This window comes from Coregonus clupeaformis, chromosome 23 (assembly GCF_020615455.1).
Source record: "Coregonus clupeaformis isolate EN_2021a chromosome 23, ASM2061545v1, whole genome shotgun sequence".
In the NCBI taxonomy this organism is placed as follows: domain Eukaryota; kingdom Metazoa; phylum Chordata; class Actinopteri; order Salmoniformes; family Salmonidae; genus Coregonus; species Coregonus clupeaformis.
Window position 1 is genome coordinate 41241375 of NC_059214.1, and position 72089 is coordinate 41313463.

At 43.1% G+C, this 72089-nt stretch overlaps 3 protein-coding genes across 5 annotated transcripts; 2 read left to right on the forward strand and 1 right to left on the reverse strand.

Annotated features, from left to right (window-relative positions):
* Window positions 1–24439: 24439 nt before the first annotated feature.
* On the reverse strand, window positions 24440–35720 carry chmp2ba (charged multivesicular body protein 2Ba). The gene is made up of 6 exons (XM_041844598.2): window positions 35550–35720; window positions 32335–32426; window positions 30234–30428; window positions 29017–29119; window positions 28708–28814; window positions 24440–26917 (listed from the first exon to the last, which is right to left on the reverse strand). Exons 1-6 carry the CDS (start codon window positions 35581–35583, stop codon window positions 26804–26806), a joined length of 645 nt encoding a protein of 214 aa, XP_041700532.1. The 5' UTR covers window positions 35584–35720; the 3' UTR covers window positions 24440–26803.
* Window positions 24966–26288, forward strand: LOC121536934. 3 transcript variants are annotated; one of them, XM_041844596.2, is made up of 3 exons: window positions 24966–25412; window positions 25627–26078; window positions 26160–26216. In XM_041844596.2, exons 1-3 carry the CDS (start codon window positions 24966–24968, stop codon window positions 26188–26190), a joined length of 930 nt encoding a protein of 309 aa, XP_041700530.1. In that variant the 3' UTR covers window positions 26191–26216. The 3 variants fall into 3 exon arrangements, with proteins under 3 accessions (XP_041700530.1, XP_041700527.1, XP_041700529.1); XM_041844593.2 differs by having other exon boundaries at window positions 24966–26078; window positions 26160–26288; XM_041844595.2 differs by having other exon boundaries at window positions 25627–26190.
* Window positions 35721–49937: 14217 nt separating the features above from the next.
* Window positions 49938–52963, forward strand: LOC121536142 (transcription cofactor vestigial-like protein 3; the record flags this gene model as incomplete). The annotated part of the gene is made up of 3 exons (XM_045206464.1): window positions 49938–50202; window positions 51652–52224; window positions 52342–52963. Coding segments are annotated over 3 exons (876 nt in total), but the record flags the coding sequence as incomplete, so codon positions are not given.
* Window positions 52964–72089: the final 19126 nt, after the last annotated feature.

Sequence of the window (72089 nt, forward strand, 5' to 3'; positions counted from 1 at the left end):
TCAAGCCTGCCTTCCGTCTTTGAGGACATGTATTTCCATTGTTAGAGCTGATCGTCAAAATAATAGATCATCTTTGCTATAACCTCATTAGCTGGGTCCTGTCCCATTGGGCACATACATTAGTTTTGATTTAATTGTAAACTAACGTGTAAACTAACATTAATTCAGTAAAATCAACAAAAATGTTAACCATCTCATTAGATTTAGCAAATCCATCAGTTTTGCATGTTGATTTAAGGTCATCACATATCATTATTTTGTTGAAAATAGTGAAAACAACATTGATTCAGGGTCGTTCCTGAATTGCAGTGGCATTTGCCTTTGCAACCATGAAAAACACTTGAAAATGACAAATAGTTACACATCATACATGTTTTTGTTTATAATGAACTGTTAATCAATGATAAAACATAAGCAATGCATACAGTGTAAAGGACTTGCATTAAAGTACTATGGGTAAGCAAATCGGCTGGTCCCAGTAGTGATGTGTAAAGTATTCAGACCCCTTGACTTTTTCCACTTTGTTACGTTACAGCCTTATTCTAAAATTGATTAAATAGTTTTTTCCCCCTCATCAATCTACACACACACTACCCCATAATGACAAAGAAAAACGTTTACCAAAGTTAGTAAAAATAAAGAGCTGAAATATCACATTTACATAAGTATTCAGACCCTTTACTCAGTACTTTGTTCACGCACGTTTGGCAGTGATTACAGCCTCGAGCCTTCTTGGATATGACGCTACAAGCTTGGCACACCTGTATTTGGTGAGTTTCTCCCATTCTTCTCTGCAGATCCTCTCAAGCTCTGTCAGGTTGGATGGGGAGCGTCGCTGCAAGCTATTTTCAGGTCTCTCATTTACATTTACATTTTAGTCATTTAGCAGACGCTCTTATCCAGAGCGACTTACAGGAGCAATTAGTGTTAAGTGCCTTGCTCAAGGGCACATCGACAGATTTTTCACCTAGTCGGCTTGGGGATTAGAACCAGCGACCTCTCGGTTACTGGCACAACGCTCTTAACCACTAAGCTACCTGCCGCCCCATATCTGAGTCATTATCTCTCCAGAGATGTTCGATCGGGTTAAAGTCTGGGCTCTGGCTGGGCCACTCAAGGACATTCAGAGACTTGACCCGAAGCCACTCCTGCGTTGTCTTGGCTGTGTGCTTAGGGTCGTTGTCCTGTTGGAAGGTGAACCTTCGCCCCAGTCTGAGGTCCTGAGCGCTTTGAAGCAGGTTTTCATCAAGGATCTGTCTGTATTTTGCTTCGTTCATCTTTCCCTCGATCCTGACTAGTCTCTCAGTCCCTGCTGCTGAAACAAAGCCCCACAGCATTATGCTGCCACCACCATGCTTCACCGACGTGACGCTTGGCATTCAGGCCAAAGAGTTCAATCTTGGTTTCATCAGACCAGAGAATCTTGTTTCTCATGGTCTGAGAGTCTTTAGGTGCCTTTTGGCAAACTCCAAGTGAGCTGTCATGTGCCTTTTACTAAGGAGTGGCTTCTGTCTGGCCAGTCTACTATAAAGGCCGGATTGGTGGAGTGCTGCAGAGATGGTTGTCTTCTGGAAGATTCTCCCATCTCCACAGAGGGGGGTTCTTGGTCACCTCCCTGCCCAAGCCCCTTCTCCCCCGATTGCTCAGTTTGGCCGGGCGGCCAGCTCTAAGAAGAGTCTTGGTGGTTCCAAACCTCTTCCATTTAAGAATGATGGAGGCCACTGTGTTCTTGAGGACCTTCAATGCTGCAGAAATGTTTTGGTGACCTTCCCCAGATCTGTGCCTCGACACAATCATGTCTCGGAGCTCTACAGACAATTCCTTCGACCTCATGGCTTAGTTTCTGCTCTGACAGGCACTGTCAACTGTGGGACCTTATATAGACAGGTGTGTGCCTTTCCAAATAATGTCCAATCAATAGAATTTACCACAGGTGGACTCCAATCAAGTTGTAGAAACATCTCAACGATGATCAATGGAAACAGGATGTACATGAGCTCAATTTCGAGTCTCATAGCAAAGGGTCTGAATATTTATGTAAATAATGTATTTCTGTTTTCGATTTATGTAAATAATGTATTTCTGTTTCAAAAATGTCTATAAACCTGTTTTCACTTTGTCATTATGGGATATTGTGTGTAGATTGAGGAGGAAAAATATTTAATCAATTTTAGAACAAGGCTGTAACGTAACAAAATGTGGAAAAAGTAAAAGGGTCTGAATACTTTCCGAATACACTACCATTCGAAGGTTTGAACACACCTACTCATTCAAGGGTTTTTCTTTTTTCTTTACTATTTTTTACATTGTAGAATAATAGTGAAGACATCAAAACTATGAAATAACACATATGGAATCATGTAGTAACCGAAAAAGTGTTAAACAATTCATAATATATTTTATATTTGAGATTCTTCAAATAGCCACCCTTTGCCTTGATGACAGCTTTGCACACTATTGGCATTCTCTCAACCAGCTTCATGAGGTAGTCACCTGGAATGCATTTCAATTAACAGGTGTGCCTTCTAACAAGTTAATTTGTGGAATTTCTTTCCTTCTTAATGCGTTTGAGCCAATCAGTTGTGTTGTGACAAGGTAGGGGGTATACAGAAGATAGCCCTATTTGGTAAAAGACCAAGTCCATATTATAATAATAATAATAATAATAATAATAATAATAATAATAATAATAATAAGCCATTTAAGCAGACGCTTTTATCCAAAGCGACTTACAGTCATGCGTGCATACATTTTGTGTATGGCAAGAACAGCTCAAATAAGCAAAGAGAAACGACAGTCCATCATTACTTTAAGACATGAAGGTCAGTCAATATGGAACATTTCAAGAACTTTGAAAGTTTCTTCAAGTGCAGTTGCAAAAACCATCAAGCGCTATGATGAAACTGGCTCTCATGAGGACTGCCACAGGAATTGAAGAACCAGAGTTACCTCTGCTGCAGAGGATAAGTTCATTAGAGTTACCAGCCTCAGAAATTGCAGCCCATGTAAATGCTTCACAGAGTTCAAGTCACAGACACATCTCAAAATCAACTGTTCAGAGGGGACTGTGTGAATCAGGCCTTCATGGTCGAATTGCTGCAAAGAAACCATACTAAATGACTATGACTCTTCAGATCACCCAGTAGTGCTATCTGCAGGGTTAGCTCCAGGTAAATATTGCAATCCTTCAGCCATTCCTGGATCTGCGACCAAAAACAAGCTACAAATGGACAGTACCAAAACAAATGATCTAATGATTCTGTCTCTTCGCAGCAAAATCTGCAGAGCTGGGAAGATTGTATCCCCCATATAAATAACATTCTATTGGTTGCAAGAATTTTGTATAATAATTTAAATAAAGAATTCTAAGTTTTGAATCCTGCGTCGTTTTGCGTATCAGTTCATAAACCATTTGCCATGGAATCGGTACGTCAAAGATCTCTTCCCAACTTTTTTGCAATCTATATGGGACGGCTGTCAGTCCTCTGGTCCTTAAATTAAACTGGTATACATTTTTATTTATCACAATTTTCTTTAACCAATTATGGTCTTTAATGCAGGGCCGACAGACAAGTTCCTTATTCCACTATTCCACCATTTTTGCAATTATTTGGTTGTAATTGTGGGTAGAGCAGACATTTCTATATGTTTTTGTTAGCTACATGTGCGACATAACTCCACCAGTTCTACCTATGATATCATTTACGAAGATTATACCTTAAAAAAAAAAAAATATCTAAAAATAATGGTTTTTTTAACCACAATATTTGTTGCATTATTTGTTCTGTTGTTTCTGGAGGATTAAATTGAAATTGCAACAAACTTTCTATGGCTTGTTTTAGAAATAGTGATATTTGGGAGATGATTTCCTTTTCAAATAACTGAAAGTGAGAGGATGTAATCTGAATAAAGGGAAATAGGCCATTCTTGAACATGGGGTGAGACAATCTTACTAATTTGCTAGAGAACCAGTTCGGATTTAAGTATAACTTTTGTATGACTGAAGCTTTTAGTGATATGTCTAATGCTTTAATATTTAATAATTTCTGTCCTCCGAATTCATATTCATTATATAAATAGGCCCGTTTAATTTTGTCTGGCTTGCCGTTCTAAATATAATATTTTTTTCTCATATAATTTTAACTGTTCGCTAGGCGTAGGCAAGACCATAAGCAAATAGGTAAACTGAGATAATTCTAAATAGTTAAATCAGGGTGATTTTTCCACAAATAGACAGGTATTTACCTTTCCATGGTAGCAAGATCTTATCAATTTTTTCTAACTTTCTATTAAAATGTATTGGAGTGTGTCACGACTTCCTCCGAAGCTGCCTACTCTCCTTGTTCGGGCAGGCTTTGGTGTTCGTCGTCACGGGCCTTCTAGCCACTGCCGCTCCTCATCTCATCATTCCATTTGTTTTTTCTTGTTTTTCCACACACCTGGTTCATATCCCCTCATCAGTACCTGTATAAGTACTCTGTCTGCCCCCCATGTCTTTGTGTGTGATTGTTTTCATGTAGAGGTGAAGATAGCTCGGTGGAGCTTTATTGTATTGTATCGCCGGGATATTTACCTGTGTTTTGTTTTCTCCAGTGCGCCGTTATACCGCACTGTAGTGTTTTATGCATTGCTGCGCACTGCTGTATCTGCTGAATAAACCATGTATTCTGTGATTTACCCTCCTGCGCCTGACTCCGTCCAAATCACCCGTTACAGGGTGAGATCATTTAATTATTTTGGGATATGTATTCCGAGTATATCCACACCACCATCAATCAATCACAGAGGTCAGACGTTTCTTGTAGTTGGCCACCAGGTTTGCACACATCTCAGGAGGGATTTTGTCCCACTCCTCTTTGCAGATCTTCTCCAAGTCATTAAGGTTTCGAGACTGACGTTTGGCAACTCAAACCTTCAGCTCCCTCCACAGATTTTATATGGGATTAAGGTCTGGAGACTGGCTAGGCCACTCCAGGACCTTAATGTGCTTCTTCTTGAGCCACTCCTTTGTTGCCTTGGCCGTGTGTTTTGGGTCATTGTCATGCTGGAATACCCATCCACGACCCATTTTCAATGCCCTGGCTGAGGGAAGGAGGTTCTCACCCAATATTTGACGGTACATGGCCCCGTCCATCATCCCTTTGATGCGGTGAAGTTGTCCTGTCCCCTTAGCAGAAAAACACCCCCAAAGCATAATGTTTCCACCTCCATGTTTGACGGTGGGGATGGTATTCTTGGGGTCATAGGCAGCATTCCTCCTCCTCCAAACACGGCGAGTTGAGTTGATGCCAAAGAGCTCCATTTTGGTCTCATCTGACCACAACACTTTCACCCAGTTCTCTTCTGAATCATTCAGATGTTCATTGGCAAACTACAGACGGGCCTGTATATGTGCTTTCTTGAGCAGGGGGAGCTTGCGGGCGCTGCAGGATTTCAGTCCTTCACGGCGTAGTGTGTTACCAATTGTTTTCTTGGTGACTATGGTCCCAGCTGCCTTGAGATCATTGACAAGATCCTCCTGTGTAGTTCTGGGCTGATTCCTCACCGTTCTCATGATCATTGCAACTCCACGAGGTGAGATCTTGCATGGAGCCCCAGGCCGAGATTGACAGTTATTTTGTGTTTCTTCCATTTGCGAATAATCGCACCAACTGTTGTCACCTTCTCACCAAGCTGCTTGGCAATGGTCTTGTAGCCCATTCCAGCCTTGTGTAGGTCTACAATCTTGTCCCTGATATCCTTGGAGAGCTCTTTGGTCTTGGCCATGGTGGAGAGTTTGGAATCTGATTGATTGCTTCTGTGGACAGGTGTCTTTTATACAGGTAACAAACTGAGATTAGGAGCACTCCCTTTAAGAGTGTGCTCCTAATCTCAGCTCGTTACCTGTATAAAAGACACCTGGGAGCCAGAAATCTTTCTGATTGAGAGGGGATCAAATACTTATTTCCCTCATTAAAATGCAAATCAATTTATAACATTTTTGACATGCGTTTTTCTGGATTTTTTTGTTGTTATTCTGTCTCTCACTGTTCAAATAAACCTACCATTAAAATTATAGACTGATCATTTCTTTGTCAGTGGGCAAATGTACAAAATCAGCAGGGGATCAAATACTTTTTTCCCTCACTGTAGATCCTCTATGAGGCTGTGGAGGGATTCTAGTTGTGGATTTAAAATAAAACATTAATCATCAGTGTACAAGGACACCTTTGTTTTTAAGACCTGGATTTCTAATCCCTTGATATTATTGTTGGATCGGATTTTAATAGCTAACATTTCGATGGCCATAATAAATAAATATGCCGATAGTGGACAACCTTGTTTCACTCCGACAGTTTAAAACTTTAGGAGAAATAGCCATTATTTACTATTTTACACCTAGGGTTACTATACATTATTTTAACCCATTCTATAAGAGATTCTCCAAAATTGAAATGCTCCAGGCATTTATATATAAACTCCAGTCGTACTTTATCAAAAGCCTTTTCAAAGTCAGCTATGAATAGCAGGCCTGGTTTCCCAGATTTTTCATAATGTTCTATTGTTTCCAGTACTTGCCTTATATTATCTCCAATGTAAAAAACCTGTCTGATTAGAATGAATAATGTCCGACAATACCTTTTTAACTCTATGCGGTATACATTTTGCTAGAATTTTTGCATCACAACACTGAAGTGTAAGGGGCCTCCAATTTCTTAAATGGACTGGATCTTTATATTTCCCCCTTGTATCCTGTTTCAGTAATAATTAAATCAGACCTTCTTCTTGAGTGTCTGATAATCTACCATTTACATAGGAGTGGTTAAAACATGCTAATAACGGTCCTCTGAGAATATCAAAAAAGGTTTGGTATACCTCAACTGGTATGCCATCCAACCCTGGAGTTTTCCCAGACTTAAAGTCTTTAATTGTATCCAGTAGTTCCTCCTCTGTAATTTCACCTTCACATGAGTCTTTCTGTGTGGCTGTTAATTTTACATTATCTATAGAAGAAAAATCCATACAATTAGCTTCAGTTAGAGGAGATGGAGGCGACTGAAATGAAAACATATGCTTAAAGTACTTTGCTTCCTCCTTCAAAATATCATTTGGTCAATCATTGGTGACTCCGTCATTTGTAACCAGTTTCAGTAAATCATTTTTGGTAGCATTTCTATGTTGAAGATTAAAAAATAATTTGGTGATTTTTCCCCATATTCCATCCAGGTAGCTTTATTTTAATAATATATTACACTTGATCTTTCTTGAATAAGTTCCTCCATTTCTTTTTGTTTTTCCTCTAATTTATTCTGAGCCTCTATGTTACAGTTTTTATTGCTATCTATCTGTTCTGTTAGACCTTCTATTTCCTTTGTTAGTATGAACTCTTTTGACCTAAATTGCTTTTGTTTTCGAGATGAGTACTGAATTGCATGGTCTGTAAAGGCACATTTAAAAGTGTCCCATACAATAAGGGGATTTGCTGTGCCTATGTTGTCGGAAAAATTCAGTTATAAATTCCTCTGTCCTAGTTAAAAACAATAGGCTTTGATTACATTTCCAATATCCTCGCCCACGTGGAAATTCAGTAAGAGTAATGTATATGCCAATTATATGATGGTCCGACTGCATTCTGTCCCCTATCAACACTTTTTAAACTTTTGGTGCCAACGAGAATGACATAAGAAAGAAGTCAAGACGACTACCTTGATTGAGTCTCCGCCATTGATATTTAAGCCTCCATATATACACACACTAGTTCCAATGTATCCATGACATTCATGATTTCCTTAAGAGCATGAGGGTGATCATTTGTAGTGTGATTTCCTTTACGGTCCATTGAGCTATTTAAAACAGTATTATAATCTCCCACCATAATAATAGAGTCTTGTATTGCTTACAGGGTTGATAATCCGTAAAGGTTAATGAGCCATATCTGTTTATGGTCCAATAACATATTTAAAATAATCCATCTACCTTGCAGATCTGTTTGGACAATTTGCACATTCAGATCAAAATTGCTGTTAATTAATATCAGCACCCCTTTGTCTTTGAGATGCGGTGTTGGTGAACGGATGATCTCCGCATGTGTAGTTCCCACCGTACAGAATGGAGAAGGAGGTTTTTATGGTGTGGGGGTGCTTTGCTGGTGACACTGTCTGTGATTTATTTAGAATTCAAGGCACACATAACCAACATGGCTACCACAGCATTCTGCAGCGATACGCCATCCCAATCTAGTTTGGGCTTAGTGGGACTATCATTTGTTTTTCAACAGGACAATGACCCAACACACCTACAGGCTGTGTAAGGGCTATTTGACCAAGAAGGAGAGTGATGGAGTGCTGTATCAGATGACCTGGCCTCCACAATCCCCCGACCTCAACCCAATTGAGATGGTTTGGGATGAGTCGGACAGCAGAGTGAATGAAAAGCAGCCAACAAGTGCTCAGCATGTGGGAACTCCTTTTTTTAAAATATTTTTATTTCACCTTTATTTAACCAGGTAAGCCAGTTGAGAACAAGTTCTCATTTACAACTGCGACCTGGCCAAGATAAAGCAAAGTCCTTCAAGACTGTTGGAAAAGCATTCCAGGTGAAGCTGGTTGAGAGAATGCCAAGAGTGTGCAAAGCTGTCATCAAGGCAAAGGGTGGCTATTTGAAGAATCTCAAATATATTTTGATTTGTTTAACACTTTTTGGTTACAACATGATTCCATATGTGTTATTTCGTAGTTTTGATGTCTTCACAATTATTGTACAATGTAGAAAATAGTACAAATAAAGAAAAACCCTTGAATGAGTAGGTGTGTCCAAACTTTTGACTGGTATTGTGTGTATATATACACACAGTTGAAGTAGGAAGTTTACATACACCTTAGCCAAATACATTTAAACTCAGTTTTTCACAATTCCAGACATTTAATCCTAGTAAAAAGTCCCTGTCTTAGGTCAGTTAGGATCAACACTTTATTTTAAGAATGTGAAATGTCAGAATAATAGTAGAGAGAATGATTTATTTCAGCTTTTATTTCTTTCATCACTTTCCCAGTGGGTCAGAAGTTTACATACACTCAATTAGTATTTGGTAGCATTGCCTTTAAATTGTTTAACTTGGGTCAAACGTTTTGGGTAGCCTTCCACAATATGTTGGGTGAATTTTGGCCCATTCCTCCTGACAGAACTGGTGTAACTGAGTCAGGTTTGAAGGGCTCCTTGCTCGCACACGCTTTTTCAGTTCTGCCCACACATGTTCTATACGATTGAGGTCAGGGCTTTGTGATGGCCACTCCAATACCTTGACTTTGTTGTCTTTAAGCCATTTTGCCACAACTTTGGAAGTATGCTTGGGGTCATTGTCCATTTGGAAGACCCATTTGCGACCAAGCTTTAACTTCCTGACTGATTTCTTGAGATGTTGCTTCTAAATATTTCCACATAATTTTCCTTCCTCATGATGCCATCTATTTTGTGAAGGGCACCAGTCTCTCCTGCAGCAAAGCACCCCCACATCATGATGCTGCCACCCCCGTGCTTCACGGTTGAGATGGTGTTCTTCGGCTTGCAAGTACCCCCTTTTTCCTCCAAACATAACAATGGTCATTATGGGCAAACTGTTCTATTTTTGTTTCATCAGACCAGAGGACATTTCTCCAAAAAGTACGATCTTTGTCCCCATCTGCAGTTGCAAACCGTAGTCTGTCTTTTTTATGGCGGTTTTGGAGCAGTGGCTTCTTCCTTGCTGAGCGGCCTTTCAGGTTATGTCGATATAGGACTGGTTTTACTGTGGATATAGATGCTTTTGTACCTGTTTCCTCCAGCATCTTCACAAGGTCCTTTGCTGTTGTTCTGGGATTGATTTGCAGTTTTCACACCAAAGTACGTTCATCTCTAGGAGACAGAACGCGTCTCCTTCCTGAGCGGGATGACGGCTGCGTGGTCCCATGGTGTTTATACTTGCGTACTATTGTTTGTACAGATGAACGTGGTACCTTCAGGCGTTTGGAAATTGCTCCCAAGGATGAACCAGACTTGTGGAGGTTTATAATTTCTTTTCTGAGGTCTTGGCTGATTTCTTTTGATTTTCTCATGATGTCAAGCAAAGAGGCACTGAGTTTGAAGGTTGCCTTGAAATACATCCACAGGTACACCTCTAATTGACTCAAATGATGTCAATTAGCCTATCAGAAGCTTCTAAAGCCATGACATCATTTTCTGGAATTTTCCAAGCTGTTTAAAGGCACAGTCAACTTCGTGTATGTAAACATCTGACCCACTGGAATTGTGATACAGTGAATTATAAGTGAAATAATCTGTCTGTAAACAATTGTTGGAAAAATTACTTGTGTCATGCACAAAGTAGATGTCTGAACCGACTTGCCAAAACTATAGTTTGTTAAAAAGAAATTTCTGGAGTGGTTGAAAAATGAGTTTTAATGACTCCAACCTAAGTGTATGTAAACTTCTGACTTCAACTGTGTATATATATTTATTTATTTTTATTTGTAATGCTAGAAAGTGAACAAAATTATTTATTTTATTGTATAGATCAATAAAAACAAATGCTAAAAAATACCTATTTTATTTTCCAGTATAATGTGAGTCCCTCAGTTTTATGTGATTGGTGTTACCGCCTTGAAAATCTCTCATTACAAAGATATACAACGACCTTGAGCATTCTCTCCAGTGGTGAACTGTTATCAGGGGGAGAGGTCTAAAGTAATGATAATTATTAGCTTATTACAAGTTTAAGTATGTCATAAATATGAGGATTACATTCATAAGTTGGTGTGTCTAAATCAAAACTTTCACTTGGTGTTACTCAATTTAAATAAACGAAAATAATACTGTTAGCAAAATGATTAATCATATCACTTTATTAAATTATTTTAAAAGGATAGATTACCTTAAATTTGAGCATTTGTGGCCTCTATTTCAGAACATGTACATAACATTTCTCATTGGTGTAACCATCATTGGTGTTACTACTCCTACTGGTGGCAGAATGTTATCATAATGGTATAAATTATTTATTTAGTCATTCAGCTACCATATTAGTTGATTTAAAATGGGAAGATGGACCCAAATAGCCTACATTTAAATAAATACAAACTACCCAAGCTCTCAGTCGGCTCTGCTGAACAGATGCTGGACAAAAGTTTTTTAAATCGTCCCTGCGACTCCTGCCGTGTCTACAGACATCCCCCAAACAAACAAAAAACAACTCTCGAAGAATGAGTGCACAACTGGTAAACAGTCGCTTATAGATATGCGAGTCAGTCAGGTGGCTAGCTGCCAGCAGAGACTTCTACTGCACTGCAATAAGGTTGAAGGGCTCTGAAACAGAGAGTGAGGTTAGTACAGTGGTTCCCAAACTTGGGGTCGGGGGCCCCATGTGGGGTCCCCTGAAGAAACAAGTTAGGAACTGAAAAAAATATATTGTGACGTCACGAGAGGCTACACAGCTTTCAGCGGGATTGCTCAAGTAGTGCAAGGAGACAAGGTTCAAACAAAACAAGGATTTTATTAAAGGTCTTGGGAAATTAACGAAAATATAACAAAATTCTGTTCTCTTGTGGCTCTTTAAGGGTTAACAGTTCAGGGATGTCTCTTCCACATCCAAAATCATAATTCTCACTCGCTCAGATAACTTTTCCCCAGCCTTACTGTAGTCCACGTTGCAGCTAGTGGCCAACCCAGCAAAAAGTCCTTCCAAATGTCTCTCACGTATTTCCACAGGCGAATATATCCAAAGGTGAGTATTTCCCAAAGGTAAGTATCTCCAAATCCTTATATTCCTCATGGAAGTGGACGTGCAGCACTCTTGTCCTCCAGAGAGCCCAGGTTGGAGACTGTGTCTCTTCCCTTCCCAAACCTTCAGCTCATCAGCTCCTCATTTGTTCCAGCTGCGTGGGAAGATTGGCCATAGAGGGGTGGAGTTCCCGACCATACCAGCAGATGGAGCCATAGCTGTCTGGGTTTGCAGCCACCTCAGGGGGATGTAACGTCCCTCCAGGACACAGCCTCTCGTGACATCACAATATATATAAATGTTTCAATATGAACATCTCCACATGGCCTATCTTCCCTATAGGCCTACATTAAATGCCATCAAAATGCAAACAATACAGTACGTTTTCGTTTCATCGCTGATGCTACGTGTCATTTATAATATAAATTTATCATTTATAATATTTCCCCCTTTCAGGGGTATAACATTACAATTGTATAGTTAATAGGCTATGTGTTTGTAGATTGACTGAGGTGAATGAACCTACAGCAGCCAAGGTGATAATGGCTGGGATCATTTTTGCTTGTTTTTGCTGTTCTCCAAATAGCATTTTAACGTTTTTTAATTGTATAGAACTGCAGTAAATGAGCTTCAAAATGTCCTTCCAGACCTCACTAAAACTCTAACCATGGTTACGGCCCTGGGCGGGGGCCATCACGTTTGAGTCTTGACTCATGAATGGATGGATAGATGATAAGATGGAAGGATCTTCAATCCCACATTGTCTTTCAGACACTCCTCCTCACCTACAAGCCCTCCATAACCTGGCACCCACCTATACATTTTAGTCATTTAGCAGACTTACAGTTAGTGAGTGCATACGAATCGAACCCACAACCCTGGCGTTGCAAATGCCATGCTCTACCAACTGAGACCACTGCGCCACTCTGACCTTCTCCCAATCTATGCCCCCTCCCGCTATGCTGGTCTCCTTGTCACCCCCCCCCATTCCACCACGGGTATACGCTATAGTATTTATTAATGTGGGTATAGCTTAGCGTCCATGATTGACTCTGTCCTACCCCCTTTTCTGTGCCTTCCCATTTCCCTATGCATCCCGATGTGTCCCCCCAACCTAAATCCTTACCCTAAACCGGGTCTGTATCCTATTCCCAACCCTACCCCCTAAACCATTACCCTAAAACAGGTCTGTATCCTATTCCCAACCCTACCCCCTAAACCTTTACCCTAACACAGGTCTGTATCCTATTCCCAACCCTACCCCCTAAACCTTTACCCTAACACAGGTCTGTATCCTCTACCCAACCGCTCCCTCCTCTTTTTTTATCTGTCCTGTTCGTCTTGTCCTTTGCTTTTAAATTGCGCTTTTGATTGATGCACTTGATTTTATGTACTGCAATTGATTTTATGTAGGCCTACATTTAATGTACGATGTCCTTGAGTGTCTTGAAAGGCATCCGCAAAATACAATCTATTATTATTATTATTTTATTATTATTGTGGATGGATCAGTGCAGGTTTGGAGACTGTTTTACGTCTCTGATCAGAAACTCTCCTCTCCGCCCACCACCCCACTAATCTTGTAAACCCGACCCTAGGCAAAAATAGCATTGATACATTGTCCTCCTGGTCTCTGTCTGAAAGAACCAGCCTGTTCAAATGAGCCCAGGCCTACAGTATCAGCACTGGACCATTTCAAAGAGCTGATCACATCCCTGTCCCTTATCATCATCCCCAGCCTGACCAGTATAAAGACCCAGTCCTCCTGTCCCCGGTCCCTGGTCTGAATCAAACAGCCGTCACAAGTCCTGTCATTAGTGCTGTCCTGTCATTAGTTTCCTGTGCATGTTTACTTTCATGTCTATAAAGATATGACCCTACAGTGAATTCTTGGCATTATCATGATAACATTGTTAGCTGTAGCAGTGTATGTAGTCGACAGAGAGAAAGCCTATCAGTAAACTGTAGTAACCAGACAGCTATAACTATGGAGAGAGAGGGGATTCGGGTGTGTTCGTAGTGTACTGTATATTGATATTGATTTTTAAACATTTAGCATTGAGTCCGATAAATATATTACCAGTCAGATATACTGTATATACCAGTGCCGTATTTCAGAGGGAGCAGAGAGAGTGTTCAGACTGATGGTGTACAGTGTCTGGGATGTATGGAACTGTAGCTACAAAGGAAAGAGAAAAAGAAAGATAAATAAAATAAATATGCCCTGATGGACTGATTGGTCATATTCTGATAACGTTCTACACTTCCCCAGGGGAACTTTGCTTTAAAAGTTTTAAATGTAGACTATGGCTCAGTGGTCTCCTTGCTTGTTTTTATTGTTCACTCCCCTTGACTGGTCTCTTCATTGGGGTGGTTGGAAGGTTTCTGTGGTAATAGAGAGTTTCCTTTGCTCAGTATCCAATAGAGCATTGTCTATCTGCAATATTCAAGCTGATCTACCCCCTAAAATAAATAAGATATTAAATATATTAAGAATAAAATTAAAACAAAACAAAAAATTGGAGCATTTACCTTCTTGCTTGTTTAACTAGAGTACAGTCGTGGTCAAACGTTTTGAGAATGACACAAATACTAATTTTCACAAAGTCTGCTGCCTCAGTTTTGATGATGGCAATTTGCATATACTCCAGAATGTCATGAAGAGTGATCAGATGAATTGCAATTAATTGCAAAGTCCCTCTTTGCCATGAAAATGAACTTAATCCCCAAAAAACATTTCTACTGAATTTCAGCCCTGCCACAAAAGGACCAGCTGCCATCATGTCAGTGATTCTCTCGTTAGCACAGGTGAGAGTGTTGACGAGGACAAGGCTGGAGATCACTCTGTCATGCTGATTGAGTTAGAATAACAGACTGGAAGCTTTAAAAGGAGGGTGGTGCTTGAAGTCATTGTTCTTCCTCTGTTAACCATGGTTACCTGCAAGGAAACACGTGCCGTCATCATTGCTTTGCACAAAAAAGGGCTTCACAGGCAAGGATATTGCTGCTATTAAGATTTCACCTAAATCAACCATTTATCGGATCATCAAGAACTTCAAGGAGAGAGGTTCAATTGTTGTGAAGAAGGCTTCAGGGCGCCCAAGAAAGTCCAGCAAGCGCCAGGACCGTCTCCTAAAGTTGATTCAGCTGCGGGATCGGGGCACCACCAGTGCAGAGCTTGCTCAGGAATGGCAGCAGGCAGGTGTGAGTGCATCTGCACGCACAGTGAGGCAAAGACTTTTGGAGGATGGCCTGGTGTCAAGAAGGGCAGCAAGGAAGCCACTTCTCTCCAGGAAAAACATCAGGGACAGACTGATATTCTGCATAAGGTACAGGGATTGGATTGCTGAGGACTGGGGTAAAGTCATTTTCTCTGATGAATCCCCTTTCCGATTGTTTGGGGCATCCGGAAAACACCTTGTCCGGAGAAGACAAGGTGAGCACTACCATCAGTCCTGTGTCATGCCAACAGTAAAGCATTCTGAGACCATTCATGTGTGGGGTTGCTTCTCGGCCAAGGGAGTAGGCTCACTCACAATTTTGCCTAAGAACACAGCCATGAATAAAGAATGGTACCAACACATCCTCCGAGAGCAACTTCTCCCAACCATCCAAGAACAGTTTGGTGACGACCAATGCCTTTTCCAGCATGATGGAGCACCTTGCCATGAGCCAAAAGTGATAACTAAGTGGCTCGGGGAACAAAACATCGACATTTTGGGTCCATGGCCAGGAAACTCCCCAGACCTTAATCCCATTGAGAACTTGTGGTCAATCCTCAAGAGGCGGGTGGACAAACAAAACCCCACAAATTTTGACAAACTCCAAGCATTGATTATGCAAGAATGGGCTGCCTCTGTCAGGATGTGGCCCAGAAGTTAATTGACAGCATGCCAGGGCGGATTGCAGAGGTCTTGAAAAAGAAGGGTCAACACTGCAAATATTGACTCTTTGCATAGACTTAATGGAATTGTCAATAAAAGCCTTTGACACTTATGGAATGCTTGTAATTATACTTCAGTATACCATAGTAACGTCTGACAAAAATATCTCATAACACTGAAGCAGCGAACTTTGTGAATACCAATACTTGTCATTCTCAAAACTTTTGACCACGACTGTATGTGCTAACTTTAGCAGGAAAGACATACAAAAAGAAGGCTAAGATGGCATTCTCTATTGATAATTATCCAGAAATGTTACTTTCTTAGTTATTTACTTGGTGTGTTCTACTGTACTCTACTGTTTCACAAAAAAATAAGTATTTCCAAAGTGACAGAAGGACAAACCAAACACAGTAAAATGCCATATAAACTGACTTAGGAATCACCACCAATGCACTTCCTGTAACCTGTGAGAAGACGTGTATGTGTCCTGTTCCCACTGCTCTGGTAGATCAGGCTGTGTGTGCGTATGTGTTTCAGTGAGGGGTCGGAGCAGGGCAGGTGCTGGGGACAGGGCCCTGCCTGCTCATGGTCCGATCGCTAATTAGGTTGGGAGTCTGTGTCTCCCCCATGGGAAAGGCTCCTCTTCACAGCTCCCTAACCCCTCTCTTTACCCTCCCTAACCCCTCTCTTTACCCTCCCTAACCCCTGTTTTTATCCTCCCTAACCCCTGTTTTTACCCTGCCTCTCCTCTCTCCAGTATTCTCTCTATTTATCTTTCTCTCGCTCTCTCTCTGCTCCAAGGATCCAGCTCCTTCCATCAATACATTATTCTTTACTACGGAGACTATTCATTGTGGTTAAAGGGCCTGCTCCTCTAGAGATGGTTAGACAGCTAAACACCTTGCTGAGGACACACACACACACACACACACACCCGTGTTGGGGAAGCTACTCTGAAAATATAGTTTACATAGCTACCAATTACTTCACACTGCAAGAAGTTAAGCTACACTAAAGCTACCCTTAAGAAAAAAATAGTTTACTTAACTAAAGTTACTTTGAAAAAGTAGTTTACTACATCCAATCAACTTCGTGAAAAAATATCATATGTAAATCTGAAATGTCAAACCACAAATTGCAAGAACAGATCACTTTGAGGTCACATGTTAACAGAATGTGTAATTTAGCCGGTCTAATGCTGAAAAAGAAACGAAATTATTGCATACTTCACCCATATTTTATTTTTGCAAAAAAAGTAGTGTGTAGTTCCAGTAGTTAGCTACACCACTACATTGCAAAAAAGTTATTAACTACCACCAAGCTACTGCAAAGTGAAGATACAGTGAGGGAAAAAAGTATTTGATCCCCTGCTGATTTTGTACGTTTGCCCACTGACAAAGACATGATCAGTCTATAATTTTAGTAGTAGGTTTATTTGAACAGTGAGAGACAGAATAACAACAAAAAAATCCAGAAAAACGCATGTCGAAAATGTTATGAATTGATTTGCATTTTAATGAGGGAAATAAGTATTTGACCCCCTCTCAATCAGAAAGATTTCTGGCTCCCAGGTGTCTTTTATACAGGTAACGAGCTGAGATTAGGAGCACACTCTTAAAGGGAGTGCTCCTAATCTCAGCGTGTTACCTGTATAAAAGACACCTGTCCACAGAAGCAATCAATCAATCAGATTCCAAACTCTCCACCATGGCCAAGACCAAAGAGCTCTCCAAGGATGTCAGGGACAAGATTGTAGACTTACACAAGGCTGGAATGGGCTACAAGACCATCGCCAAGCAGCTTGATGAGAAGGTGACAACAGTTGGTGCGATTATTCGCAAATGGAAGAAACACAAAAGACCTGTCAATCTCCCTCGGCCTGGAGCTCCATGCAAGATCTCACCTCGTGGAGTTGCAATGATCATGAGAATGGTGAGGAATCAGCCCAGAACTACACGGGAGGATCTTGTCAATGATCTCAAGGCAGCTGGGACCATAGTCACCAAGAAAACAATTGGTAACACACTACGCCGTGAAGGACTGAAATCCTGCAGCGCCCGCAAGGTCCCCCTGCTCAAGAAAGAACATATACAGGCCCGTCTGAAGTTTGCCAATGAACATCTGAATGATTCAGAGGAGAACTGGGTGAAAGTGTTGTGATCAGATGAGACCAAAATCGAGCTCTTTGCCATCAACTCAACTCGCCGTGTTTGGAGGAGGAGGAATGCTGCCTATGACCCAAAGAACACCATCCCCACCGTCAAACATGGAGGTGGAAACATTATGCTTTGGGGGTGTTTTTCTGCTAAGGGGACAGGACAACTTCACCGCATCAAAGGGACGATGGACGGGGCCATGTACCGTCAAATCTTGGGTGAGAACCTCCTTCCCTCAGCCAGGGCATTGAAAATGGGTAGTGGATGGGTATTCCAGCATGACAATTACCCAAAACACACGGCCAAGGCAACAAAGGAGTGGCTCAAGAAGAAGCACATTGAGGTCCTGGAGTGGCCTAGCCAGTCTCCAGACCTTAATCCCATAGAAAATCTGTGGAGGGAGCTGAAGGTTCGAGTTGCCAAACGTCAGCCTCGAAACCTTAATGACTTGGAGAAGATCTGCAAAGAGGAGTGGAACAAAATCCCTCCTGAGATGTGTGCAATCCTGGTGGCCAACTACAAGAAACGTCTGACCTCTGTGATTGCCAACAAGGGTTTTGCCACCATGTACTAAGTCATGTTTTGCAGAGGGGTCAAATACTTATTTCCCTCATTAAAATGAAAATCAATTTATAACATTTTTGACATGCATTTTTCTGGATTTTTTTGTTGTTATTCTGTCTCTCACTGTTCAAATAAACCTACCATTAAAATTATAGACTGATCATGTCTTTGTCATTGGGCAAACGTACAAAATCAGCAGGGGATCAAATACTTTTTTCCCCTCACTGTAAATTACTAGTTGAACTACATGTATTTCACTACTCCCCAACACTGACACACACACAGATGCATGCACATACACAGTTGAACCCCAGCTAAACACCTTGCCAAAGGCATAGGGATAAACCATGATTTATCACTTCTGACAGTAAAAATGGCATTCTATTGTTTGTTCACTGCTTGTATTCTAAGCTCTACAAAGCAATGTGATCTATCATGGTACAGCAGTATTGCTTCAAGGTCCTTGTGGTGTTATGAGGCAGGTTGGAGCATGCCCACATTATGCTCTACCTTCTGGGTAGGTGGTGACATCAACTAGTGTTTCCCATAGGATTTTTTTCAGCAGTGGTGGCAAAGTTAGCGAGGTGGGGTCCGGGCCATATTAGTGTGGGGAGGTTGCTGGGGGGGGTCCGGGCCATATTAGTGTGGGGAGGTTGCTGGGGGGTTCTGGGCCATGCACCCCCGTATTTTTGTTGTTGTTGTAGAATGACTGTGAGATGGTCACTTCTGGTGACTTTTTTAAATGACATTCTACTCCAAAATGAATGAAAATTAGATTATGTTGCCATTTTCCCATTAAAGGCATTATAACATGTAACCCAACTGATGCAGCATAGCTGCTTTAAATAAATATGTTGAAGCATAGGGTTGCCCATCTGCATCTACCTAATAGAAATGCCCCAAAGGACTCAATGTATGAAATGCTACAAATATACGTTTTTCTGGAACAAAATGGGGCTTAGGTGGTGGGCGGGGTAGTGGGCATGGCCAATTGCGCAGTCTCCGACAAACATTTTGGAAGCCCTCCTCTTGGCTGCAGTGAAAATGTTTTGCTGTTTGAAAGCTAATTTCCTTCAATTCTACACATGTTGTCATGGGGCTGTCACACCCTGACGTATGGGACTCTTGTATGTTGAGTCAGGGTGTGGAGTTCTACGTTGTATTTTCTATGTTCTCTTTCTAGGTTGTGTGGCCAGGTGTGATTCCCAATCAGAGGCAGCTGTCACTCGTTGTCTCTGATTGCCAACAGGCTACTAAAGTATGATCCCCAATCATTAGTTGTGGGTTCTTGTTCCGTGTAGAGGCCTGTATTGTGTTCAGCCTGAGGACTTCACGTTACGTTGTTTTGTTCGTGTGTTTATCGTTAAAATAAACATGTATGCATTTCACGCTGCGCCTTGGTCTGACCCGTCCTTAAACGAACGTGACAGGGGCAGAGAGAATAATCATAGTTTTATAGGTAATTTCAAGCAATTATCATCCCAAAATGTATTGACTTTTTATCATATTTTTTGGAGTGGCGCCAACAATTTAGCCTCTGCTAAATGAATATAGGGGAAACACTGCATCAGCTCACCTACTGCTCCTACAACAACAGCTTAATGTCTCTTAAACAACATTGTGACTTCACTGGTTTAACTCTCGCTTTAATAGTCGCAAAAACAATAATTGGACTTAAATATTTTCTCCAGCAGAGTGATTCAGGGCCAGAGACACACGCAGGCACACGTCTCCAGATTAACTACTAATCAGAGATCATGACTTCTGTCATGCAAAACACAGTTAACATACAGAGAGCCAGCCACATCCTCTCCACACTCTAACCACCGGACAGACGGTTAGAGTTTACAAAACACACACACGTTTGTTTTACTATCCTTGTGCGGAACAAACAGTTGATTCCCATTTAAAATCCTATTTTCCCTAAACACTAACCCTTAACCTAACCTTAACCACAAACCCCTAACCTAACACTAACCCTAAACCTAACCTTAATTCTAACCCCTGAGCCTAAAATAGCCTTTTTCCTTGTGGGGTCCAGCGAAATGTCCCCACTTGTCTTGAAATCTGGTCCCCACAACAATAGTAAAAACAAAAACACAAACACACACAGTTACGAACATACACTTTGCAGCTTTCACCACAAACCAGATCAATCACGGTAAAATCAAATTTATTGCTAGAAGTTTCTAGTGTTTTCTAAAGTTTTCTAGTATTCAGTTCTGCAGAGAGGGACATTGCTAGAAAGCTCAAAAATAAAGTATAAATGTATGAAACAGCTCATGTTTAAAACCTATCCTGTAGATGTGTATGTTTTAGAAATTAGCGTGGAATTTGGTTTTGTTCAGATGTTTGTTGGAATAATTGATATTACATTATATGGTGCCTAGTGAAGTCTTTATGATACTATTGATATATGCAGTGTGCCTTCTTTTTATAGTAGCACTCATGACTATTCTGTCTTTACAAATGTTACCCTAGCAAAGTTTGAGGCTGGTGCTCACAACATACATCCATATTATACAAATAGAAAATAAATAGAGAGACCCAGAGAGAGAGAAACAAAGTGATTGAGAGAGAAGGGAGAGGGAGAGACCCAGAGAGTTACCAATTTTCTGTGCTGCCTGGAGAATGTGGAGAGCCCTCCTGAGACCTGTCCACCTGAGCGTATACCTGTGTAGCCTAGAGGAGAGGGGCACCAGCCAAGCAGAGCAGCTTTTACCTGTATAGGGCAGAAAAGAGAAGTCAGCACCTGAGTGCCTACCTGAAAACGGCTATGAGGCGAGCAGAGGGTAGGGGAGCAAAGGAGAGCAGTGCGAGGAGAGAAGAGAGAAGGAGAGGAGAGGAGAGGAGGGAGAAGGAGAAGAGAGGATAGCAGCGTATAGCAGAGGAGAAAAAAGGAGAGGAGAGAGGAGGAGAAGAGAGCAGAGGAGACCAGATGAGAGGGAAGGAGAGGGAATTGGAGAGGAGAGATGATGAGAGGAGAGGAGAGCAGAGCAGAACCAGAGGAAGTCTATCTACTTGATCCTGTCCAGGTAGCAATCAGGTTATGTGATTATCGTGATGTCATGCCAGGCATTCAGCTCGGACTCCTTCACCACCCTGGCAGGAGACTCCCTGCCACTCCTCATGCACCACGCCTACGCTGCCGACTGCCTGCCCTCCTCCGCCTCCACACACAACATGGTGTCCGCAGGTAACCTCTCACCCCCACCACCTACCTTAGAATGGCTAAGAGGAGAGGAGAGAAGAGGGGAGGGGAGGAGAGCAGAGGAGAGCAGTGTGAGCAGAGGAGAGGAGAGAGAAGGAGAACAGAGGAAAGGAGAGGATGAAAGGAGGAGAAGAGAGGAGAGCAGAGGAGAGCAGATGAGAAGAGAGCAGAGAGGAGGAGAAGAGAGCAGAGCAGAGCAAAGGTCTATCTACTTTATCCTGTCCAGGTAGCAAGGAGGTCGTGTGATCATTGTAATGTCATGCCAGGCGTTCAGCTCTGACTCCTTCACCACGCCTATGCTGCTGACTGCCTGCCCTCCTCCGCCTCCACACACAACATGGTGTCCTCTCACCCCCACCGCTAACCCATAACCTCTGAGACCTAACCTGTGATAACCGCTTATTTCTATCTCTCTAAACCATTTCCAGTCTCCTAACAGTTGTGTTTGGTCATGCTTTGCTATCTGGGCTGCAGAGTGACAGGAATGTATTAACTTACTCCCTCACACGTGCATGCACATGCACACACACACATCTTACTCAACAGCTGAGGATGACGATTTTGGCCTGCATCTGAACAGTAATGCTTGCACAATTTATTATAAGATTCAGTCAGTATTCTGATTAACAGCCTACTACCATTGAACACACTGAAGCCTACATTCAGACAGTGATGTGAATGGTGTATTTTCCTTCCTATTGGAACTTTTGGAAGCATTTATTTTTTACAGGACTGTAATATACCCATCCTGTCTGAGTGTGTTTCAATCCAATCTAATGTGAGTCAAAGTACATCAAGCAGGGAAGGAGAAATTCCAAAGACAAGTAGTCATTTGTTTAAATGCATTTAAATTATGTAAATGTATCTAATCAGCTCATTGTCCCTGCTGTGTCTGTCTGTAGATAATTATTACTGTAGTAAGATAAATTAACAGTCCACATTCACCATGAGACAATAATTCACCAGAAGAACACAACACCTGCTGATTGAGATCAAATGTTCTGACATCATCATTGAAAATGAACCCACACTATGTGGAATGTAATTATCTAATTCAAAACTACAGCTTCTACAAAGAATGGAAACCAAGCACAGTTTTATCGCTATCACTCAATGCAGTTTTTCAGAAACAGGTGCACCCATGGACACTTAAAAATATACTTACATGGGTGCAACGAAAAGCCATGTCTAAACTGATCTAAGGTCTCTCTCCCTCACTCCCCCTCTGATGACGATGCTGATGGTGATGATGATTTCCTCCCTAGCTCAGAAGATGCTGTCTGCCAGTATATCTTAGGCCAGAATCCTCCAGACCTGCAGTGTCCTGCAACCCAACATGGTTAATGGAGCAAACACACTGCAAGGTACACACACACACACACACACACAGCACAACCTTAAACATTAATACAGATACACTCCCCTCTAGTGGCTGTAGCTGGTATCACGGTTGATGTTTCTCTGTCTCAATCTCTTTAGTTTCCTTGTCTGTATACATTTCCAGAGCATGATCTGGGTGGGGGTCGTGCTCTCCGAGCCACAGTCCCCCCAGTGTAGTTTCTGGGAGAAGATCAAGCCCTCCTCTCAGGAGATCGCCCACATGGCTGAGGGGCTTCACCTGGAAAAGGAGGTGGTCCAGGTCTGGTTCTGTAACCCACGGCAATGAGAGAAACGGGTTAAGAGCAGCCTCCACAACAGCTCCTACCAGACGAAGGACAGTCCTACCTGTCCAGGACCGAGTTTAGGAAACTCTGCTGTAGATAACCTTAACCCCTGACCTCTAACTCCTATCTAACCTCTAAGACCAAGAGAACTTGAGTTCTGGTGTCACCTCATTCCTTTACTGGACCAAAAGCATATTGTACTTGTAGTGCCTGCAGCCTACTACTATTTATCCCAGAAGTGCCTAAACCACTGTATAATAATTTGATTCCATGTCTGGTAGTTGTAAAAACTAATGATGGGAATATATTCCAATGTCTTTATCATGATCTGTTTATCTGAAATGTAATATATGAAACTGAATGACTATGTATGTGAAAACCTAATTTATTGACGGATTTGTGTTCTCGAGTCGGAGATACAGTATCTTCAAACCCAGAGAGAGAGAAGACTATATACAGACATTCGCAGACATTTTGATTATTAAGAAATCAAAACCCGCTGTCCCAGTTTTATGTCATTTTTCATACTTACTGATTTCTTTGTGTTTCCATGAATAAATACATTCAAACCAACAGTGAGGAGAGGAGAGGAGCTGATTTAGATGATGATAGATAAGCACCTGTCTCCCTGTAGCATACTGGAGACATTATAGAGTAGCATAAGTGTAGAGTTGGACTCAAAAGTGCTTGTCATTGTCTTACAATCAATCATTCGGTACCTGGTTGATTTATCAAAAATAAGTAATATATAATTTAATTCATCTATTTACCGTAGATGCAATTGATTAATTAATGGATTGTGCAGTCGTATGCATTAAATTGAATGATTTGTTAATTGATTTATTAAGCAGTTGGTATTTCCGAGAGCCCAATAAGAGGGAGCTGTGTTCAGACAAATATAAATGCACATGCACCCTGTACTGTATAATTATGCCATTTGTCTGAGAGGATGGGAGCCCTGAGACACTACCGACACTGAGAGGGTCCTTACGTAATGTGCTCTTCATGTTCATTTACGGCCTGTGGTTTATATGGCTCTGTTCTCCAGTGGGAGGGAGGCTGTGTGGCTGTGTGTCTGTAGCCTCATCTACATGTAGTTACAGCTCTGGGCCTTCATGTCTGTGACTTCTACTGTTGACTGTCCTCTTCAATGACTGAATAAAAACACCATTGATGTGAAGTGTGAAGGAGGTGTGGTTGGCATAGGTAATTGTTTGAGCAGCAGATAGTACATGAAGTGATTTTATTCATTATAAAAGCCATCATCAACCCTAAACAGTAGAACTGTACAAACACAGAGGATACATACATTAGTTGACATACTGTACATGGTGGATAAAAGGCGTGACAACAACCTTCATTTATTTACATTTGAATTGCACCACAAATCAAGTTGAAAAGAAACGAATGTAAAATATTGTGTACCAGTCTCAATACTTTCCAGTAATAATCATTAAGATAATCATTTTAGCATTCAGTGTTATACCAGTCCACATTAGAAAACCACAAAGGACCATGAGAGAACATTCTAGGCTGCATTAAATGCTGTTTAGTTGCCATTGCACAATATGTCATTGTCTCCTAACCTGCTCTTACAGCATGGTGGAGAGAACTACAGGAAGACAAAACCATTAGTGTTATCTTCACAAACTCCTTGTCCACTCTAGTGTGTGTGTGTGTGTGTGTGTGGTTTAAGCACACAGCTTAAATAACAGATACGGTAACTGCACAGCAGCCGAGATAAAAAGAGAGATGAGGAGGACATACAGACTGCTGGTTCCATCACACATCAGAAAGACAGGACATACAGACTGCTGGTTCCATCACACATCAGAAAGACAGGACAGACAGACTGCTGGTTCCATCACACATCAGAAAGACAGGACAGACAGACTGCTGGTTCCATCACACATCAGAAAGACAGGACATACAGACTGCTGGTTCCATCACACATCAGAAAGACAGGACAGACAGACTGCTGGTTCCATCACACATCAGAAAGACAGGACAGACAGACTGCTGGTTCCATCACACATCAGAAAGATAGGACAGACAGACGGCTGGTTCCATCACACATCAGAAAGACAGGACAGACAGACTGCTGGTTCCATCACACATCAGAAAGACAGGACACAACAGACTGCTGGTTCCATCCCACATCAGAAAGACAGGACATACAGACTGCTGGTTCCATCCCACATCAGAAAGACAGGACAGACAGACTGCTGGTTCCATCACACATCAGAAAGACAGGACACAACAGACTGCTGGTTCCATCCCACATCAGAAAGAAAGGACACAGACTGCTGGTTCCATCCCACATCAGAAAGACAGGACACAACAGACTGCTGGTTCCATCCCACATCAGAAAAGAGAGATGAGGAGGACAGACAGACTGCTGGTTCCATCACACATCAGAAAGACAGGACAGACAGACTGCTGGTTCCATCACACATCAGAAAGACAGGACAGACAGACTGCTGGTTCCATCACACATCAGAAAGACAGGACAGACAGACTGCTGGTTCCATCACACATCAGAAAGACAGGACAGACAGACTGCTGGTTCCATCACACATCAGAAAGACAGGACAGACAGACTGCTGGTTCCATCACACATCAGAAAGACAGGACACAACAGACTGCTGGTTCCATCCCACATCAGAAAGACAGGACATACAGACTGCTGGTTCCATCCCACATCAGAAAGACAGGACAGACAGACTGCTGGTTCCATCACACATCAGAAAGACAGGACACAACAGACTGCTGGTTGCATCCCACATCAGAAAGACAGGACACAACAGACTGCTGGTTCCATCCCACATCAGAAAGACAGGACACAGACTGCTGGTTCCATCCCACATCAGAAAGACAGGACACAACAGACTGCTGGTTCCATCCCACATCAGAAAGACAGGACACAGACTGCTGGTTCCATCCCACATCAGAAAGAAAGGACACAGAGATCAACTAAGACACAGACAATATCTTCAAATTAGAGTACAACTCAGTAGTACAAAACAAGCAATTAAAAGTAACCATTACTTGATATATCAAGTTTATGATTATTAGTTTGAATTAGCATTAGATTATTATTTCACAAGTTATTGTGTCAAACTGAATCTATGTCCCTAACTGATACCCAGTTTGGTCCAGCTGATTCCATAGATTCTCATGCAAAATGTTAATTAGTGGAAAAAGTCAAGCATTGTCAGTAGCTCCTAGAGTTAATGTCAGTGGTACTAGACAGACACATTGTCAGTAGTCTATGACATCACAAGCATCTATAGTACTGTACCTAAAGATGTGAGAGCACAGAGAACAACCATCACTACTTCATCCTCCCACAGGATTGGTCCTCCCATGTACACATAGAGGTCACCGGAGTCAACTGTCTGTATGTACATAAAGATCCCATCCTTCAGCAGATTGTAGTTTGGGTCATAATAACACATTATTATATTATTCCATCATTTAGTCATTACATATTCATAACCAGCCACAGTCTCCCAGTCTCCGACACATGGACCACCAGCCTGCTAGTACACAGGCCTAGCCCATGGTGTGTGTGTGTGTGTATGTATGTGTTAGTCCACTCCCAGTGCTCTGAGCTGTCTCTCTATCTCGTCGTCAGAGATCTGTGTTTTCCGTTTAGGAGAGGCAGTGGGGAGATTCTTCCCTGCTGCTGGGGCTCTCACCATCTGAAACACACACATTACAACAGCTTAACACTGACACTGGGCTTGCAACCAGGGCCGGTCCTTGCTGTTCTGCCACCCTAGGCAAGACCAAAAAATGCCACCCCCACAAAACTAGAATAGTCCCAGTAAGCAAAATTACGTTGAAAATATGTCTAAAAGACGTATTTTCCAGACGTTGAAGTTAGGTTAAATGTAGGTTCTGATTAAAAGGTGAAAAGGTAGTTTCCGTATGTTTAAAATAAGTTTTCCAGGACATTGAAAAGGCGTAGTTTCCGGACGTTGAAAAATACATATTTTCCGGACGTTGAAATCAGGTTCATTTTCGGTTCTGAATGAAAGTTGAAAATACGTATTTTCCGGATGTTGAAATCAGGCTCATTTTTGTTTCTGAATGTAATTTATAGACGTCTATGTTTGGGACAAATCAAGGCTGGTCCAGACCGGACAAAATCTGAAGCAAACATAGATGTCTATGATTCGTTCAGATTTTGCCCGGATCGGACCAAAAATCAATGTCCGTGGATGTTGAAATCAAGGCCGGTCCGGACTGCACCGAAAAAAGAAGTCCAAAAGGCGTCGTCGTCGGTCCGTGCTTACTGGGGTGTAGCCTACTATGTCAGCCCACAATGGAATTTTATGAATGCCCATCCTTGTGGCTTTATTAGTCCTGGTTCCTGTGACTAATCAATTTGGCTAATTAAGCTCTGAATATCAGCTACCCAACTTTATCAGGAGTTATCATGAGCCTATTTGCAATGTGTTTACACATCGGGAAATGCAGAACTATTTTCTTTTTCACTATGATCAGCTTGTCAATAATTGACAGATACAAACTTGAAACCACTGATCATGAGGGTGAAACTCCTGGACAACAGTTGTGATTGTCCATTCCATATTGTCCATTTTACTTTGACCTGTCCTGTTTTTAGGATATGTTAACATGACAGCGCATTTTCTATTTAATTGAGCGCCATTTAATTGAGCACCATTTAGGTTAGGCATGATGTAAAAAGTGTCTGTCTCATTACATTGTCATACATTTTATCTCCAGCCTGTAGGCTACAGAAAAGGCCACATACTCTTTCTACCATATCCTATATCTGCTACATGATTTATGTTAGATAATTTTTTTGACAGAACATTGGTGGAGCACTGCAGCGATGCATCTCTCCAACAGCACCCTGGATAGGCAAGCTGGGAATGGACAAGCAAAATATTTTGACAAAGTGGGCACTGCTTATCACAGGGCGGCATCAGCGCTCACCTAAAAAGCCCATATGCCACTGCCACTGAGAGAAATTGTCATTGTTTTTGGGCAAAATGATGTGAGATTTTATGTGTTGATGGAGGTGTGTCTTGGTCAGTTTAGCTCGGAAAATGCCACACTTGTCAATCTGCCACCATAGGTGGCTGCCTAATCCTGCCTAATGAGCGGGCCAGCCGTGCTTACAACACACACAGTACAGTAGCTCTTCTGCATTTAGAGCGGTGGTGGTGTAGTAGCACATGTTGTCCCCCAGGGGGAGTGGGTTCTCTGCCAGATGGAGACAGCCACTGTAATGGCCTCTCATGCAGGCACAATCTACATACTTTCTTCCCATAAGAACTGGCAGGCTAAGGGCTATCCCCCTCTCCTCCAGCTGTCTGCCTGTCTGTCTGTCTATCTATCTGCACCTCACAGCATCCAGATGGAAAAGGCTTTGAGATGGTACAGGACTATCTCTTACCTTTCCAGAGGACTGCATATAGAGGGAAGTGACTGGGGTATGGTATAGGGCAATAGGTCTTACCTTTCCAGAGATCTCAATGCCAATCTCGTCCAGAACCTGGTTCACAATGTCCTGAGATTCTTCCTCATCCCCTGACTCGTCAAATATCTCATCTAACGTATCGTTGACTGGAGGGAGGGAGGGAGGGAGGGAGGGGAGTAAAGAGGGAGAGGGGGGGCAGACAGAGAGAGAGGTAGAGAGCCAGAGGTACTAGTCAGTTTACTGTTAAAAGCTGTGGGGGAAAAAAAGACAGTTTTTTTTCCTGTTACTATTGTGCATCTTTTAAATATTTAAATCCTAGGCTATAAAGCCAATGGCAGCAGGTCTTACTCATGTCCTCTGTCATGCCCATCTTCATGTTCTCCTTCTGGAAGTCCTGCATGGTCTGGAGGGTCTTCTGAGGATCCATCTTCTTGTTCACCGTCTGCATCGTCTGGACAACACACAGACACACAAGAGTTACAACACAAATACTACTACAACATACCGCACAGACAATACACAACTCCCAGAGCATGTACGCACATTATCAACACACAGAGGGAATCTGCCTCTTCTTCCTGTGTGTTGGCACAGCCATGGCCTAGTTTCACTGTGGAGCCTAAAACAGCCAAACGAGCTGCACACACTGCCTCCAATTAGATGTCATTTGCATATTGTTCCCAAACTGTTTGAGTGTGTGTTTGTTTATAGTGGGTCTCTCTGCAGCCGCATAGTGGTGTGTCTCTATACATAGATGAGGCTGGTTTGGGCTTTTTGGTGAAAAGTTAGTATTTTCTCCTCCACAATGAAGACAAATTGCCTTATCCCAGAGTTGCAGGAGCCATAGGGTGCACACATTCAGTTACATACTACCACCTCAGAATTGTGAGCTGTTTTCCCTAAAACACAGTGAGCTGTTTTCCCTAAACACGTTAATTTCATCACTTTGTTAGAGCTAATCACCATCCTGATTATGATTAATTGACAGCTTTGAATAAGAAAAAAAAGATTGATCATTAATACATTAATAACAACATTAATAAATACTTAGTGACTGTAACTAGTTCACGTTCCAAGCTCTAAACATGACGGGCTAATATAGTCATATAACTGGGCTAATTAGATATGCTGCTTTAAACATGACCGGAAGCCTAATTGATAACAGCTAAGATGTGTAAGGATGTCATCTGTGTGTCTGAGCTGTAAACAGGTGTAGGATGGAGGATCTCCACCCAGTCAGACAAGCATTACCATCCTGAGGGGGATGACAGGAAATATAGACAGACTAAGACACTAATTATTACACACTCAAGAGAGGAGAAGAATCCTTTGAACTCTTCTGCTGTTTTTGGAGAAGCCGTTTGAATGTTTTAACTGGGTTAGTGGGTCTGCTTTCAGCCTCATTTACCCAGACACACAGAAACACATAGATGTATGGTGAGTGTGGAGCTACTATACAATAAGAAAATGCTCTAACCTTTGGAGGCCCAACATCCAATATGTGATGGTGTGCGTGGCTGTCTGAATGTGTGTGTGAATGCACGCAGGTGTGTGGTGCTCTTTACCTTAGCCGTAGCAGACATGGCTCCAGCCATCTTCATCTGGGAGTTCATGACCTTGGTCTGTGTGGACATGGAGGTGACCTTTGAACTGACGGCGTAGGTCCTGTTCTTCTGCTTCCTCAGCTGGACCAGCTGCTTGGCCAGGATCTTACACGCCTCGCGGTTCCCAGACTTAGCCATCTTCTTGATCTCCATCTCCTACAAGAGGGAAGGAACAGGATTATCAAGGGGGAGCTGTAAACAGGCAACTTCACTACACTCATTCACAAACATACTGTTACATAAATACATACAATACATATACATCAGGTTCCCCAGAGAGCCCTGTTAGAGTGTAAACAGTGTAAATAGTATGATTTGGCGATGGTCTAAACACCTGTGAGCTACCAGCCTCTCTTAGCTTCGGTAAACACATGAAAACAGACTCTCGCCCTGAGGAAACACACCGCAAGGCTGTCCATGTCCCCTGGGAAACAGTACAGATTCAGCTGCAGCCCTATGTCTGTGTGTATGTGTGTTTGTTCTGAAGAGCCAGACCTGAAAACAACAATTTATTAATGATCATCATTACAGTTTACCGGAATAATATTCCCAAATCCTCCACCCCCTCCCTCTGCCAGTGTGTATGAGGGTTAAACTGCCATTAGGCTGATTGTGAAGTGCTCCAGTCTCCTCCTCCGGTACAGAGCTCTGCTAAACAGCTGAGTAAGCACATTACCATTACAGGCCCATTACATTCCCCTCTGAAACACACACAGGTGCTGTCTGTCTGCCTGCTAAGTAGATTCATGTTAAGAATAGACAAATATAAGACCTAAGCATCTTAATAATGATGCTTCTTTTTGATATCTGCCATAAAGCAAAAATGACACTGTAAATATTTAACAGTGGGAATCTAGGCTGATGTAGCTGAGTTTTAGTGTTGACTGACTGGGATGATGAGTGTTGCTGATGTGAGCTTATTACTGATGTTATACTGCCTCAGAGAGAGAGAGAACGAGAGAGAGGCAAGAGCTAAAACTGACAGATAGATGATGCTATCACACAGAGTAACAATGTACATAGAGACAGACTGATCTAATGTTCACTGGACCAGGGCAATATTTCAGGTAGATAAGTGACAAAACATGTTCCTTTTCATCTGAATAATGAACCAAGTTGTTCTATAGAATAAATTGGCTATAAATTCAAAGCATTACACACACAGTGCTGAATAATATAGATACTATATCTGGTTGAAAGAAGAAAATATTATTTTCGAAACTGTGCTGTTGTGTTTTTGGGGCGCGTGCTGAAAGGCTCAGTAGTCTCTGTGTTAGTGATAATAATGTTGACATCAGTTGTTTTTGGGGTGCGTGCTGAAAGGCCCAGTAGTCTCTGTGTTAGTGAGTCTAATAATAATGAGGAGTCTCCCAGCACAGCAACTACAGCAGCCCCAGCAGAGGAAGAGCAAACAGAGACAGGGAAAGCTGTGTGTGTGTGTGTGTGTGTGTGTGTGTGTGTGTGTGTGTGTGTGTGTGTGTGTGTGTGTGTGTGTGTGTGGCACAAATACATTTATGCTAAACTGTAATATAGGTCACTTCCTCTTCTTAGAGAATATATATTTTTTCAGACCAACAACAAAGATAACTAGATAAAAACTAAATTAATTAGGAGAAATATTAATGAGTAATAAAAAGCTGGTCCCTTGGGAGGTAATTATGGCCTGTGTGATGTTTACTTAAAACAACAACGAGCCACCACTCTTCCTTTCATCCTTCTGACATAGGAGGAAATGGAGGGGAAATGTTCTATTCTGCTGTTCACACAGTCCTATTGTGACTGTGTGTGTTCTACCTCCTCTCTCCCCTGTAGCTATTCTACCTGTCCAATCCTGTCCTTTCTATCCCAGCCGTTAGCTAAGCAGCCTGTAGGCCTATCAGACAGCGCAGGAAAGGGATGCGAGTGGAGGTAGGATGAAGCAGGATTAGCCTACAGTCATTTACACACGTTTGATGCAATCAGCAGCAATCTAAGGAAAAGGATCTACTGAGAAACTAAAACCTGGCTCAGTCCTACCAGCACTTCATAGGGTGAGTTGTGTGTGTGTGTGTGTGTGTCTCACCATTTGTTTCTCTTGTTTCTCCAGAGCAGCTCTGTCTCTAGTGATCTGTCTCTGAGTACCGCGAAGCTCCTTAGTTTGTTCCTTTATAACATCTGAGAGAGAGGATACAGAAAACAAAGGAGATATTTATTTATTTATTTATTTATGACATACAACTCATTCATACAGTTATGCTGGGCATTGAGCTACGCTTTCTGTTTAGCTATAGAAGCACAGTACCATTCTGTTCACACGGGTAGATAGACAGGGACAATAGCTCTGGACATTCCTCATTAACAGGGCTGAGTCTGGAATCTAAACCATCCCTGCCTCACACACTATCCATTACCCCGACATGGCGTGTGTATAACACAATCCGTCACACACACCATGCTCAAAATACCAGACTCAACTGTACACGATAAAACTTGATTATTTCTTAATGTACAGAGGGACCAACACTAAAGAGATGCTCATCATTTAACTCTTATCGAGATATTTCATACTTCAGATAGACCCAGACTAAAAATATCCCTTCGGAACATATTATTTATACTTTTAGAAATGTAGGCAGGGTAAACTATGTGGTGTCTTATTTCAACGGTTTCCAATAAAAACGCACCAGGCTCCTGATTTGATACATACAACAGCAATAAAAACAAAAAAGAAGAATCCACGTTTTAAGGCAGGATAAAACCACTGAAGTGTAGCATCAAGGGGACAATATAGGCACAAGCATGAAATGAAGTGGAAAAGAGATAGTCATACAGGAGCAGTCCCTAAGACACACACCCAGCAGTGGTTTATGAGTTTGGGGGAGAGCAGTCCCAGAGACCAGGCATGTCTGGAGGCAAGGGCACACTACTGTCCTAGCAATTTCCTGCAAACTGCCTCTCTCTCTCTCACACACACACACACACACACACACACCCTGCTGTGAATGTGTCCCTGCCATCCCACCTCGCATATTTGGGTAGAGGACCCGGTCCCCTACACTGCTATTAGCCCTAAGGTTACCGCAGACACGCACATGCAGACATAGTAAGCTTGGGCAGTCTACAAGCTGATACAATAAACCCTAAACCATTGCACTGGACTCCTTCACCAGAGCCAGAGTACTGCCAGAGATGACCTCTACAGTGGAGTGGGTACCAGTAGCTCTAACACAACCTCTAACTTGACCCTCTGTTGACCCTCTGTTTCACTACTGGATCAAATGCTAGATATTCAAAGAACACTAGCTTACTTTTCTTAAAAGAAGGGTTTTCCTCAAAACTAAAGAAAAGTATAAATAAAACATTTCAAAACAATATGAGGATTTTTTGGGGGGTGTGTGTTAGAGAATATCATTCCTGCAGTAACAGTCCAAACTGAAGGATGGCAGCAATGAAAGTTGTGTTGTTGTAAAGCATGTCAAGCTTTTAGAGGAAAATGCATGGTGAAAGTGATAGAGAAATTATATATATATATATATATCCAGACTGCAGAAAAGTTTAATAAATGTTTTTGCAGATTAATAGGCTCTCAATCTTATACAATTACCCTAAAGTACAAATGTTGACAAAAAATAAAATAAAATAGTGAATATCCTTGCTATAGGTACCAGTGGCCTCATCTCCCCCAAAACGTAATAGACAGAGAGCTGGACCACTTGTGAGAGTTAAACGTAGTACCTACGTACAGGGTGACGTATTGACAACGTCTAAAAGAGGGTGGGGTAATAATCTATAAAACTCCACCAGCTAACCTCCGCCCGCCATCGCACCCCCGCACGCCACTACACGCCCTACCATAGGATGCCACTGCTTCTCAACATCGGGCAACCTTGGCACACCATGCCCAGAGAGAGAGGAGAGAAGGAGAAGAGGAGATATCCTATCAACTATCTGACCTTGAATAAAGGTACAGTACAATTACAGTAAGTGAATATTCTTTATCAATGACACTGTTGTCACGGAATAACTTATTCATATTAAATGAGATACATTTGCAATTGAATTAGATGGAAACTTGCAATATGTTTTTGTTTAATAAAGTAATTAGTGATTTAGATATAATTGATGCATTATATTTTCTAAATAGCCCGAAGGGTTATTGCATTTTGACCTTGTAAGGTTGATGGCCATTAAGCAAGACATTTTAACTGATAGGCATTAGGCCCAGTATTTATAAGATGGAGCCATTTTAACTGATAGGCATTAGGCCCAGTATTTATAAGATGGAGACATTTCTTCCTCTTTATTTTCTTAACCTTCGTTATCGAGGTAAGGCACATTGAGATAAAATATATATTTCAAGAGACCTGAAAATCTATATTTTGGGGTTCTTCGTTCAACATATTGCTACATTTTCAAAGTGTCAGCAGCATTAAAAGCTACAGGCAGCCTGAGCTCGCTCTCTCTCTCTCTCTCTCTCACACACATACCTAATTATCACTGTTGTGTGTATTGACTGATGACTTTGTTTACTCTTGCATCATGTTTGACAACTCTGTGAGCCGAATGGAAATCTAGACATGATCATCACTTAACGAGCCATTGTGTGGGGGATTGGGGCAGTAGAGGGACTGGAGCAGACTATTGTCAACATAACCTATATCCAGCTGTCTTTTAATTAACAGAATGAAGTAACGCAATCATTCAACATCAGTATCTATGGATCACATGATTCTCTCACTAGTTCTGTCTAAACCTGAACAAAGCTTTCTTACAGGACTTACACTGCTAGATGCTGTTCCTCATGGAATTCTCTGTTGCAGTCAGCAGGTAAATTACAAAGTAACACTTGAACATAGTGTAGACAGCATCATCGCATCATCACATCAATTGAACAATGTAACAATGTCTACAGCTACACTGTACCTGTTCACCAGTTACACGATGGTCATAAATCGTGACACACAGAACACAGTTTTTTTAAAACAACTTTACCAGCTACCTTCACTAATACACAGACACGTGGAATTGTATGTCTAGTTTCAGGCAGCCAGTTTATAAATAGCCTGTTAATTTCAGCTAATCCTCATTAACACACAATCTACCTTTAGATGATTCCACGTTGACCAATGTTGATTTCGTAACATAAACATGAATCTTGACTTTTTAAACTGGTATCAGTTAAACTGGTAAAACAGGCTTGTTCAGTAGATGATGCCGTTAGTAGCGCACTGGCGCTCACCAATTCAAACAACTTTGTTAATTTGTTACAATCCTACAATCAGCGGAAAACAAACTTACCGTCGACTGTCTTCTTCTTGAATAGAGATGCCATGGCGAACAAATGAAAACTAAAACCTTGTTTTACTAAAAACAACTTATCTGCTCCCCGACGGTCACCAGCTAAACTATAACCCTATCAACAAACGGAGATTTCCTGGTCGAACTGTTTCCCCAGCCTCACATGACAGCCCTGACACACCGCCGACTCTCTGACGTCACCAAGGGACTCAGCCCAGCTCCTCCAGTCTTCTCGCGGTACTGTTCCAACTCAAAACGGACCATTTTACCATTCATATCAGTGAATGCTGTAAGAACTGGAGTAGATAAAAGCCATAAAAGTTAAAAGTGATGATTTTATTAACTCTGCTCTGAAATTGCCGAGACTGAGGAGAAAAAGAGGACCAGTCACTTGAAAGCAAGAGTAGGTCGAGCGCAGGCCATTTCTATTAGCATTTTGGATTTTCATTTTTGCATATTGGATTATGCCCCCATTAGAAAATACGTTGGAGGTATTTTCTATGTACATAGAAATATAGCAAATGCTAGAGATTTGTATGTCTGTGTGTGTGTCTCTGTGCGCGCTCGTGCGTGTGTGTGTGTCTGTGTGTCTGTGTGTGTGTGTTAAGCTATGAAAAAGTAAAGTACCACGTACATAAAAACAACCACATAGGGAGTGATAGACATAAAACCGCTCCCTACAGCTTTAAACCGCAATAAATTATTTTGTTCTCATTCCATCCTCATCTCACTGGATAATGTTACCACTGAGGTCAGGGACCTGCTATATTAAAGAATACATTCATAGGATGGTTTCTCTTCATATTCATGCCGCAACTTCTGCAGTCTGGTCACTTGAACCGTAACAAACTCAATTCCATGAAAATTCTGAGTTCCCTCCATTTGGTTAAATGGAAAAGAAGGGAGTAGAGAAGAGGAGAATAGGAGAGTTAGAAGGGGAGTTCTGGCTCAAAATGAGAGGATGGGGCCAAGTACAGGAGGAGAGGAGAAGATAACAGATGAGAGGAGACAGAGGATAGTGGGGTGACTTTGAGAAGACAGAGGAGAGGTGGTTGAGTAGCCTTCAGCTCATCCCCCTCTCCCTCCCAGCGGAGGAGAGCAGCGTCCTGGGGCGTTGTTCTAGTTAAGGTTATTAGGAAGATGTTAGGTCTAATCAGTAGTAGACTACAGGGAACAGCGCTAAACGCTGTCATCACTACCACTACCACAGGCCCAGAGGTGATCCATCCAGCCAGCCCCCAGCACACAGGCGCTCTACAGCACCCTTCATAATGGCACTAACCACAGCCTGCTGTATTTGCTGTGAAGGCTGTCTTCAGTTATATTAAATATTTACATCTCATATTGGAGGGAAGGGAGGGGGGACATGTTGAGGACATTAAATGAGAATTCCTTCTGTGGTATTTAAAAAAATGTATCTCTCCATTCTATCTCTCTCCCTCTCTCTCTCTCTGTTGGTGGTTTTGCCTTAGGCGAACAGACGTTTAATGTTAATGTGTTGCTAACTAACTACACAGACAGACAAACAGACAGACAGCAGAGAGAGATATCGTGTGAAATTAGATCCCAGTACAATCACTGGGAATCTCTGAGAATCACCTATATAAAATACACATTTTGCTTTGAGGTATCATTCTACACGTAAACTCACTGTAGTGTAATCCATATGCAACACATAATAAAATATATGCTTTCCCTTCAGGAATGTTGAATGATGACTTTGTATACTGCCCTACCAAGCAAAAAGGCAGTAACTGCTCATTTGGTCGAAAATTAGTTAGTCATTTTTGCTACATTAAATACATGCTTAATCATGTGGACAAGTATCCTGCCTCTATTGTATTGTGTTTTGGAGAAAATGGGGGTCATGTTAGCAGTAACTGCATAAGGTTACTGTGAAACCAAGGCAAATAAAAGCCATTTTTCTCAGTTCCACGCTATGAGCAGTTACAGTGAGGGAAAAAACTATTTGATCCCCTGCTGATTTTGTACATTTGCCCACTGACAAAGAAATGATCCGTCTATAATTTTAATGGTAGGTTTATTTGAACAGTGAGAGACAGAATAACAACAAAAATATCCTGAAAAACTCATGTCAAAAATGTTATAAATTGATTTGCATTTTAATGAGGGAAATAAGTATTTGACCCCCTCTCAATCAGAAAGATTTCTGGCTCCCAGGTGTCTTTTATACAGGTAACGAGCTGAGATTAGGAGCACACTCTTAAAGGGAGTGCTCCTAATCTCAGTTTGTTACCTGTATAAAAGACACCTGTCCACAGAAGCAATCAATCAATCAGATTCCAAACTCTCCACCATGGCCAAGACCAAAGAGCTCTCCAAGGATGTCAGGGACAAGATTGTAGACCTACACAAGCCTGGAATGGGCTACAAGACCATCGCCAAGCAGCTTGGGGAGAAGGTGACAACAGTTGGTGCGATTATTCGCAAATGGAAAAAACACAAAATAACTGTCAATCTCCCTCGGCCTGGGGCTCCATGCAAGATCTCACCTCGTGGAGTTACAATGATCATGAGAACGGTGAGGAATCAGCCCAGAACTACACGGGAGGATCTTGTCAATGATCTCAAGGCAGCTGGGACCATAGTCACCAAGAAAACAATTGGTAACACACTACGCTGTGAAGGACTGAAATCCTGCAGCGCCCGCAAGGTCCCCCTGCTCAAGAAAGCACATATACAGGGCCGTCTGAAGTTTGCCAATGAACATCTGAATGTTTCAGAGGAGAACTGGGTGAAAGTGTTGTGGTCAGATGAGACCAAAATCGAGCTTTTTGGCGTCAACTCAACTCGCTGTGTTTGGAGGAGGAGGAATGCTGCCTATGACCCAAAGAACACCATCCCCACCGTCAAACATGGAGGTGGAAACATTATGCTTTGGGGGTGTTTTTCTGCTAAGGGGACAGGACAACTTCACCGCATCAAAGTGACGATGGACGGGGCCAAATCTTGGGTGAGAACCTCCTTCCCTCAGCCAGGGCATTGAAAATGGGTTGTGGATGGGTATTCCAGCATGACAATGACCCAAAACACACGGCCAAGGCAACAAAGGAGTGGCTCAAGAAGAAGCACATTAAGGTCCTGGAGTGGCCTAGCCAGTCTCCAGACCTTAATCCCATAGAAAATCTGTGGAGGGAGCTGAAGGTTAGAGTTGCCAAACGTGAGCCTCGAAACCTTAATGACTTGGAGAAGATCTGCAAAAAGGAGTGGAACAAAATCCCTCCTGAGATGTGTGCAAACCTGGTGGCCAACTACAAGAAACGTCTGACCTCTGTGATTGCCAAAAAGGGTTTTGCCACCAAGTACTAAGTCATGTTTTGCAGAGGGGTCAAATACTTATTTCCCTCATTAAAATGCAAATCAATTTATAACATTTTTGACATGCGTTTTTCTGGATTTTTGTTGTTGTTATTCTGTCTCTCACTCTTCAAATAACCCTACCATTAAAATTATAGACTGATCATATCTTTGTCAGTGGGCAAACGTACAAAATCAGCAGGGGATCAAATACTTTTTTCCCTCACTGTACTGCCTTTTTGCTTGGTAGGGTAGTATAGGAACATGGGCTTTTATATTTTTTCTCAATTATTATACGGATATCTGTCAACTGGTTACATTTAATTTACAATCTGATGCATGTAATTTACATTACTCTAGCATTGTTCATATTCAGCATGTATTCAAGCAGGAGTAAATTATGATTTAATTGACATGATCATCCACCAGTCCTAAGTTCATGCCTGGCTGGTATAATATGTATGATATGTGACATGTAACAAGTTATGGTGTTATGATGCTAACACATTCAGACACAGGCAGAGACAGGCCCAGGACTCAGAGTGGTAGCAGGGGATTTAAACAGCAAGACACTCTAGTTGATGGATGGATGCTGTCGACTACAACGGGACAGATAGAGGGGAGGGTGGAGGGTGGAGGGGGGGTGACAGGGAAAGAGGAAAGGAGGAGAGGGTCAGTGAGTCAGTGAGTGACTCTGCTACTTTAGCCCATGGGAAGAATGAGAGAGAGGCGTGTTTCTCTCAGGCACAGGGCAGCAGGGGGAATGTGGGTAATGCAAGATTATCTTCCCTGGTGGGTTAGCTCATCACTAACAGCCTGGAGCAGGGGACGCACACACATGCACACACACACTGTACCCACACCTTTCATACAGAAAATGAAGGTAATTGACATTGTCTGTGAATATGAATAATAATCCATTAATTCAGCAGAGTCACTGACTCCAGTGATAATGTAAAGTAGGTCAGATTGGGATGTTCTACTATTGTTTAAACCTTTTCTCTGCTGACATCTCACTAGGGAGTCAGGGTACTAATGGAGACACTCATTAATCTAGCCAATGACAAGCTGTTATCCACAGGTACCTCTAGCCTGAGGAAGACAATCTGAAACAGGTATGGAACATCAGGTCCCTCTCCTCTCCCTCAGTCTCTCCCGTCAGTCCTCTCTCTCCACACCATCCACCTCTCTCAGCCCTGCATGACATGCCCTTCTCCTGTCCCCTCCTGGTCTTTATCTCAATTACCAGATACATCCCACATGTATAATCAGGTCTCTCTGTCTCTGCTCTATCCTGGTCTCCTGAAGCGCCAGCGCTGAGGTCAGACGACAGACCCTTCTGCCTCCATTCTCCTCGCTTCCCCAGTCTCCCCTGTCCCTTCTACCACCCCACCACCACCAGCACACCCCACCACCACCACCCTGGGGCCGGACAGAGCTAGTATTAGTCAGGGGAGGGGAGGGGAGGGAGGCTGGTGAATATTATTAGCATGGGGAATTAGATTCATTAAAGAGGGAAGGGCAGAGAGGACAAGTCCTGCAGTCAGAAAGGGGACAGCCAGACACACCCCTACAGTCGCACACAAACATCCACACACGAAATGCACACACATGCACACATACGCCCAGGATGCCCAGGACATTAAGGTAGGTAATTATATTCAGACAGTCCGAAATGTGTGTTAAAGACTTTCTTTATTCCTCAAGGTGCTGGCACAGAAACTGTTTCTCTGTCTGCATGTACACTCATTGTTGCCTTTAATGCCTGTACTTTATAAAACGACTTAACCTCCTTCACTCTCTCCCACTGTTCGAGTCCTTCAAGAAAATGTCAATCTAATCTACATTCTATCTAATCTTTCTATGGTTTGATGGAGGCATAACGTCTAAACAGGTAAGGAAACAGCAGTGCAGACAATGATTAGATGATGTGGTTTAATTAGGATCTATTCTGCTGATCTGGTATGTTGGGAATAATAACAGCACAGACAGAGAGAAACAATTAGTCTGTAGACCAAGATGGAAGTGAATTGTTACACATACTAAATGCATTATACTGTGAAATGACTTCTCTTTTCACTGTCTCTCTCTCCCTCGCCTGACCATTTCCAATTACCTCTTTGTCTTCCTGTCAGACCATTCAAGGAGGCTCCTCCATCAATCCAGACAGTCTTTGAGTCTCCAACACCTCATTAAATAACTCTCAGTATTCACTCCTATCTCTATTATCATCTCATATGCAAACTGGTGATTTTTAATAGAGCGGGAGTTATATTATTATTGTAATTATCTGGTTATAAAGGCCTGATCTGTCAGCCCAGAGAGATCTGAGTCCTCCACTGTTCACTTCATTAACACACTAAAAACACGTATGGCCCTATACCGCCACCGCGGAGGAGGACACACACAAGTGTGGGATTCCCTTTGTGAGATCCAATTAAAAGTCCCATTGACATTCCGGTCCTGCGTGGCAGTTTGATATCAGTATGATAGCTAAAACAGCAGGAACAATTAAAAATGTGATTATCTTGGACTGTGTTACATTATATTGTGATTATATTAGCCACTGTGTGGTATGACACTGGATGCTCATCCTGCATTTTGTTTAAAAATATGTTGTGTTGTCATTTGGAAGAGATGGAGACCCACCCACACACTGTAAAAAAAAAAGGAATACATCCAAAACTGAGGCTTGAATGCAAAATAAAGATGTTTATTTTGACATAATAATTATATTTGATTTAAACCACCACCCACTATTAACCCACAAATGACCATGTGTTAAAAGGATATTGACTCAAATCAGCCCCCAAATAACACTCCTGTATGTACCTATTATTTTTAATAGGAAACATAATATAAACAATACAATACAATCTGTCTGTCTATCGGCCTGTCTGTCTGCCTATCTGTCTGTCTGTCTGTCTGCCTATCTGTCTATCGGCCTGTCTGTCTGTCTGCCTATCTGTCTGTCTGTCTGTCTGTCTGTATGTCTGTCTGTCTGTCTGTCTGTCTGTCTGTCTGCCTGCCTGCCTGCCTATCGGCCTGTCTGTCTGTCTGCCTATCTGTCTGTCTGTCTGTCTGTCTGTCTGTCTGTCTGTCTGTCTGCCTGCCTATTTGTCTGTCTGTATGCCTATCTGTCTGTCTGTCTGTATGCCTTCCTGCCTGTCTGCCTATCTGTCTGTCTGTCTGTCTGTCTGTCTGTCTGTCTGTCTGTCTGTCTGTCTGTATGTCTGTCTGTCTGTCTGTCTGTCTGCGTATCAGTATCAGTATGTAACCCAACCACTGTAATAACTAAAGCTGTACTAATGGCTGTTTAATTGGCTATTAATGTCTGCGCTCCCCTCTCCTTTCCTCAGTTAGCACACCGACACACTAGTTTGTAGTGTTCCAGGGTGATTAGAGAGGAGATATGAACCATTAGAGCATCATCGTCATCATCATCGTCATCATCGTCATCATTATCATCAGGTGTTGTAGAAAGACTCTGGAGAGAACAATAGAGACAGGTGTTTTTTTTAGAAGGGACTACAATAGAACAACATCCATGTTACATTCTCCAGACTCTGGAGAAAACAATAGAGACTGGTGTTTTTTTAGAAGGGACTACAATAGAACAACATCCATGTTACATTCTCCAGACTCTGGAGAAAACAATAGAGACTGGTGTTTTTTAGAAGGGACTACAATAGAACAACATCCATGTTACAAACTCCAGACTCTGCAGTTCTTATGATGAAGGAAGTGATACTTATTAATCCCTCATTATCACTAATAACACTCACACCTGCAGCTTCTCACATTCAGCAGTTACTCACTGCTAACAACTAGGATGGTCATCATGTCGGGTGATAAGAAAACTACTGTCCTGAAGAGAGATTGTAACCAAGACATCTAAAAACACGCTCTGTTTTCTGTTGTGAATCAGAGCTGTGTTTTCCACAAGGCTAAAGAAAAGATGTGATACAGTATGTCTTGGACAAGTCAGACCCTTTTCAGCCCAAAACACTACAGCCCTCTGAGATCTAACCCAGTGGATGAGTTTCATTCTTTGAGGAAAACATGGACAGAAAAATAAACAACTGCTTTTATCCCTGTATGCCCTCCTCCTCTAATCCCTGTAATTCTCCTCTCATCCCTTCTAAACATCCCCTAATAATGATCTCATTAAGGCGAGAAGAGGAGAGAGGAGAGAGTTGCTGCTCCAGATGTGACTGGGACCCTGAGAGGAATGTGTTTAGTGAGAGACCCTGAGGACAAGAGCATATGTGGGGGTCTTTAACTCTGTCTGTCTGTGTGTGTGTGTGTGTGTGTGTGTGCATGTCTATCTCCGTCTGTGACAACTGCCCCACCTCCACAGCCCAACAACACATCATCAGAACCCGCCACTGACTCTGCCCCAGTTCCTGAACTAATATATCATCAAAACGTGACTGAATAATTAACACTCCATCTGCGGAGTGTGGCGTCATCAAAGTGAATGGAACAGTTTAACGCCTGTATCATATCTGACAGCTACAGGGAATAGGGCTGGCTCAGGAAATCAATAAGATAATCACCATAATGTCTTTCCTAACTACCGCCCTGTCAGAATGGAGCAAATGTCAAACGCACAATGTGTGATACTGTGTATGTGAAATAGAGATAAAGAGAGAGCTAGAGAAAGAGAGAAAGCGATAGAGAGAAATAAAGGGATAAAAAGGGAGAGAGAGATCGAGCTATGCCCCATAACCTGTATAGCTCTTTTAGTCAATCATTAAGAAACAGCATATGCTGCTCCTGCATCTCATAACAGTTTGACCCCATTTTCTAAAACTGGGGCAAAACAACACACACTGATATCAATAATAAAATAAATTCAAGATCCCATTAATTTATACATGGTATACATAAGGAAGTGAATCACAGAGATTATAAAACAGCAGTGTTAGGTAAATTAGACCCTTTACACTGAAGCGCTGAGTCCTTCTGTAATGAGATGAGCAGTGGGCATGAGCCCCTCAGGATATACCTACTGATATCTTCACCCCTGAGTGCGTGTGCGTGTGTGCGTACATGCGTGTGCATGTGTTTTTGTGTGTGTGTGTGTGTGTGTGTGTGTGTAGGCAGGGCAGCTGGTCCTTCAGTGTGTATGTCAGGCTTTATCATGGAACTCACTTGAGAAACAAGTGGACTCAGCGAACACAGCCATCTCTCTCTTATCTCTCTATAGTCCTGCTGCTCCTCTACAGTCGTGGTCAACAGTTTTGAGAATGACACAAATACTAATTTTCACACAGTCTGCTGCCTCAGTTTTGATGATGGCAAATTGCATATACTCCAGAATGTCATGAAGAGTGATCAGATGAATTGCAATTAATTGCAAAGTCCCTCTTTGCCATGAAAATGAACTTAATCCCAAAAACACATTTCCACTGCATTTCAGCCCTGCCACAAAAGGACCAGCTGCCATCATGTCAGTGATTCTCTTGTTAACACAGGTGAGAGTGTTGACGAGGACAAGGCTGGAGATCACTCTGTCATGCTGATTGAGTTAGAATAACAGACTGGAGGCTTTAAAAGGAGGGTGGTGCTTGAAATCATTGTTCTTTCTCTGTTAACCATGGTTACCTGCAAGGAAACACATGCCGTCATCATTGCTTTGCACAAAAAGGGCTTCACAGGCAAGGATATTGCTGCTAGTAATATTGCACCTAAATCAACCATTTATCGGATCATCAAGAACTTCAAGGAGAGAGGTTCAATTGTTGTGAAGAAGGCGTCAGAGCGCCCAAGAAAGTCCAGCAAACGCCAGGACCATCTCCTAAAGTTGATTCAGCTGCGGGATCGGGGCACCACCAGTGCAGAGCTTGCTCAGGAATGGCAGCAGGCAGGTGTGAGTGCATCTGCACGCACAGTGAGGCAAAGACTTTTAGAGGATGGCCTGGTGTCAAGAAGGGCAGCAAAGAAGCCACTTCTCTCCAGGAAAAACATCAGGGACAGAATGATTTTCTGCATAAGGTACAGGGATTGGACTGCTGAGGACTGGGGTAAAATAATTTTCTCTGATGAATCCCCTTTCCGATTGTTTGGGGACTCCGGAAAACACCTTGTCCGGAGAAGACAAGGTGAGCGCTACCATCAGTCCTGTGTCATGCCAACAGTAAAGCATCCTGAGACCATTCATGTGTGGGGTTGCTTCTCAGCCAAGGGAGTGGGCTCACTCACAATTTTGCCTAAGAACACAGCCATGAATAAAAAATGGTACCAACACATCCTCCGAGAGCAGCTTCTCCCAACCATCCAAGAACAGTTTGGTGACGACCAATGCCTTTTCCAGCATGATGGAGCACCTTGCCATAAGGCAAAAGTGATAACTAAGTGGCTCGGGGAACAAAACATCGACATTTTGGGTCCATGGCCAGGAAACTCCCCAGACCTTAATCCAGGGTTCTTCAATTCCGGTCCTGGAGGGCCGAAACACCTTCGTTTTTTATCCTCTCCTTCTAATCAGGGGCTAATTCAGACCTGGAAACAGAAGTGTTTGGGCCCTCCAGGACCGGAATTGAAGAACCATGCCTTAATCCCATTGAGAACCTTTTTCCTTTATTACTTTTCAACACTGCCATCCTTTCCCTACTTGGAGTAAATTAGTGAACAACAATGCCCAGGCCTCTACTTCCGGTCTATACTTACTCTCTACACCTTATGGACACAGTTAATTTTACAATAATTCTATTATATATATTTATTTATTTTTTTCCTCCTGAACTTCTTCTACTCTCAACCTCTCCGATCATTTTCATGATGTCCATCCGGTTTGCTTCTATATGCCATATCTTTCTAACTGTGCTCTTTCCCAAAAGCTCCCAACATACAACCTATATACTTATTATGGACACAGTATGCTTACATTATTAGCTATCTTTGTTATTATTTGTTGTTATTTGTTATTAGTCCCATCCTTCAACTCTATTCAATACCTCCCATCTATCTCTTAACACCATCCATATAGGATTTCTATTTGCCATATATATTTCAACCGTACTGTGATGTTTTACAAAAGTTCTGAACCTTTCTATTCTCATTGCTTCTACAGATTGTGAATTAAAAATAAACATTATTTTTATTTTAATAAACAATCCCATTTAGAACGTGTGTGTCTCCAGTCCTGTACGGCCCGTACCTGCTCCTCGCACCAAACTAGTGGTGCGTGTCCCCAGACCGGTACGGTCCACTCCAGTGCCAGAGCAGTCCGCTCCACCGGTGCCTAGTCTAGATCCGGTCAGCTGATCCACTCCAGTGCCAGAGCAGTCCGCTCCACCGGTGCCTAGTCTAGATCCGGTCAGCTGATCCACTCCAGTGCCAGAGCAGTCCGCTCCACCGGTGCCTAGTCTAGATCCGGTCAGCTGATCCACTCCAGTGCCAGAGCAGTCCGCTCCACCGGTGCCTAGTCCAGCTCCGGTCGTCTACTCTCCCACACCAGGCTCCAGACAGGGCTTGGTGCATCACGGGAGGATTGCCGGTCCAGGCCCAGGCCTCTCCAGGGTCGGGGCATCGTGGGAGGACTGAGAGGGGAAGCATCGCGCCGGGGTCCAGACCGGACCAGGTGTGCAACGGGGAGCCAGAAAAGGAGAGGACAGTAAGGTTGACGTCACACCCGGAGCCGGAGCCGCCACTGAGGCTAAATGCCCACCCGGACCCTCCCCTAATGAGTCAGGTTTTGCGGCCAGAGTCCGCACCTTTGGGGGGGTACTGTCACGCTCTGACATAGAGATCTCTAGTTGGTTTGGTCAGGGTGTGAATATCTATGTTTATATCTAGAATGTATATTTCTATGTTGGCCGGGTGTGATTCCCAAACATAGGCAGCTGTTGATCGTTGTCTCTGATTGGGGATCATACTTAGGCAGCCATGTTGCCTACCTATGTTGTGGGATCTTGTTTCTGTTTGGCTTGTTGGATGTTTAGCCTTTTGAACTTCACATTCTGTTGGATTTTGTTATTTTGTCGGTGTTTATATAATAAACGACTATGTACGCATACCACGTTGCACCTTGGTCCAGTCCTTTATACAACGAACGTGACAAAGGGTCAACACTGCAAATATTGACTCTTTGCATAAACGTAATGTAATTGTCAATAAATGCCTTTGACACTTATGGAATGCTTGTAATTATACTTCAGTATACCATAGTAGCATCTGACAAAAATATCTCATAACACTGAAGCAGCGAACTTTGTGAAGACCAATACTTGTGTCATTCTCAAAACTTTTGACAACGACTGTATACTGAGGGTCCGAACCAGACCAGACCAGACCAGGTCAGGCAGCACCTTAATGTGCTCTGCAGGCTCACCTCTCTTCTCCTAAAAAATATCCTCATAATAACCATCAGCAGCACTTGTGTGTTGTTTACAGCCTCTCAAGCACAGCTGTCAATGCTCTACAGAAACTGACACGATCCACACACCATCTACAGAGTTGGGCCTGAAATCACAGGCCAGGACCATATAATACCTTTATTCGTGTCTAAATCTGGGACAGAAGCACCAGCCATGTGAGAAACACAAGGTTAGGTTTACTCAGGGCCAGAGAGGAGTGGTGTGACCCACAGAGATCTTATTATGAAGTTCTATATGTAATTATATGGTGAGAACACTCTCTGTGATCTGTAAACTATGTGATGTTACCAGCAGGTGTCAGCAGATCACTCATTGACATCTTCCACTGACAGTTCCTAACTAAGGACCAAAGACAGCTAGGGGCCCTGTTCCAAACCAAACCCTGGCCCCTTCACACAGGTTCTTATTATAAGTAATAGATCTAAAAGGTGTGGGTGTGTGGAAAAGCAATATATTTCTGATATGGAATTGGAACTGAATGCAGTCAGTGTGGTACAGTTTGTTGGTTGCACTGGTTTATTTAGTGAAGTATGAATATAGTGATATAAGTAGATACTAATGTTGACATCGGTTGTTTTTGGGGTGCGTGCTGAAAGGCCCAGTAGTCTCTGTGTTAGTGAGTCTAATAATAATGAGGAGTCTCCCAGCACAGCAACTACAGCAGCCCCAGCAGAGGAAGAGCAAACAGAGACAGGGAAAGCTGTGTGTGTGTGTGTGTGTGTGTGTGTGTGTGTGTGTGTGTGTGTGTGTGTGTGTGTGTGTGTGTGTGTGTGTGTGTGTGTGTGTGTGTGTGTGTGTGTGTGTGTGTGTGTGTGTGTGTGTGTGTGTGTGTGTGTGTGTGTGTGTGTGTGTGTGTGTGTGTGATCTCAACCCAATCGAACACTGATGGGAAATTCTGGAGCGGCGCCTGAGACAGCGTTTTCCAGCACCATAAACAAAACACCAAATTATGGAATTTATCACGAAAGAATGGCGTCGCATCCCTCCAATAGAGTTCCAGACACTTGTAGAATCTATGCCAAGGCACATTGAAGCTGTTCTGGCGGCTCGTAGTGGCCCAGCGCCCTATTAAGACACTTTATGTTGGTGTTTCCTTTATTTTGGCAGTTACCTGTGTCTGCCACTTTCTCCCCTTTTTTGGTCATGTCAGAGCCTGCCAAGTTTACTGGAAAACTAGGCCAAAGTTCTACAATAATATGGAATTCCCCAAATAGACATGCCACACTCAATGGGTTAAAATTATAACATAAAATGAAACATAGTCCATGACACAATGCTGGATATTTACATTCACTTATCTGACGATGATCACAATTAGAATTCACTGATAGCCTCAAAATTCTATCTTCAAGTGGCTGCTACACTCACACCTCATACCTCTCTTCTCCGAGCCGCGGGTTTGCGCTCCGTGGGCGTGTACGCGCAGAGTCCCCCCTCATCTCCTCTCCATAGCCCATAGAGTACCGTTAAAACTTTCCTCCAATCAGCGTCGCTTCTAAGAACTTGGCCAAGTGGAGTTTGTCGGGTACCTTATGTTCGCTTTCACTCGGGTTTGGTTCGGCTCAGTAGGAGGTGTTGGTCCTATTGGCTCGGTATTGTCTTTATGCAAACAGCGCCTTTCACCGACGGCATGTCTATTGTCACCGCAATGGTTTATATGGAGGCAGCGGTGGACCTGAGGATTACATCCGTCTGAGGAGCGCTGATCCAGGCTGTGTTTCTCTTTGAGCCCCTGCCAGCTTCGTCCCAGTTATGAGTTGTCTGGATGTGATGTTTCACCAGAGTTATGGAGCTCACTACCTCCCTGCGTCTTCAGCAGCAGCGACAGCAGCCTACAAAGCGGCATACTATCACCATCATCACCAGCAACAGGTGGGTGTCCAGACTAGACGAACCAACGCACTGCTCTGAAATAGTAATGGCGTAGTATATGTTTGCTTTTTAATACTAGGCTATTTTAGTGTTCCCATAATTTGCGCTTTTACGCACGAATACAGTTCGTGAGCAATGTTTTGGCGCGTCGCAGATGTCAGTTCACAGCGAAGAGTCCTGGGTATCACAGAACTCTAAAAGTTACCAGTTGAAAAGTTGAAGCGGTCATTTCTCGTGGTGTATTTAGTTAGAGCAGGTCATGCAGAATGACTCGGACTCCTCGTTCCATCAGAAGGGTGATGTAATGAGAGCTCGTCACTGTCACTCAGGAATGTTGATGATGATGGTTCCATTTGGAACCGCCGCGAGCATTTGCATTGTCGTCATACTTTCACCAGAACACACGCTGAGAAACATCCTACAACTTCTTGGATAAACTTCGGTCTGTAAAGATGATTCGTTTTTCTTAATATAGAGGTCATAGAGAATTGAAGTAATTATACTGGCTAGTATGACTTTTAACAAGGGCATTGATGTATTTTGTTCAGTTGATGTATACAAGTTGAATCATCTGGTTTGATCGTTGTGTTGCTGAATAGACAGACAGGCTGGTGCTCTCATGGCTGAATCTGTGGCATACATTTTTCGTACTTTAACCCTTTCTCTCTCTCCCTCTCCCTCTCGGTCTATTTCTGTCTCTCTGTAGAAGAAGCTGGGTGTTTACAGTAGGATGCAGCAGGACAGCACAGAGCAGCAGTGTCCAGGGGGGAGACAGCAACAGCAGCGTGGGGGTGGAGGGGGGAGGCTGGCTGGGGAGAAGGGGGTCCGACAAGGCCTGGAGGGTTCTGGGCTGGGGGGCTTTGGGGGCTCTTGGGGGTCTGGGAAGGACAGCCAGCCGGCTGAGGCAGAGTACCTGAGCTCCAGGTGTGTCCTGTTCACCTATTTCCACGGCGACATCGGGGATGTGGTGGATGAGCATTTCTCCAGGGCTCTGAGCCAACCCAGCACCTTCACTGGAGAGACCAAGACCTCCAGGTGCCCCCCCATACACACCTCTGCCTCGGCTGGACTGTGGAAAGGTAGGAAAACACAGGGACACTCGTACCATTACTCATAATTTTAATGTAATCTGAAAACAGTGTTATTCAAATGGATTCATTATCTTTTACTGTTACTTTTTATCTATAATAATAAAAATGTAATTGTGGAAAAACCTAGTGTACCTAAAAACCTTTTCCGATAGAAATTCTTCACTGGTAATTAGTGCTGAGCGATTAACCGAAATATAGGGTATTTTTTGTTTTTTAAACCAACGTTGGTTCATTTATTAGAATTCCATTTCGTTCTGTTTTTTTCTGAGCTCAATGCTCAGTTTCTTTAGAGATAAATCAGATCAAGCCCGAACTGTGAGATGTAGTTGGGGGTTGTAGTTTCCAACAGGACAATATTCTACATAGTTAGTGCAGAAAACGTGGTAATTAACTACAATGACCATAATCCAGTCTGTGTGGAGACAGAGAAGAGAGAAGAACGCGTGATCGAGAGGGTAAGAGAGCAGTTGCTTCGCGAGGTATCTCTACCTGAGAATACATTATCTAAGTCAGAGGTTCCCAAACTTTTTCACTCAGGCTCCCCTTCCAGTATTGGGGAACATCCCACCCCCCTGCGCGCCACCTCTATTTCTATGGGCACAAGTACTGTTCATGACACAAACTGTTCACACACCTCTTGTTGGCGGAGAGAACATTTTGCATGTTTAAATCTTATTTCCTGCTATTCTACACATTTTGTCATGGGGTGCAGAGAAAACTTTGCAGTTTTAAAGCTAATCTTCTTGCAATTCTATACATTTTGCCATGTCTAATGTGCATTAATGTGATATTTGAGTGACTCGAACATTACTACAAAATCTATGGGCTACAAAACTTAGCAAAAAAACTTGGGCTAGTTGATCTGGACATTTTTGACAAGTTATAAATAGCTCTCTAAGGTATGCAATGACTGACATGACAAGAGGAATACTGATTGCACCTTGTGCTTTCTACTATTACAGCTTTCAAGAGTAAGTTGAAAGCCGGACTGAGCCCCACAGTTTGGAAACCACTGATTAATAGTTGGTATTCAGCAGTCATAAAATATGCCTTATTTACTTTGAAGAACTACTAAAATTGTGATTTTGTCAGAGAGCATAGGCAGCAGCTCTATAGAGATGAGATGATGACTTGGAATTAAATAAAGTCATCAAATAACACAAATGTAATATACACAAAAACGGAAAGCTTTTATTAAAGTAAAGTAATGTGAATACATGATGATTAATAAGTGATAAGCAGTAATGGGCAGTCACTACCATCATGGTACTTTTATTAATTGTTTTATTCTGTGTTACAGCATTCAACCCACATAATGCATAGGGCATTTGAACCAACCTCAAAAAGCACTAATCGCTCAGCACTACTGGTAACCTTTAGGTTGTTTACATGAATGTCTGTGTATCATTTACTGACTATATCTATTTTCTCTTTCAGAGGGCCAGTGTAGTTCTCTGTCCTCTTCTCTGTGGGGTGGTGGTTACCAGTCCCAGACCAGCCCCTGTCTGTCCATTCACCCAGACTTCTCCCCCAGCCCTGCAGCCTTCCATGCCCCAGACATAGCTCTCTGGACAGGCCACGCTCTGCCCCAGCCCAGCCAACCTCCTCCAACCTCTCTCCCTGACCCCTGGGCCTACAGCCTCAGCCCCCAGACCTCCGCCAGCTACACACACATCCACGACGTCTACCCACACACACACCCTCACACACACATGCACCCCCGGCACACACACCCAGTATTACATTCCCTCCCGTCCCATGGCCCAGGCCTAGAACCCAGGTTCAGCACTCTGCTCCTGCCTGGTGTGAAGACTCAGAGCCCCCTAGCCCACAGCCCTGTGGGACACAGCACACACAGTACTACACACAGTACCACACACATCAGCCAGAGCCCAGGGATACACAGCGATGTGAAGACAGAGGTGGAGCAGGCCAGCCCCAGCCCCCCCACCCTGACCCCCTCAGCCTGGCCCGCAGCTCTACACACACCCCTGGATATCTACGACTCAGGTAAGCCGCTGACCTGGAGCACACACACACACACGCACTCTCTCTCTCACATGTCTACGTGCATGCTACGTTGTTGTTTTATATAAAAGTTGATGTTATGCTGTTCTCTTTCTCCAGGTCTGGATCAGGACAAAGTGAAGGCTGTTTGGTTCTGAGAGAGAGGATATGATATCACAGTGACATCACCCTGTCACTGAGCTGTGATCAGCTCTAATAGAACCTCCTGGAACCACATTTTTTGTGGACTCATTCTCTAGAAGACTCTCCGCTCACTAGAAGAACTCAGAACTCCAGGGTGGTTTTAGGTTTCTCAGAAAGCCCTCTGGAGAAGTATAGACTACTCTTCATGCCTCACAATCCACCAGGGATACTTCAGATCACTCTTTGGCAAAATAGTTGTTCCTAATTTGTACCAAAAGTATTAGCTGGCTGTTTGGGAACTAGTATACCACATGATGGTTCTGTTTAAAGAATGTAGTTTGTGGGAACACCGCTCAGCCAAGCCTCTTTCTGATCTTTTAATATAGTGCTATGTGTGTAACTAGCTGAATGTGTGTAATTGACTGAAATATATTTTGTATATAGTACTGTGATCTGAAGTGATTGTCATTTACATAAAGTGTTTGATTGTTCCTAATTGTTTTTCACCAACCCTGTGTTGTCATGTTCCCTGGTGTTCTGTATGTGTGGAGAAATGTAATTATTGATGTGTAATAAATTGCTAAGTTCTATTGGCAAACATGGCATACATCTTTAAGAGCTGACTCAAAGTACACATAGCTAAATGTAATTTTTTGTATCAAATCTGAGCATTGGACATCACCCAGCATGATTTAGGAATGATATGAAGGACAGCCTTGAAGTTTTACTCAGAACTCCATCTATACTGAACAAAAATATAAACGCAACATGCAACAATTTCAAAGATTTTACTGAGTTACAGTTCATATATGGAAATCAGTCAATTTAAATAAATTCATTAGGCCCAAATCTATGGATTTCACATGACTGGGAATACAGATATGCATCTGTTGGTCACAGGGGTGTGGATCTGAAAACCAGTCAGTATCTGGTGTGACCACCATTTGTTTCATGCAGCACGACACATCTCCTTCGCATAGAGCTAGTTGATCAGGCTGTTGATTGTGGCCTGTAGAATGTTGTCCCACTCCTCTTCAATGGCTGTGCAAAGTTGCTGGATATTGGCAGGAACTGGAACCCGTTGTCATACACGTCAATCCAGAGCATCCCAAACATGCTCAATGGGTGACATGTCTGGTGAGTATGCAGGCCATGCAAGAACTGGGACATTTTCAGCTTCCAGGAATTGTGTACAGATCCTTGCGACATGGGGCCGTGCGTTATCATGCTGAAACATGAGGTGATAGCGGTGGATGAACGCCATGACAATGGGCCTCAGGATCTCGTCATGGTATTTCTGTGCATTCAAATTGCCATTGATAAAATGCAATTGAGTTTGTTGTCTGTAGCTTATGCCTGCCCATACCATAATCCCACCGCCACCATGGGGCTCTCTGTTCACAACATTGACATCAGCAAACTGCTCACACACACGATGCCATACACGTGGTCTGCTGTTGTGAGGCTAGTTCGACGTACTGCCAAATTCTCTAAAACGACTTTGGAGGTGGCTTATTGTAGAGAAATGAACATACAATTCTCTGGCAACCGCTCGGGTGGACATTTCTTCAGTCAGTATGCAAATTGCTCGCTCCCTCAAAACTTGAGATATCTGCAGCATTGTGTTGTATGACAAAACTGCACATTTTAGAGTGGCTTGTTATTGTCCCCAGCACAAAATGCACCTGTGTTATGATCATGCTGTTGAATCAGCTTCTTGATATGCCACACCTTCAGGTGGATGGATTATCTTGGCAAAGGAGAAATGCTCACTAACAGGGATGTAAACAAATGTGTGCACAAAATTTGAGAGTAATAAGCTTTTGGTGCATATGGAAAATGTCTGGGATCTTATACAGTGGGGAAAAAAAGTATTTAGTCAGCCACCAATTGTGCAAGTTCTCCCACTTAAAAAGATGAGAGAGGCCTGTAATTTTCATCATAGGTACACGTCAACTATGACAGACAAATTGAGAAAAAGAAATCAAGAAAATCACATTGTAGGATTTTTAACGAATTTATTTGCAAATTATGGTGGAAAATAAGTATTTGGTCACCTACAAACAAGCAAGATTTCTGTCTCTCACAGACCTGTAACTTCTTCTTTAAGAGGCTCCTCTGTCCTCCACTCATTCCCTATATTAATGGCACCTGTTTGAACTTGTTATCAGTATAAAAGATACCTGTCCACAACCTCAAACAGTCACACTCCAAACTCCACTATGGCCAAGACCAAAGAGCTGTCAAAGGACACCAGAAACAAAATTGTAGACCTGCACCAGGCTGGGAAGACTGAATCTGCAATCGGTAAGCAGCTTGGTTTGAAGAAATCAACTGTGGGAGCAATTATTAGGAAATGGAAGACATACAAGACAACTGATAATCTCCCTCGATCTGGGGCTCCACGCAAGATCTCACCCCGTGGGGTCAAAATGATCACAAGAACGGTGAGCAAAAATCCCAGAACCACACGGGGGGACCTAGTGAATGACCTGCAGAGAGCTGGGACCAAAGTAACAAAGCCTACCATCAGTAACACACTACGCCGCTAGGGACTCAAATCCTGCAGTGCCAGACGTGTCCCCCTGCTTAAGCCAGTACATGTCCAGGCCCGTCTGAAGTTTGCTAGAGTGCATTTGGATGATCCAGAAGAGGATTGGGGAGAATGTCATATGGTCAGATGAAACCAAAATAGAACTTTTTGGTAAAAACTCAACTCGTCGTGTTTGGAGGACAAAGAATGCTGAGTTGCATCCAAAGAACACCATACCTACTGTGAAGCATGGGGGTGGAAACATCATGCTTTGGGGCTGTTTTTCTGCAAAGGGACCAGGACGACTGATCCGTGTAAAGGAAAGAATGAATGGGGCCATGTATCGTGAGATTTTGAGTGAAAACCTCCTTCCATCAGCAAGGGCATTGAAAATGAAATGTGGCTGGGTCTTTCAGCATGACAATGATCCCAAACACACTGCCCGGGCAACAAAGGAGTGGCTTCGTAAGAAGCATTTCATGGTCCTGGAGTGGCCTAGCCAGTCTCCAGATCTCAACCCCATAGAGAATCTTTGGAGGGAGTTGAAAGTCCGTGTTGCCCAGCGACAGCCCCAAAACATCACTGCTGTAGAGGAGATCTGCATGGAGGAATGGGCCAAAATACCAGCAACAGTGTGTGAAAACCTTGTGAAGATTTACAGAAAACGTTTGACCTGTGTCATTGCCAACAAAGGGTATATAACAAAGTATTGAGAAACTTTTGTTATTGACCAAATACTTATTTTCCACCATAATTTGCAAATAAATTCATTAAAAATCCTACAATGTGATTTTCTGGATTTTTTTTCTCATTTGTCTGTCATAGTTGACGTGTACCTATGATGAAAATTACAGGCCTCTCTCATCTTTTTAAGTGGGAGAACTTGCACAATTGGTGGCTGACTAAATACTTTTTTCCCCCACTGTATTTCAGCTCATGAAACATGGGACCAACACTTTACATGTTGCATTTATATTTTTGTTCCATGTACATTAAAAAGTCTACAAAGTCCTAAGAGATTATGGAAATTAACCTACACTATCCAAGGTTTCAGTCTCATACTCAGTCCTGTATGTCTGTAACGTGGTACTAATATGAGGCTGATGGGGGGTGAATTCCTCAGACAGTTGTTGTAGATACCATGACATGTCTGTTGCCTATCTGGTACTCTACGCCAGGAATGTATTTCCTGTTTCCTGTCTGGACAGGAAGTCCACCAGTGAGTGGGGCAGACAGTACACATACACACCCACGCTGCAGTGCAGAAATGTCTTCGTGCAGACAGAGATAAACAGAATGTGGAGTATTGCCTCCTTGAGGTCGACCCTAATCTACTCCTTCACTAGGAATGTGTGGAGCGCAAGCTATGTGCTCCGGTGTGAAATCAGCATTATTTTGGAGAAGAGCAGCTTTAAATATTTCAGGGTAACTCTGGTGCCAAGACTGGTATTATTCTTATCCATGACGGACAGCTGTGTAGTGTTTGTGTATGTGTATGTTTGCATGTGTGTGTGTGTGTGTGTGTGTGTGTGTGTGTGTCTCAGGGGGTGTGTCAGTGTCTGTGAGTAAGCGATCTAACCAGGTGGTATGTGTGTGTGTGTTCTCCTAACATTCCTGTCCCACCCTGAACTTAAGGATTCAGCTACCCCCTCATCTAGGGCCCTGTGATGAGGCTTGAACATGTTGTTGTCTTTGCTGCTTACTGTGCTGACAAACAGAACAAAAACTGATGATCACGACAGTGAGTTCCTCTAGTCCCACTGCTTTAAAGGAGGAGGCCTCTCCTGGTGTAGTGAGGGGCTGCAGAGAGAGCACCAGGATTACTGCTTACTGGACATGATTAGAGAGAGAGCTAATACACCTGCCCAAGCCCCATCCTGCAACCTAAGAGGTATGTATGATGCTCAACATGCTCTGCTCACACCTACTGTAATGGTCCGGGCCTAAACCTCACGAAAACAACACTAGACACTACAGAACTCAAAGATTTTACTATCTCATCTTGGAATATACAAGGTCTGAGGTCATCTGCCTTTGGCCTAAAGAGCAGGAACCCAGACTTCATCAAATAAATTTGAAATACAGACATTATCATCCTACAAGAAACATGGTATAGAGGAGAGCTGGTAGTCCCATCCACCAAACTACCAGGTGTGAAACAGGGAAGAGACTCAGGGGGTATGCTAATTTGGTATAGAGCAGACCTAACCCACTCTATTAAATTAGTCAAAACAGGAACATTTTACATCTGGCTTGAAATTAATAAGGAAATTATCTCAACAGAGAAACATTTCCTCATGTGTGCTACCTATATCCCCCCCAATAGAATCCCCATACTTTAACAATGACAGCTTCTCCATCCTAGAGGGGGAGATCAACCATTTACAGGCCCAGGGACATGTACAAGTCTGTGGTGACCTAAATGCCAGAACTGGACAAGAACCTGACACTCTCAGCACACAGGGGGACAAACACCTACCTGGAGGTGATAGTGTTCCCTCCCAAATATGCCCCCCTAGACACAACTATGACAAAACAACCAACAAAAACGGGTCACAACTCCTGCAGCTCTGTCGCACGCTGGGTTTGTACATAGTCAATGGTAGGCTTCGAGAAGACTCCTATGTTAGGTACACCTACAGCTCATCCCTTGGCAGTAGTACTGTAGACTACCTTTTCACTTACCTCAACCCTGAGTCTCTCAGAACGTTCACAGTCAGCCCACTGACACCCCTATCAGATCACAGCAAAATCACAGTCTACTTGAACAGAGCAATACTCAATCATGAGGCATCAAAGCCAAGGGAACTGCACAATATCAAGAAATGCTATAGATGGAAGGAAAGTAGTGTAGAAACCTACCAAAAAACAATTAGGCAACAACAAATTCAATCCCTTTTAGACAACTTCCTGGACCAAACATTTCACTGTAATTGTGAAGGTGTAAATTTGGCAGTAGAAAGCCTAAATTGTATATTTGACCTTTCAGCTTCCCTATCAAATAGAAAAATGTCAAGCAGACAACCTAAGAAAATTAAAAACAATGACAAATGGTTTGATGAAGAATGCAAAAAGCTAAGAAAGAAATTTAGAAACCTATCCAAATAAAACATAGATACCTAGAAAACTTGAGCCTACGCCTTCACTATGGTGAATCACTAAAACAATACAGAAATACACTACGGAAAAAGAAGGAACAGCACGTTAGAAATCAGCTCAATATAATTGAAGAATCCATAGAATCTATCCACTTCTGGGAAAATTTAACACACTAAACAAACCACACGAAGAGTTATCTATCCAAAATGGAGATGTATGGATAAACCACTTCTTCAATCTTTTTGGCTCTATAACAAAGAACAAACAGCAAAAACATATACATGATCAATTACAAATCTTAGAATCAGCTATTAAAGACTACCAGAACCCACTGGATTCTCCAATTACATTGAATGAACTACAGGACAAAATACAAACCCTCCTACCCAAAAAGGCCTGTGGTGTTGATGGTATCCTAAATGAAATTATAAAATAAACTCTTTAACATCATCCTCAGCTCTGGCATCTTCCCCAATATTTGGAACCAAGGACTGATCACCCCAATCCACAAAAGTGGAGACAAATTTGACCCCAATAACTACCGTGGGATATGCGTCAACAGCAACCTTGGGAAAATCCTTTGCATTACCATTAACAGCAGACTCGTACATTTCCTGAGTGAAAACAAAGTACTGAGGAAATGTCAAATTGGCTTTTTACAAAATTACCATATGACAGACCACGTATTCATCCTTCACACCCTAATTAACAAACAAACAAACAAACCAAAACAAAGGCAATGTCTTCACATGCTTTGTTGATTTTAAAAGAGCTTTTGCCTCAATTTGGCATGAGGGTCTTCTATACAAATTGATGGAAAGCGGTGTTGGGGGAAAAACACACAACATTAAAAAATCCATGTACACAAACAGCAAGTGTGCAGATAAAATTGGCAAAAAACACACACACATTTCTTTCCACAGGGCCATGGGGTGAGACAGGGATGCAGCTTGAGCCCCACTCTCTTCAACATATACAAATTGGCGAGGGCACTAGAACAGTCTGCAGCACCCGGCCTCACCCTATTAGAATCTGAAGTCAAATGTCTACTGTTTGCTGATGATCTGGTGCTTCTGTCTGCAAGCAAGGAGGGCCTACAGCAGCACCTAGATCTTCTGCACAGATTCTGTCAGACCTGGGCCCTGACAGTAAATCTCAGTAAGACAAAAATAATGGTGTTCCAAAAAAGGTCCAGTTGCTAGGACCACAAATACAAATTCCATCTAGACACCGTTGCCCTAGAGCACACAAAAAAACTATACCTACCTCGGCCTAAACATCAGCACCAATGGTAACTTCCACAAAACTGTGAACGATCTGAGAGAGAAGAATGTGACATCCCAATTAGGATCTGGCAAGAAATACTTGAATCAGTTATAGAACCCATTGCCCTTTATGGTTGTGAGCTCTCGGGTCCGCTCACCAATCAAGAATTCACAAAATGGGACAAACACCAAATTGAGACTCTGCATGCAGAATTCTGCAAAAACATCCTCCGTGTACAACATAAAACACCAAATCATGCATGCAGAGCAGAATTAGGCCGATACCCGCTAATGATCAAAATCCAGAAAAGAGACGTTAAATTCTACAACCACCTAAAAGGAAGCGATTCCCAAACCTTCCATAACAAAGCCATCACCTACAGAGAGATTAACATAGAGAAGAGTCCCCTAAGCCAGCTGGTCCTGGGGCTCTGTTCAAAAACACAAACAGACCCCACAGAGCCCCAGGACATCAACCCAACCAAATCATGAGAAAACAAAAAGAGAACTACTTTTTTATTTAACCTTTATTTAACTAGGCAAGTCAGTTAAGAACAAATTCTTATTTACAATGACGGCCTACACCGGCCAAACCCAGACGACGCTGTGCCAATTGTGCCCCGCCCTACGGGCGGAGCACAATTGGAAAGAATATACCAAAAAACTGAGCAAACTGGAATGCTACATGGCCCTAAACAGACAGTACACAGTGGCAGAATACCTGACCACCCTGACTGACCCAAAATTTAAAAAAAGCTTTGACTGTGGACAGACTCAGTGAGCATGGCCGTGCTATTGAGAGAGGCCGCCGTAGGCAGACCTGGCTCTCAAGAGAAAACAGGCTATGTGCACACTGCCCACAAAATGAGGTGGAAACTGAGCTGCACTTCCTAACCTCATGCCAAATGTATGACCATATTAGAGACACATATTTCCCTCAGATTACACAAACCCACAAAGAATTCCAAAACAAATCCAATTTTGATCAACTCCCATATCTATTGGGTGAAATACCACAGTGTGCCATCACAGCAACAAGATTTGTGACCTGTTGCCACAAGAAAAGGGAAACCAGTGAAGAACAAACACCATTGTAAATACAACCCATATTTATGTTTATGCCCTTTCCCTCCTCCCCAGCCTGCAGTAGCAGAATCAAAGCACTGGGCATTTATCTACTCATTAGCATTAGCATGTAGCCTCTGCATCAGCATCTACTGTAATGGTCTTCAATGCTAAGGGCCTGTAATCGAGGCTGTAATCGCTACCAAAGGTGCTTCAACAAAGTACTGCGTAAAGGGTCTGAATACTTATGTAAATGTAATATTTCCTTTTTTTATTTTTAATAAATGTGCAAAATTTTCTAAAAACCTGTTTTTGCTTTGTCATTATGGGGTATTGTATGTTGATTGATGAGGGAAATAAATCAAAAAATCAATTTTAGAATAAGGCTGTAACGTAATTTTTTTTGGAAAAAGTCAAGGGGTCTGAATACTTTCCGAATGCACTGTATGGTCCAACACACACACACACACACACACACACACACACACACACAAACCGCTGTACAGACTAAAGCAACGTAATGAGAACAGGCTGAGCTGAACCCAAAGCCAATATCCCTCACGCAACACACACTCAGATTGAAATGGTTACTGAACGGCCTCTGAACCTACCGACACAACTGGCCTTTACAACTGGGATTTATTTTCCTTGGTGAAGCACAAATATATTAATTTTGACATTGAGTGGATATGCGGTCTTTCATTGCTTATTTTCTTTTCATTCACGTACCTCCTCATGGAGAACTACATGTTTTCAATCCAAGAAACTCTCAGGAGCAGAGCGAGCAGTTTGTACTCTGAACAGACAGTTAGCCTGACAATACTTGACTTGAATTATAGGTTTTCCGGTAGTAACTATTTAAAAATAATACTTTTTAGAAGAGGAGAGGACAGGAGGAGAGGAGAGGACAGGAGAGGAGACGAGAGGATGTCACACGCATCCAACAGTGGAGTCGTGATTACATTTAGTAGGTATGACTGCATGTGAAATGCCTTGAATATAGTTATTGTATTTCCTGCACATTTTGATCAAACACCCACTCACACGATCAGACACGTTGATCCAATTACAATACTTGTCATTAATAAATTATGAATAATTTAACGGTTGGTCTTCCTGTTCTGGGTCTGTAGTTGGGGAACTTGTCAGATGCGGGGGTTGTAGGTCTCAACGCTACAGGAATGAATTCACTTCATGATAAAGATCTAATCACGCTGAATATCAAGTGTGATTGTACCAGATGTAAGGTCTTATCACTGTGATGTTCTACGGGCCAAGTTCAATCAGAATCTGCAACCAGCTGCAGAGTTCGACTGAATTTGAGTCCTGCTCTAGGAGAGTAAGCTCCTACCTCTGGTTCCACTGGTGTGCTACTATGGCTGCCTGGTCCCTGAGACAAACACCAATAAGATAAACAACATTTTCTCCTCTGTTGTCATCCAGAGTTAATCAGATTGGATTCCTCCAGAACAGAACAGCTGTGTGGTCTGATTGGGTTAATGACAGTGTGATGTGGGAATGTCTGTTAAACATACAACACTCTGCATTCACACAGCCAACAATAACCCCACTACTAAACACTGTGACATTTATTGATGTGATTTTAACAGCCTGTTAAATGGTCATGGTAGATGGACAGCCAGAAATGGAGGCATACAGAATGAAGCTCACTTTCTCCTCTGAGGGTCACTCTGGTAGCTCCTCACTGATCAGAGGTGTGACTTCTCCTACCTCTAGCCAACCAGAGAAAGAAAGAAAGAAAGAAAGAAAGAAAGAAAGAAAGAAAGAAAGAAAGAAAGAAAGAAAGAAAGAAAGAAAGAAAGAAAGAAAGAAAGAAAGAAAGAAAGAAAGAAAGAAAGAAAGAAAGAGTAGGGGAGAGAGCAAGTAGGGGGAGAGAGAGTATAGAGGGGGGACAGAGAGAGTAGGGTTGAGAGAGAGAAGGGAAGAGAGAGAGTAGGGGGGAGAAAGAGAGAGTAGGGAGAGAGAGAGTAGGGGTAAGAAAGAGAGAGTAGGGAGAGAGAGTAGGGGGAGAGAGAGTAGGGGAGAGAGAGAGTAGGGGGAGAGAGAGAGTAGGGGAGACAGAGAGTAGGGGGAGAGAGTAGGACGGAGAGAGAGAGTAGGGGGAGAGAGAGAGTGGGGGAGAGAGACAGAGCAGGGGGAGAGAGAGAGTAGGGGGAGAGAGTAGGACGGAGAGAGAGAGTAGGGGGAGAGAGAGAGTGGGGGAGAGAGACAGAGCAGGGGGAGAGAGAGAGTAGGGGGAGAGAGCGCGAGTAGGGGGAGAGAGAGGAGAGAGTGCTGATCTGTCAGAACACAACCCTTGTCCCTCCTTCACCCCTCCTTCATCCCTCGCTCCAAATTCCAGAGTAATTGAGCAGATGATTAGTCTAACAATCAGCAACACAATACCAGCTGTCTGAACCTCAACCTGCATAAATACAGACAGCGAGCCAGGCTCAGGGTCATAGGCCCTGCCTGCGCTGGTATCACCCTACCCTGGTTGGGTCCTGCAGGGGGAGGCTCTAGTCTTGGAGTACTGTAATATGACCATGCCTTAGGTCCATATGGCAGTCATAAGCTAAGCTCTATCCCCCAAACCACCCCACCCTCTCCTTCTAATCCATACAGATCCTCTCTCCTCTAGTAACTGGAGCTAATTGTCTGTCCTCATGTGAGGCAGCGGAGATGAAACAGTGGTTGTGAGGGGGTGTTATGCTAGTATTAAGTGTGTGTTTTTGTATTAGGGGTGGTTGGTACTTGGTAAAGGCAGTACTTTCTCTGTCATCACCCGTCTCTAGTGAAGCATACTGGGACTGGTAGAGATCACATGTCCCCTGATTAGTCTAATTGGTCATTTTTCATGTTTAAAGTGTCACCTTATCCTTCATTAATGAGCGTTAGGAACACACAGAAACACACACAGTTAGGAATACACAGGCAGCTGTTATTAAAAGTAATCAACAAGCTCAGGTAAAAGAGAGTATTTAACTGATGTCGACATTCTCTCAAATTTCTCTGAGCATATTATCAAATCTCACCCAGCCTGCTTGACAAATGAATTCATTTGATCAGACTAATCACACAGTTGAGTGACATCTGACATATGGCTTTACAAATCTCGATCATTGACACTGTTCAAGTGTTAAATTGAGTGTTTAACTCTGTTCTGCATTTCCTCACCGCAATGGAATCTGCCCTCAGATAGATATAGCACTTCAATATGTTTAATCATGTCCAATAAGAAGTGGTGGTATCTCTCTTTAAACCGCAGGCCTGGTGTTTACACTAGCCATTGCGTGTGGCACAGACTGAGGAATATTTGCAGGGAGCTGTGAAATGACTGTAACATCCATGTGGTCTGTTGGAACTAGCAGCTGACAGACACTGATGTTAAATCAAAGTTAAACACACAGTGAGACTTCAGGCTCAGATCTACAGTGATGAGTATTTATGGTCTGTAGTAAGACTATTCCTCCTAACACTGGCTAGGCTAGACCTACTCTACTCCACCTGACCACCCACTGTAGAAGGAGAACACACACACACTGTAAAACTTTTCCCTGTACATTTACAGCATTATACTGGCACCAGAGTTGCCAGCGTAATACTGTAATTTTGCTTTACAGCAGAGATGCGGTAATATATTTCACAGTACTATCTTTCTTACTGTAAAACATGTTTTTACAGTATTGTGTGTAGATTGATGAGGAAATAAGGCTGTAATGTAACAAAATGTGGAAAAGGTCAAGGGGTCTGAATACTTTCTGAATGCACTGTATTTACTAAAATAGTCTGAGCTTCATGTGTCTCACCCAACAGCACGAGGTTGGTGCCTGAAACTCCCGAGTGGCGCAGTGGTCTAAGGCACTGCATCGCAGTGCTAGCTGTGCCACTAGAGATCCTGGTTCGAATCCAGGCTCTGTCGTAGCCGGCCGCGACCGGGAGACCCATGGGGCGGCGCACAATTGGCCCAGCGTCGTCCAGGGTAGGGAAGGGAATGGCCGGCAGGGATGTAGCTCAGTTGATAGAGCATGGCGTTTGCAACGCCAAGGTTGTGGGTTCGATTCCCACGGGGGGCCAGTATGAAAAAAAAAAAAATCATGTATGCACTCACTAACTGTAAGTCGCTCTGGGTAAGAGTGTCTGCTAAATGACTAAAATGTAAATGTAAAAAAATTTAACTGATCTGTAGACATAAGCTATTACTGAAAATAAATACAATATGTTAGTTACAATTAACAGTATTTTTCATCATTTTACCAATAATACAGTGCAATCTACAGCATTAATGCTGTAAAAAACATTTACGGTATTTTACTGTGTTTTACTGTTGAAATTACAGAAAAGTCTTACAATGTGTATCTCTCTCTCTATCTCTCTCTCTCTCTCTCTCTCTCTCTCTCTCTCTCTCTCTCTCTCTCTCTCTCTCTCGTTAACACACTGTAATAAAGCCTTAATGATTACGTCAATATTCACCCCCAGAAATTAGGTATGTAGAGAGGCTGGGGTGTTTTAGCCAATGTAGAGCTGTATGTGGAGGAGAATAAAGAGGATGCATTGGGATATTGGGCTTGCATGTACCCAAGAGACGAATAATAGGAGCAGGAGGATAGAGCATCAGAGGGATAGAGGATAGAGGATAGAGGGATGAGGTAAAGGATAGGATGCATCGTGACAGGCAGCAAAGAGATATACTGTGAAAAACAACCTACAGAGAAATGTGATGAGAGAAACTAAATCATGTAAATGTCAAGCCAAACAGATGAGTTCTCTTCCCGTTTCTTCTCCTCATTTATCAATCTCCTTCAAATGGAAAAATTAGAAATATCCAATTATACATATTAAATGACAATTACTAACGCTGGCGTGCGTCACAATGTTGTCTCCCAATTTGTATGTCTTATAAAATTGAGGGGGACAAAATTGATGGGCTCTGTCTCAATGGTTCATATGGAGAGACTGACTGGGAACGTACCTGCTTCTTGGAACACACACACACCTGCTGCTTAGAACAGTCTGTTAGGGGTAGAGGGTTTGTGACCGTCTCAGACATTTATTCATCATTAATTCATCATCAACAATAAGCGCATCATCCTCTGACCAATGGGGATGCGCCAGGTAATTGCATTGAGTGAAGTGTAACTTGACCGGTTCAGGGAGGGGTGAACGAGACTAAACCATGAGGAGGACCATCATCACTACCAGGCCTGGACAGCTGAGACCCTGTTACCCTGCTCTGTAGGCAGGACAGTAACAATCTGTTATTAGCTCCAAAACCTACAGAGTGAGCATACTGAAATGATGAATGAATCACTAGACCTGTAGACAAAAATATTGAAAACATTTAGAATACTTTATACATAAAAGTATAAACCTACAGGTACCTGCAAAAATAAAGGAAACACTAACATAAAGTGTCTTAATAGGGCGTTGGGCCACCACGAGCCGCCAGAACAGCTTCAATGCGCCTTGGCATAGATTCTACAAGTGTCTGGAACTCTATTGGAGGGATGCGACAACATTCTTCCACAAGAAATTCCATCATTTGGTGTCCTGCTTTCAATATACTTAGTATCTGTAATTTACTCAAGTGTTTCCTTCATTTTGTCAGTTACCTGTACGTACCTCCACAAGCACACACACATACAACCAATTTCATTCACAAACAGCAAGTCTCCATCCCACCCCTTGACCCCATCCCTGTCCCCAAAACACCATTGATATTCCCCTGCATGGGTCACTTCCTCATTCCCTGGGGAAGTTGGTGATGTCATAGCTCCCAGCAGCCTACAGGTGCTATTAATCCAAACCAAAATTCTGGTGGAATTCACAACATATTTCCCATTCAGTGCATATGGGAGGGAATCTTTGAGTTTATCCCCGTGAAAATGTTTTGTTGTATAGAACTGTTAATGATTGCCATTCCAGAAGAAAGAGAGAGCTTTCTGTATCATGTTGAGAGTACTTCATTCACAAAACCCTAGTAAAACAGTTCTGTCTGTAAACTCTTTCCTGGAGCCAAAGCCAACAGCCCAGTAACAGTAACATAGCTGCATAACCACCCAGCAGTAACATAGCTAGCATACCTCTGCTCTGTAATAGTAGACTAGTGGGCAGACAACACCTGTTTCTCTGACTCAGTCTCTGGCAGAGGACTGCTCTGTCCCACTACTCTACTGTTCCACAATTCAGCCTCAGCCTCAGCCTGGACAGGTTATCAGAGGCTATTCTGTATGTGAAATCATAGTTGTATGTAATATTGTTTGTGTGTAAAATGTGTGTTTGTGTGTGTGTGTTCCTCTTCCCATCCAACTGCTCTGCTGGTTTCTGACAGCCCCCTACTGTGGAGAATCCCCCTAAACACACACACCCCTCCCGTCACACACAAAGCCATTGTTAGTTAATTGAGTTAGAACAGTGCTGGGGGTTCATATAGGAAGTGATCTGTCACAATCCTGTCACGTTTCCAATCAGAGTGTACTCCTAACTACAGCCTGGCGATTTACGCATTAATAATCTATTTAATAATGTATTATTCCTCATTAATTATTATACTGCCAGTTTGAACATTTAGCAGGTCCTACATGGACCAAACTGGTACTGAGAGCCAGAGAGTTTCTCCATATCTGTACTGCACAGGGCAGATGGTAGGATATGTTTGCTGGAGTACATAACTGTTGCTTACGAAGGTGTGACTGTGTTTCTGTAGAGAGTGTGTAGCTTCTGCAGCTGTTTGAATTCCTTCAGGAGGAACCCTGCAAACAATAATGAGTCACTAGGACGTCCCCAGGACGTCACGAAATGGTCGCCTAAAGTCGTCAGGACATTGTGTCATGGTCCCCTGGAGGTTTTGTCTAGTTCCTGGTTGGTCCCGGTGATGTCCCCAAGGTCGTTTTTAGGATGTTCTTGGGATGTGTCATGGTTCCCTGGATGTTTTGTGTAGTTACCGGTTTGTCTTGAGGACGTCCCCGGGGACATAGTTAGGGCGTTTTTGGGACGTCCACGGGACAAACTGGCAACTAGACAAAACCTCCAGGGGACCATGACGTCCAAATAAAGTCCCAAATACATTCGGGACAAACCGGGAACTATAAAATGTCCTCCAGAGAACGTTCCCTTGGGACCGTCATGCGTCATCCTAAGGACTAATAAAATAAAAGTCCTGAGAATGTCCTAAAAAGGTCCTGACATGATCCTGATGTGGTCCACAGTGACGTCCTGGTAACTTACAGGGAACTAACTACAGAGAGACCACCAGAGAATGTTCCCCTTAGAACCATCACGCAACGTCCTAAGGACTAGTAAAAAAAAGTCCTGGGAACGTCCTAAAAAGGTCATGACATGGTCCCCCAGAGAACGTTCCCTTTGGACCATCATGCGATGTTCTTAGAACGTCAGTGGGATAACGTCGTGCCGAAACCCTCAAGGGACCTAATGGGAATGTCACTGAATGTCCTCAGGATGTCCCCTGTTTGCTGGGCTGGTCCTCCTAACACACTGACTTTACAGTGAGGAATCTCCCTCTGCCACCTGCCATTAATTCCTGCTCTGCTCTCGTAACCTACACATTCAATTACATTTGATTTAAAAGGCAAGTACTTGCTGCTACTGTTCCGTACTGACCATACCATACATACCACAGGCCTATAAGGACCTACCACAGGCAGCGAGCCCTGTCCGCAACCACTGTGTGTGTGTGTGTGTGTTTGTGTGTGTGTGTGTGTGTGTTTGTGTGTGTGTGTGTGTGTGTGTGTGTGTGTGTGTGTGTGTGTGTGTGTGTGTGTGTGTGTGTGTGTGTGTGTGTGTGTGTGTGTGTGTGTGTGTGTGTGTGTGTGTGTGTGTGTGTGTGTGTGCGTGTGTGTCGGCTAGCCGTGGGATCATACACTTCCCACACTGTGATCCGGCCAGCGGAGAGTGTAATCTCTCTGAGGAGAGAGAGGGATGAGAAAGGAAAGATAAAGGGATAACATCCTTTATCCCTCTCATCCCTCTCTCTCCTCTGAGTTCCTCTCAGGCTTGACAGGATGACAAGTGTCTAACTGTAGCCTTAAAGAGGAAATCACACTAATTGGCAGCTAATTCCTTACTCCCCTGAGTTAGTCTTTGTCCTGCTGTCCAGTCCTGCTCCCTGCAGCCCAGGGAAGTCCCTCTGAGAGCCCCAGCAGGGCAGCTTGTCTAGGCCGGGTTCTCTGAGGCCTACCCACTGGGGCCTGTCACTGAAGCCTGGACCTGGAGTTTGGAGCCACCCCTCACAGCAGGCACCCTGCTGGGCACATCTCTGCCAGAGCGACAGGAGAGCCGGCCCCGAATCAGCCAGCCCGGCCCCCCTTGTCACATAACCTTCCACTCTATTCACACACACTCTACAAGCATATACATTCTCACACTCATATTATCAATGAACACACATACACACTCTCTAAAAATGACCCTACACACATACTACACATACTCAAGCTCTCAATAAAAGCAATTACAGCAACAAACTCTACAGACATACACACACTCTCTCCAGCTACTGTACTTCCACTCTGCCGGTGATTGACAGGTGTTTGCAGGGCTGCTGTCAGGAAGACATGTGACATATGTGAGTCCCGCCCCCCTGTCATGTCCGACTACCCATGAGGCCTTTGTGCTGCTGGCGCAGGTGGCAGGAGACGCCAGGACACCGCCACAGAGAGACAGGAAGGGCAAGAATAACACACACACACACATCAGTTGTCAACCTCCCCCCTCAGGTGTCTGTGGCCGGGGCTATACTCCGGGAACGCCTGCCTCCTCTGGATGTCTCTATCCTGCCTCTCAGCACCCACAGGGAGAAAGACAGAGAAAGAGGGAGAGACCTCCAGTAGATGACAGAAAGAGGGGGAAAGAGAGGAATCTGGAGAGACAGAATGGGGCGAGAAGAGTGGTTGAATGGGAGGAAGTGGTGTGTATTCTTTGTGAGGGGGCAGTGTGTGTGTGGAATGTGTGTGTGATAAAGGGTCTTGGCGGCTCTCCTCTGCTCGCCTGACGCTACAATGGTGTCATTGACAGGCAGGAGAACGGGCTATTGTGGGGTGCGGGTAGTGACACCACACAGTGTTGTGAATGTTTGGCATAGCTGGCATTGCATTCTTTCTCGTGCCCTCCACAGGGCTCCAGGCTTATCATACATTCTTCTCCCCTTTCTCTGCCCCCTCAGTCTTTGTCTCTCTCTCTCTCTCTCTCTCGCTCTCTCTCTGTGTGTGTGTGTGTGTGTGTGTGTGTGTGTGTGTGTGTGTGTGTGTGTGTGTGTGTGTGTGTGTGTGTGTGTGTGTGTGTGTGTGTGTGTACACATGGACTTGACAAAATAACATAACCAGTGGAAGACAAAACATAATGGGAATTCAAGCAAGCATAACACAAGTCTCTCTGTGCTCTGAGGGTTGTTTCTGAGATGATAGGTTAAAAGATCTGAATGATAGATGATAGTATACAATGCCTGTATGAGAAACTAATAATTGGAACCTGAGTCCATCTGAGCAGAACAACAATAGAAGACCTGATTGAAAACCCAGAATCATTTAAAATACTGTTCTTTCCTAAATGAAGCATCGTCATGCTGTGTCCTACTGAAGGAGACTTGACCCTGCTTGTACAGAGACAGAGAGAGAGGGGGAGAGGGAAAATGGGGATGGGGAGGTGCAGAGAGAGAAAGAGAGCAGAGAGAGAGAGAGAGCGAGAGGGAGGAGAGAGAGAGAGAGAGAGAGAGAGAGAGAGAGAGAGAGAGAGAGAGAGAGAGAGAGAGAGAGAGAGAGAGAGAGAGAGAGAGAGAGAGAGAGAGAGAGAGGGAAAATGGGGATGGGGAGGTGCAGAGAGAGAAAGAGAGCAGAGAGAGAGAGAGAGCGAGAGGAGAGGAGAGTGAGAGAGAGAGAGAGAGAGAGAGAGAGAGAGAGAGAGAGAGAGAGAGAGAGAGAGAGAGAGAGAGGGGGGGGGGAGAGGGAAAATGGGGATGGGGAGGTGCAGAGAGAGAAAGAGAGCAGAGAGAGAGAGAGAGCGAGAGGGAGAGAGAGAGAGAGAGAGAGAGAGAGAGAGAGAGAGAGAGAGAGAGAGAGAGAGAGAGAGAGAGAGAGAGAGAGGGAAAATGGGGATGGGGAGGTGCAGAGAGAGAAAGAGAGCAGAGAGAGAGAGAGCGAGAGGGAGGAGAGAGAGAGAGAGAGAGAGAGAGAGAGAGAGAGAGAGAGAGAAAGAGAGCAGAGAGAGAGAAAGAGAGCAGAGAGAGAGGGAGGGGGGAGAGAGAGCGGGAAAGGGTTCTGTTACTGAAGTGTTCTGAAGAGAGAGAGTTATAGTGTATTGTGTAGAGAGAGAACATGAAGCTAGCAGAGCTGTTATTGTGGGCAGCTGATCCAGTCCAGGGGACAGGAGGAGAATTGGACTGGATCTGTGTCCTGCTACTCCTACTTTCCCTCACCCTTTACCCTTGCTCACCCCTCAGGTGTCCGTCCTACAGAAAACTACTGATTTTATCAGGAGAAGACAAACACTCCAACCCCCAGCTCCCCCAGCTCTCCCTTCTCTCCCACTCCCTATCTTATCTTCTCTCACGCAGCGTTTCATGTTTTATTAGTCGTATGTACATGATACACATGGTATACACCGTACAATTAAATGCTTACTTGCAGGTTCCTTCTCAACAATGCAATAAGAAATAATAAAATATGTGAATACAAGCGTAAAGTAAATGGCTCAGTAGAATATAATAAATATTTTAGCATAAGTATAATACAGGAAGGCACAATTTATAGTCCAATATACAGTATACACGTGTTTTGGGGAAGATGGGATTGGGGGGCAAGTGTTTAAATTGTGCAGTATTTAGAAATAATAATTTGAGTCTGGTAGCAGCAGTTGTGATGTGTGTGTAACATGAATGTGTGTGTGTGTGTGGATGAGTGTATGTCTATGTGGGTGTGTGCGTGAGTGCATGTGTGCTAAGGTGTGGAGAATAAGTGCAGGTGGTCAGTCCAGTTCAAGTGTTCAGCAGTCTTATGGCTTGTAGATAGAAGTTGTCTCTGAGCCTGTTGGTATCAGACCTCATGCTAAGATACTGTCTGCCCCACGGTAAGAACAGCTCGTGGCTGGGTTGTGTGGGGACCTTGATGATGCTGTGGGCCTTCCTCAGGCACCGTTTCGAGTAGATGTCCTGGATGGGTGGGAGCATGGTCCCAGTGATGTATTGGGCTGTCTTCACCACCCACTGGAGGGCATTGTGGTTGTGGACGAAGCAATTCCTGAACCAAGCCGTGATGGAACCAGTCAGGACGCTCTCGATGGTGCAGCGGTAGTATTTGGAGAGCACCCAGGGTGGCATGCCAAATTTCTTCAGCCGCCTTAGGAAGTAGAGATGCTGTTGCGCCCTCTTGACAAGAGTGGTGGTGTTGTTGGTCCATGTCAAGTCCTCTGGGATGTGGACGCAGAGGAACTTAAAACTGCTGACTCTCTCTACTGCAGTCCCGTTGATGTGGATCGGGGCATGTTCCCTCCTCTGCTTCTTAAAGTCAACAATCAATTTCTTTGTTTTGCTGAGGTTGAGGGAAAGGTTGTTGTCCTGGCACCACAATACCAGATCACTTACCTCCTCCCTATAGGCTGACTCGTCGATGTTGGTTATCAGGCCTACAACCGTAGTGTCGTCAGCAAACTTGATGATGGAGTTGGTGTCGTGCAAGGCCACACAGTCGTGGGTGAACAAGGAGTACAGCAGAGGGCAGTTGAGAGTCAGTGTGGAGGAGGTGTTGTTTCCA

Excerpts from the sequence above, each read along its gene's own strand:
- LOC121536934 (XM_041844593.2), top strand. The coding sequence starts at position 24,966 with ATGAGGAGGACATACAGACTGCTGGTTCCATCACACATCAGAAAGACA. Across the intron at positions 26,079-26,159 it reads GACTGCTGGTTCCATCCCAC|ATCAGAAAGAAAGGACACAG; the intron begins ATCAGAAAGACA and ends GTTCCATCCCAC.
- chmp2ba (XM_041844598.2), bottom strand. The coding sequence starts at position 35,583 with ATGGCATCTCTATTCAAGAAGAAGACAGTCGACG. Across the intron at positions 32,427-35,549 it reads CAAGAAGAAGACAGTCGACG|ATGTTATAAAGGAACAAACT; the intron begins GTAAGTTTGTTT and ends CCTCTCTCTCAG. Across the intron at positions 30,429-32,334 it reads AGAAACAAGAGAAACAAATG|GAGATGGAGATCAAGAAGAT; the intron begins GTGAGACACACA and ends TCCCTCTTGTAG.